Below are 72,089 nucleotides of genomic sequence, written 5' to 3'. Positions count from 1 at the left end.
TTTTTTGATTTGTTATATTCTATTATTCAAATAAACACTAATTTTGATAGTCTTCCTAAAATGCCCCCCCCCCTTTATTTTAAAAATACCCACATCAAATTTTATTAATTATTATAATAAATTTAAAATTTAAACAAAAAAGAAACATTTAAATTTTAAAATTTACTCAATCAGAAATATTAATTAAATTTTATTTAAGAAATTTCCCTAAAATACCCCTACTAAACCAAATGATTTCCAAGTAAGAAAGGTATAAGGAGATTTAGAATTTTTATTATTTATATTTATATTAATAAAAATAAAAATAATATTATTTTTGTGAATAACAATAAAACAAAATCCCGAACCAAACCCATGTGATTATCAAATTCTGATTGACTTGTTAAACCTTAAATATTAAAGTTAAATATTAACTATTAAATATAATCAATTAAATATTAATACCTAAGTAAGTTTGAGCCCCAAATTTTATCAAACCCTAAATATGTTAACAGCAAATATAAATTTAAAAAACTTAACCAATTTTTTCATTTTTTTATTTAAAATTTGTTCTCATCTCGACATTTTTTAATTAATAATTTTTTTTCACCATTTCAAATTATAAACTTTTAGGTAATGAAATTAGTTAGGCTTTATATGTTCAAATACGATACGCGTGAAGCACGACTCCTCAAATTAATAGGATGGTAAATTAAAGTATAATTTCTCAACTACCTAAAAGCCTTTAATAAATGTCACTTGTGGGCCATCAACTCAGCCACAATAGTAGACTGCCTCTTACTTAAAGTATTGCCCACCATGTTGGCACGTTTTTGGTGATACTAGATGATATAGTCGTAATCCTTAAAAAACTTTATTCATCATCACTACCTGATGTTTAGTTCTTTTTATGATAACACATACCTAAGGTGTGTTTTGGTTCATGAACACATTAAGCACCTCACCATAAAAGTAGTTCTTGCATAGGTTCAGAGCATATATTATAGTTGCCACCTCCAAGTCATGTATTGAGTCATTTAACTTATGCTTTTTTAATAGGCACGATCCATATGCATAAAAAAAAATCACCATATGTGTTGCATCAACATGCAATCCAACCCTACCTTTGAAGCATCGGTATAGACGACATACCCTCCAAATCCATTAGGCTTCGCCAGAATAGGTGTTGAGGTTAACCTGCCCTTGAGCTCTTAAAAACTTGCCTCACTCTTGGTGGACCATTCAAACTTGACTCTTTTTTGCATGAGTCTTGTTAGGGGTGTTATTATTTTTGAGAATCCCCCATGAATCTCTAGTAATAGCCTGTTAACCCTAAAACACTTTGTATTCAAACCACGTTAGTCATCTATCTCCAACCTTTCACGACCTTAATCTTAGTTGGATCCATCACAATCCCTTGGGCTGAGATCACATGTCCTAAGAATGCCTCTTGAGATATCCAAACCCATACTTTGAGAACTTGGCACAATTGGTTTTCCTATGGCATCTACAACACTACCCTTAAATGTTCCTTGTGTTCGTTATCGTTCGAGAAAAATATACTAGAATATCATCGATGAAAACGATCACAAACTTATCCAAATAGAATTTAAACACCTTATGTCAATGAATGCAGCTGGTGCATTCTAAGTTTGAATGGCATCATTAGATACTTGAAATGCCCATAGTGTGATCTAAACACGATTTTTGGCACATTGTTGGGCTTAGTCCTTTAGTAATAATATCCAAGCCTTAGGTTAATCTTTTGATAACACCTTGGCTCCTTATAGCTGATCAAATAGCTTCTAAGTGCGTGGGAGTGGGTACTTGTTCTTAATCGTAGCCTTATTCAACTAGCAACAACCAATTCACTTCTGTAGACTCCCATATTTCTCCTTCATGAATAAGACCAGTATGCCCCATGATGAGGTATTGGGTATGATGAACCTTTTGTCTTAACGGCCCGCCTCCCGGAGCCCCCGTGCACAAAGAGGATCCGTGAGAGGGTCATTACTTAAATGATATCGAACAATAACATAAACTAAATTACACACACTACCCTTATTAGAAACTATATCTTTTTACATCATATAACATTGCATAACTATTTTTACATAATCGTTCACAATAGGAGCTCACCTTGGCTTACACAACATACACCTAGCTCAAAAACATAAAAGCGTGCCTCTAACCAATACACGACCCCCAGGATCTAGTCTCGGGAGAGTTCTGCACTTGCTACCATGATAGGACGATCTAGACCCAACCCCGCTGAACATACCTGCAACCTCAAGACTCTCCTATCTAGAATGATGAAAAGCAAACGTGAGTCATGAGACTCAACAAGCTCTAGAAAGAAAGGCCGTAGGTTACAGACAGAACTCTTCCCATAACATCCCATGCAATTCATGTCAATACAACGTCATACCATGCTATGTCCAATACCTGTCTTATCCCTAGATGCATAAACATAGGGTAAAGTCCACATAAACGGTCCTTAGGGCCCACATAAAACACACACTGGCGCCCAAGTCTAACATACAAACCTGTTAGCATTCCAATATAGGCTACGTTATCATTTTCCCTTATATGTCCCTTCCTATCACTCACACCATAATCTATTGCTGTGGGTCTCACTCTAGGGTCTTACTGTTGCCGTGGGTCTCACCCTAGGGTCTTTCTATTGCTGTGGGTCTCACTCCCAAGGTCTTTCTGTGAGCCACTTCCACGGCCTACGTTTCGTGGTGGGCGCCACCCATCACCCATACTCATCACTTATAATCACACATTCTCACCATGCAATGCAACAAATAGGAAATGCAATGGCTTCTACAGCATAAACGTGATGGCAAGACCCCCATAAACCAAGCATCAGGTCATGCTACGTCCACATAGCAATTCACACATGTGATATGCTCTAAATGCACTGGCTCACCTAGAGTACCCAAGTTGGCTCTTAGACCAACTAGGTCATGCCAATGTTCACACATCCCATCATACACAAAGCATGTCCCACCAATGAATGCAACCCAACCTCGTGCAGCACACACATCATGATATGCAAATACTAAGGAAGGAATCTGGTAGTACCAGCTCTTCTGGCCCATCTAGCGCTTATCGCAACAGCCGATAACTAGCGCCCATACATCCAGCCATCAACTACCACGACCCACGATCGACAATCAGTAACTTTGTACCCCATACCCTTAGACACACTTACTGACAACATCAAACTTATACATTTCTGACTTAACATTTCTTAAGCTACTCCCATGACATCTCATGCACTCGTAACATGACCACTAACATACCATTATTGTTCTCATTCCTTCTTATTTACATAAAATCATCTCAACATACTTAATAGACTCTAAACATATTTCCATAATCTAAACCATAACATTTTCTAAAAACCTAGCCCTAACGGGTACGACATCATTCCCAAGGAAATCGGAGCTATATGAAGCTCCATGATGGACGAAATGAACAACACCGAGATATCACTACTTAGCTCATTCCATTAACAATAAACTCATTAATAAAATATAAGTCATAGGGTGGTTGCCACGCCAATTATCATTATTAAAGCGTGGAACCAAGTTACGGTAAGGAAGGGAATAAAATACAAGAAACCACGGAGACTTTCACGAGAATTAAAGAACATGAGGAAAGGGTTAGGAGCTTGCCTTTATTTGGCCGGCTCTTGTATTTCCTGCGCTCCCGATGTGAGGTAAAGTGTTCTATATAAAATAACAAGTTAACAGCTCAAATTAATTAAATTTAACCACATAATCAATATAATTTAGCCGTATGAATTCTATAACTTAAACATATAACATTTATGCTAATTTTACTCACTTACCAGGATATTTTTGGATACCAAATAGCCTCAAAATCCCTTATTTTCTCCCATTTTTTCTTTTCTTCCATTCCTTCACTGCTCGTAACCCCTTTCTTCTCCCTTAATTTTCTTCCTTTTTGGTTCTCTGTTTGGACACCAAAAATTGCCAAATTTGGCTTTTTATATGAGTAGAAATGAAGGCTTGGCAAGCGAGGTGGATGGGCGGCCCACAGCGCCCCACGTGGCGCGCCCAGCAGCGGTTACGCGTCCCCACCGCCCCAGTCAAAACGACGCCGTTTAGGCGCCTAGAGGCTGATTAAAATCAACCAATTTCTTCACGCACGCACGCCTGCTTCCGCACGGAATTGAACTCACACTCATTGCCAACACCCGCGCACATGTGTCTAGCTGGGCTGGTTGCTCCCTCATTATACAAACGCCCCCCATTAATTATAAAGAGACCCCACGATAATTTCCCAAAATTACACCAGCACCCCAGAAACTTCCAAAATTCACATAAACACCCCTACAACTCATTTTTCCCCTATTCCACATACACCTCGAATTTTCATAAATTCATCCAAATCAATTTATTTTAATCTTTTCTTATTTCCATAAATATTCCCAAATAAAATCATTAATTACCTTAATTTCCTATTTCCTCAAAATGACATAAATTATTATTTTTCCTTAAATCTCCAAATACTCAATAATGACTTCGAATACCACAATTAATAATTACTAATTATCTTCAACATTTTCGGGATGTTACATTGTCAGTCAATTCCTGTAATTGACTCTCCAATTCTCCTATTTTTTCTAGTGTTATCTATTATAGCAATATCAATATTGGTTGTGTGTAACATCTTGCATCGAGCGATAAGAAAGACCGGATCAACTTACCCTGATAGATCTACGCGAACTTCCCAGGGGTCACCCATACCATAGCTCAAACTTGCTTAACATAAGAGTTCTTTATCCATATTCATCCCAAAAGGTATCCAGCTGGTATTTTTTCCTTCCTTACTATCCTCGATATATACTAACTTCTTTAGAGTCATTTCTTGGACCTAACCTTAGGCTCTCGGGGTATTACAGTGTGTGCCTAGTGCTAGCTCGATAGAGAATTCGATCTCTCTCTATGGAGGTAATCTTATTTGAAGAACAATTAGTTTAAGGAGGAGGGGCGAGTTAAGCTTACCCTAAAATAAAAGACTTGTTAAAATAAAATCAAATGAAGAAAGCAACACTTAAGATGTATAGTGGTTCAACTCCAACTGACTAGCTACATCCACTACCTTAACTCCTCGTTAAGGATTTTCCAACCATTTATTATTTAGCTTTTACCAATCTTAGCTAGAACATTTTACACAGGCTTTCATAAGTGCAGTTAAAACCTTTACAATGTGTTTTTTATGGCTCAAGCACCTAACCTTTACACCTTAAACAAGCTAGAAGATGATATAGGTGAACACTAGGAGAACCTAATATAGTTTAGCACTCAACTAAGAAAGACTTCTCACAAAGGATTAGAGATTCAAATGATATATCAAATACAAGAGCACTCTCTCTTTCTGATAATAGTGAATAAAAATATGGCTTTGAATGATTCGACTTGAAACTTTTTGTTTAAGATTTTTCAAATTAACATTCTACGAACTCTTTTGCTTTATATAGCTTTCCCTTTTCAATGTTGTTGAGTTGTTGTCCAATGGGTAAAAGTCTAAATTTGTATTTTTGTAACAAACATTCTTTCTTCTTGCAAAAGTAACGGTTAGAATTAAATTCAAATTCAAATCACATACGATTTGCATGAAATAATTATTAAAGTGTATTAAATGAAGTTATGATTGTCTAAAATCTAAAGATTGTGTGCATTTAATGTTGTTTGTAATAGTTATAATTTTGAATTTTAATACATCATAAGTCAAGCAAAAATAGTGTTACTCAAGTGAAACACAAAGTTACTCGTGTAATCTTAAGACTTAGTCAATTAAGCTTAGACGTTACTGGACCGCTAAATAATCTTACTCAATTACGATTATTAGTTGTATTAGTCATTACTCGACTACAAATATTTGTTACTCGACTAAAAAAGTTTATTACTTGATAAAAAGCACATCTTAGTTGATTAACATTTCAACCACTTGTAAATTTGAAATTGTTACTCAATTAACCACTTTTGATACTTAATTAAGGTATAACATTACTTGATTACAAATTTCTCTTAGTAGATTAATAATTAGAGGCAAAATGTTGTCACCAATTCTTACTAAGAAACTAAAAGAAACTTCAAGTACAGAGACTAACACTTTGTCTAATAATTATTACTCAACTACAACATTTAAGTATGAAGTTACTCGATTAAGATTAACTTTTTAATTGACAAAAAATTTAAGCATAGAGACTTGACATTTTGCTCACGAATTATTACTTGATTAAAATATCTAGTTAGTCAACTAAGGTATATGTTGCTCGATTGAAATATTTTTTTTAGTCAATTTAGAATACAAGTACAGAAACTTGTTATTTTGTCCCAAATTTATCACTTAATTAAAAAATATAGTTTTTCAACTAAAATCAATTAGTTGATTAACTCTTTGGTTACTCGATTAAGATTACATCATTACTTATTTGAGTACTAACCAATTAATTAAACTTTGAGGTTTTCTACTCTTATTCTATTAAAAGGATAATTAGTTTAGTACAATACTTGTTACTCAACTAAAATATTTCCTTACTCGATTAGAAGAATATTTCTATATTAAACTCAAATGTTAGTTGATTAATCTTTAAATCCTAACATATATTGCTCGATTACAAATATACAAATATACAATTATTCAAGTAATGTTTGAAAGTTGGTTACAATTGACTTTCCCAGACATATATTGTAACAGCCCGCCTCCTAGAGCCCCCGCTAGCATAGAGGATCCGTGAGAGGGTCATTACTAAAATGATATTGAACAATAACACAACTACACCTCACACACAACTCTTATTAAATCATAATCTATCTCATAATCATCTTTACAAAACCATTCATCACTTAGGCCCACCTGGGCTTACATAACATACGTCAATCTCAAAAACGTAAACATTAACCTTAACAAAGGCACAATGGCACCCAAGACCTAGTCTCGGGAGGACCCTGCACTTGCTATTCTGACTCGACGATCTGGACCCAACTCTACGCGTATACACCTGCGATTTCAGGATACTCTTACCTAGAATGATGTAAAACAAAATGTGAGTCGTGAGACTCAGCAAACTTATGAAAGAAAGGTTGTAAGGTACAGTTAGGACTCTTCTCATTACACCCCATGCAATTCATGCCAATGCAACCACACCATGTCATGATCCATACGTGCCTTACTTCTAAATGCATAACATAAAGTTAACTGCACATAAAGGAACTCGGTGCCCACATAAGCCACACATTGGCACCCAAGTCTCGCATACAAACCTGTTGCAGCCTAACATAGGCTACCATTTCATCATTCACTAGGACCTGTATTTTCCTGACCATGGTCGGCTTTTCCTGACATTCAACGTTTGGCTTTTCTTGATACTCGTTACATGCTTTTCCTGATACCCATCATACCCTCATATGTTCTTCCTGTCATCCATCACATTGTCATATCCTTCCGCGATCTTGGCCTTGGGCCTTCCCCGAGCTAAACTCTAAGTCGAGCCGAAGCTCCCCCGAGTCGGTACTCCCGACACTCGGATTGGCACGGTACTCCTGCCCAAAATAACAGTAACAATAGAACCATGCAATGCAACACATAAGAAATGCAATGGCTTCTGTAGCATAAACGTGATGGCAAGGCCCCCATAAACCAAGCATCAGGCCATACTACACCCACATAAGAATACATACATGCGGTATGCTCTAAATGTATATGCTCACCTAGGGTACCCAAATTGACCCTTAAACCAACCGGGTCATGCAAATGCTCACACATCCCATCACACACAAAGCATGTTTTCCCAAATGAATACAACCTAGCCCCCTGTAGCACACACCTCATGATATGCACAAACCAAGGCGGAAATCTGGCAGTACTAGCTCTTCTGGCATGTCTAGCGCTTATCGTAACAGCCGATGACTAGCGCTCATACATCCAGCCATCAACTGCCAATACCTACGGTCAACATTCAGTGGCTTTGTACCCCATACCCTTAAGACACACATTAAACTTAGTCACTTAAACCCATCATTTCGCACACTTAATCCATGACAACTTAAACACCATTATGAAATTCACGATCTCATCACTTCTCATACATAGGAAACCATCTCAATACACATGTTACCACACACTACACTTCTCCCAGTAAGACTCTTCACATATCTCAATTAAACCGTAGTTCAATCTTCTAAGAACCTAGCCCAACAGGTTCGGCATCATTCCCAAGGGAAGTAGAGCGGTACAAAGCTCTATGATGATCGAAAAGAAAGATACCAAGACATCATTGTTTAGCTGATTCCATTACCAATAAACTCATTAATAAAATAAAAGTCATAAAGTGGTTACTATGCGAATTATTATTGTTTATGCGTAGAACCGAGTCATAGTGAGAGAGGGAATAAAATATCAAAAATAATGAAGACTCTAGCATGAAATAAAGAATATGAGGAGAGGGTTAACAGCTTGCCTGAAATCGATTGATTCTTGTCTCTTTTGTGCTCCCGTTGCAAAGTAAAATATTTCCTAGCAGTTAACACAACCGTGACTTAGATTAATTAATTTTAACCGCATACACCGTAAAATCCAACCGTATAAAATTTATAATTTAAACATATAACGCTTCTACCAATTTTTACTCACGTACCTGATCACTGTCCATGCTAAAGTAATCCCAAAATCCCTTTATTTTTCATATATTTTTCCTTTTCTTTCCTTTTCTTTTCTTCTTTCCTTTTATTTTCTTTTCTTCCTTCTCCCCCGCATGCGCTCCTGTTCATCGTCTTCCTCGCACGCCCCTTACGCGTACTAGCATCGACCACTCCACCTAGCCAGGTCTCCGTCGGGCACCGCCACCTCTGTCGGCCACACTACAACCTCTGACAACCGCTGCTGCTGCCGAACTCCCTGCGTGCAGTGCAACCGTTGCTGCTCCAGCTGAAACCAACACCATCGGCTGGCCAGGGCAGCTTCTGCTGCCGCCTCCAGCAGCTTCCAACCGTCGTCGGTCGTCGCTGATTGCTCGCCTCCGCCACGAGCCTCACTGCCAGCTGCTGCCTCCACCCGCGTCCGCCATGGTCGCTCCAGCTCTCTTCACTGCAACAATCGTGGCCGACGCCGCTGCCTCCCACTGCTCGCGCCTTCGGCGCTGCTCCGGGCCACCGATCAACCCTCAGCCAATCACTCTCTTAATCCCTCCCATTGCTCTCTCAACCCCTCCCTTCTACACTTGCTCTCTCTCTCTCTCTCTCTCTCTCTTCTCTGTTTTAATGTGAAAGAAATGGCCATTGTAGAATACTTGGAGGCCACGCACGCGCATACATACATACATATATATATCAATTAAATTAATTGAATTCAATTTGATTTAACTTATCATTATCATTATTATTATTATTATTATTATTATTATTATTTTATATCTTATTTTTATTAAGATCATTTTTATCTTCCTTAAATTCTCAAATATTTAACATTGATTTCAAATACCACAACTGATTAATTATTATTGTCTCCAAATTTCGGAATGCTACATATATACTCGATTGATAATGAGCTTTACTCTAGTAAAAGGCATGTTAATTAATCGATAAACACTATTACTCGATTAACCACCTAATTTTAGTTAAGAGCATATGTTTTGAACTAAGCATCAAAATCAAGGATTAAGTCTTTTAAAAATCCTCCATGAGCTATTGCACCACTTGCACCTTTTCGAGTTCAAATGCCCCTATTTTTCTCCACTTAAGCATAGGCCAGATACCCATACACTTCTTTTACCATCAATTTGGCCACTTTTAGGATTGAGATCATCTTTCTACTTGAATGCTTTGCCCTCGAAACTTGACCACTGCCCCACTAGGTCCTTTCATGGTCATAATCTTCATTTGGTAATCCATGTTAGCATCATACATGGATAAGAATTTCATCCCTATGATGATGTTGAAGTTGTACATGTTTAACATAATCAAATCCACTTGAAACTTAACTTTACTCACATCAACTTTGTAATTTTTACACGACGTTATAGACTCCATAGTTTTTCCCATCAGGGTTGAGATCAACATCACTTATCCTAAAGTCCAATCTCTACCCCCAAACTCTTAGCCAAAACATGCAATATGAAAGTAGCCAAAACATGCAATATGAAAGAGTGTGTAGATCTCAAATCTATCAATGCATGCATAGAAGTATTCAACACAAAGAGAATACTTGAATGACTGCTTGGTTGGCCTCAAAATCCTCCTTTATCATGTTATAGACTCATCCATATTGAGCCATCTTTTTATCTTTTTTTCTCAGTAGCTTCTTTCTTTTCTTCAAGTAGTTCTTTGAAATAGGTTGATTGCAATTGTAATAGACCACATCCCTTGGTGTGACCAATGCTTTGGTTGTTTTTCCCTTGTTCTTCGAACACTCTCTTAAGATGTTGCCTAGCTCGCCACCGTTATAACAAACAATTTGTATGGGCATTCTTTCCTAAATGCCTCATCTTGTACTTAAGGCACTACTTTCCCTTCTGTATCTTCCCATTGTGGGGTCCCATAGTGGGTTAATCTTTTGCACCTATCCTCTACTCAATTCATCGTTTAGTTTTGCCACCATCCTCATGTCCTCTTTGGTTGTCATTGCTTTAAATACCACGTCAACATATGATTCAATATGAACTAAACTCATTTGTTGCTAGAACTCCACTCTCAATCCTTGAAGGAATTTTCATCCTTTCTTAATATCATCCAATTCATATAATGGCATGTACTTAATTAGCAATAAGGATTCTACCTCATATATGCCACTAGCATTCTTGGTCCATAGCAATGTTCGTAAATAAACTCTCATTCCCTCGCCACCTTCCAACATGTGGGGAAGAATTTCCCATTGGAGAGTCCCTTGAATTGTTCCCATGTCATCTTGAAATTGGTTTTGGCACCTTTCTTGACCTGACCCTTGGGATAGCGTTAGAGTCTGCATAACTAGCTCTGACCTTCCACTATTAGGTTGCCTTATCTTCTAGATATAGGTTGTACATTCGACCTTATCCTCATCTCTTATTCTCTCTAGGATCTTTTTTATCTTGTTTAGCTAGTATTTGCTCACTTTTTAATCATTAGTCTTTCTCTCTTGGAAGATTGGAAGGTTGTGCCTTATGTACCATTCTAATGCATCAACTCGACTTTGTTTAGGTTATTGCTCTTGAACATGTTCGACGATGTTCTCTAAGATTCTCTCGACTAGCTCTATCTGACCTTCCCTTTCATCTGACCTAGCCTTGAGTTTTCTCCCATTGCCACCTCCTTAATTGTGGTAATCGTTTCTTTCATTATCGTTATCTTCTTTTTATAGATCTAATTTTTTATTTTTTGTCAAAACTAAAAAATGCACTATTAGTCACCACCGGCAACAGTGGCCGGTGGTTTCCGGTGATCAGAGGCAACCACTAGACACCCTCATCCCCATTAACCAACATACCCAAAAACCAGCAAGATCCAACGGCCAAATCTCCATAGATCTAAGCTCAAACTTTCGACCAAACCTAATTTTTGGGCAAGCAAGGTGGAGAGAGAGAGAGAGAAATAGAGACAACAGTGGTGGGAGTGACAGCGGTGCAAGTGGTGGGGTGGTTTTCTATGACCGACAGGGTGGGCGCGACCGGGTGGGTGCTAGCGACGTTAGCGGTTGAGACGGCGAGTGACAGCGATGGTGAGTTTTTCTTTCAAGGCTTAGAGCAGCTGGGTGTGGGCGACGTTGGTGCAAGCAACGAAGATGGTGATGTAGATGTGATGACCAAAGCCTTTGGCTGTCAATGGCAACAGCGGTGGCTGGCTTCCTAGAGAATGGAAAGGACGAGGAGATGGTGGAATAGGCTGTGAGTGCACACACACATACACACATAGGGGTTGTCCATTTTTTGTGTTTTGGATTTTTCAACATGTTTTGGCTAAAAACACTCATTTTTTTGTTTTGAGTTTCTTTTATAAATTTTTTTCTTATTTTCAAAAGTATGTTTTTGAAAACAACAAGGTAAACACATTTTCAGTGTTTTAGAAAACTAAAAACTGAAAATGGTTTGAAAACAATAAAGAGAATAGACCCTAATTTTTTTAATATATAATTATAACTAATTTATATCATTTTGTATTTTTCTATATATAATTACATTTTATGATAACTAAACTAACTATTTTGCCCATATCATTTTATATTTTTATTAGCATCTATATGCTAAGAATTTAAAAGATAAGCAATGAGCTCCCTAAAATATTTCAATTTAAAAACACTATGTGAAGAACCATTTTTGTCCTTAATTCAATGACTATTTTATTTACAAAGGTTGGTAGAAGATTTAGTTTTTAGCCAACATAAGTATAATTCTTCTTTTGCAAATAAGTTATTTATAATGACTATAATTTTATTTCTTATTTTTGATATTTTAAAACTAACATATAGAATTTCAATGATTTATTTAAAAATAAAATTAAATTACAACCACTAAGTAACATTCCTTAAAAAGTAAGCATTCATTTAGATAGTTTTTGTTAACTAAGATAATGTCGACGTTGAGAATTGGTCGACCATGATTCGTTTGTCCGTCCTGAATGAATGAACTCAAAAGGGATAGAGAGATTATACTGCAAGGGATTTCCAGTGGTTTGGTAAACGTTCCTATCGCCGGCACCTGCAAGGACTTCAACGATCCAGTAAGTAAAGGAGTAAGTAAAGGCTGTGTATCAGTAGGTTAGCAGGAAAAACATACATTGGCTCTAGAAAGAGCTTACTGATATAGGAGGAGAAGATGTTGTCTCCGTTTGCGTCATGCTTTTGCAGGTGATGGGACTGAATATCGGCGCCAGTGGTTGCACTCCCACCCTGCAATTAAAACACAAAAAAAAACACAATAAAAATTTATATTTTTTCTTTATTTAGGTGAGAGGTTTATACTCGTCAGTGTACGAGTGCAATTGTAGTCCAAATTTAAATTTATATTTTCTAAATGAGTCCATGTCGTCCACTGAGAGATTTATTTATGGCAAAATAAAAAGAATGTCACACACAAGCACACACGCATTTGGACAAATTGGCAAAAAAGTTTTTTATGATTTTTTAAACAAAAAATACTAGGAAATAAATTAAGGCAGTAATTGAAATAAATACTTAAAGTGAGAATATAAAATTGGATAGTACTTGAGTTAAGACAATTTCAGTGCCAACCCGTTGATTCCCAAATTTTAACAGATAAGGTTAGTAACATTAATTTAATTTCAGATATGAGGGTTTGTTATTAAATGCAATTAGAGATGATGATAGTTCTAGTTTAAGCAATCCCCATACATGATATGTGAGATTCTAATTTAAGCAACTACCATAAATCCAATTACAATTAATATACAAGACAACTAAATTAATCATCCGGGTTTGGGTATGATAGCGTTTCCAGTTCTAGTAACTCTCATGCGTGACATGAAAGCTCTAAGTTAGGCTTACGCTCCAATCCAAACCTAGTGATTTCTCAATAATTAAGACACACTCATACTAAAATTTAAATTAATGTTACTCATTTAAAGCGCAGCTTTCTTTGGGAATCATTGGCGTTGGACACTGTTCTTACCTTAACCCAAGATTAGATTTAGCTACTCATTTCCATTTGAAAGTTAATTGACATGAATTTAAACGACGTAATTTAAATAACAGAATTTAAATGACAAGAATTAAAATAGCAGAAACTAACCGGCCATTTAGGCGGTGGATAATTAAAATACAAGAATTAAAATTGCAGAAATTTAAACGCATAAACTAACCGGCCATTTAGGCGGTGAATAATAAAGTAACCATAAATGACATAAGAATTTAAAAGAAGAAAGAAAGAAGTAAGATCACAAAATAAAACAATAGAGAAAGAAGTAAGAACAAAAGCAATTCTCAAAGAGAGAATTATAAGGAAATAACTAAACTTTGATTCAAGAATAATAATCACACTTACAAATGCAATCAAGTGAGCTATTTATAGGCCACAAGATGCAATACAAACCACACAATTTCAATTATTCAACTAGACATAATTATATCTAATGGGCACTCACACACTTAAAGTTAAATGGATTTTAGCTATAATACACACCTAATATTAAATGGATTTTAGCTAAAATACATACCTAATAAAGCACTCATAAAGTTAAATGGATTTTAGCTATAATACACACCTAATAGTTAAATGAATTTTAGCTAAAAAACACACCTAATAAAGCACTCACATTAAAAAATAAAAATAGATTTCTATAAATTGATTTTTGATCTTCAATAGGATTAAAAATAATCCTTGGACTTTCTCCAAATGATATCTTTCATGGGTTGCTCAAGTTGGACCTTAATTCTTCATGGGCTTGATTCTTCATGGACTTTAATTTTTTCATGGGGTTGAATTCTTCATGGATTTTAATTCTTCATGAGCTTAAATTTTTCATGGGCTTGAATTCTTCATGCCTACAAAAAAAATAATTTAATGTTATTAATAAATTATGTATTATATATATGTATTACACATGGCACATATATATATTAGATTATATTATATATATATATATTACATGCAAGCATATAATGATGTATATGTATTATATATAATTTTATATATTATTATTATTATTATTATTATTATTATTATTATTATTTTTAAATTTTACTTTAAAATTTCATTTCATTCATTTTTCAATTTAAACTTGCATATAACCATAAAATATATATTAATATCTAATTTAAACCATTTTTAAGATCAAAAGAAGGGTATAATTATAACAAAATTTTTACAAAATTAACCTCTAATTAGCCAGCGAGGGTCCCCAGGTGGCAGCATGGTGTTGACGGGACCCTCATTAATGTGGATGGAGGCGGGCACGCGGATACCCAGTAGACACTACAATGATATTGTTGTAGGTTAGTATAGGGCCAGGATGGGACTGGCATGGGCTAAGAAATGGACCAAGAGAGAGGGGCCGGATTGGGTCCGGACGGTCCAGCCAGAATGATGCCTAGCCCATGACTATTCTCTGGTCATTCCGCGGTCCTCTTGCATATGAAAGCTGAATGGTCAGTTTGTGAGCTAAATGCATTGTTGGGAGCTCTCTTGGTTCCACGGTTTACGAGTTGAAAACGTCACTTGGAGCTCGCATGATTTTGCGGCCTGAGCTCGGAGTAAGCGACGTGCGACATGGCTCTACCAATCTCAGCCTTGGGCCTATTTGGGCTTCAAGAGATTGGGTTGGCCTGCCGGATCGAGTCCAACCCCCTTCATGCGATCAGAAAATACATATAACAGATATAGACCGAAAAAAGTGGGATATGAAAAGTATTCTAGAAGAAAGTATTTTTCATTGTATTTGTTAAATTTATTTGGCGACCCTTAAAGAAGAAGTCATTGTTGGATCCTTAATCCAACGTTGGGCTTATATGTGAATAATTATGCCTTGCAAGCTGTCAAATAATCTTAAGCCCAATTAAAAGTGATATGTTAAGTTTTGGGCTATTTGGGCTTTAATCTATTTGATAAGGTGTTGGCCTTTAATGTGTAGAGACCTAAAGGAAAATTTATGTTTTCTTGATGGACAGAAATAGAATTATCAATAGGGTAATAGGCAGTTACCTCTACAAATAAAGCGGTTATGGTCCCCAGATCATACGAATCAATTTTTGTTTATGTATCCCATCATTAGAGACAAGTTGCAAAGAGAAACTTAAAGAATTTTCTTAGAAATCGTGTTGATCTGAAAGGCTAACTGCATGACTCTAAAGAATAATCTCTATAGATTCAGGTATGCTTCCACTTATTGTTTTATTTATTCTTGGTGGTTTGACATGAATATTCTTAAGATTTGGGTGATAGTTTTTACAATGGTTTAAAGTCTCTAACAAGTGGTATCAAAGCCATTTTATGTTGAATCATTGAGAATTATATTATTTTTGATCCATGATTTATTTGGATATACCAATTTTTTTTTAATACAAAATTTTATGGATTGAGTAATGGCGCAGGCTTTTGGCTGCGCCGATTAAGAAAAGTTGTGGCCATCTTATTGCGGCATTAAAGGAAAAGCCAAAGTCGTGGCTTTCTGGCCATGGCATGAAGGGAAAGTCGCGACCATCTAACCGCGACATTTAGTTTCCCTAGGGAAGGAAACCCTACGGTTTCCAGACATGAGCCCATGAGGCCCATGAAAGTTTTGGGCTGCAGGCTAAGCCCGCAGTAAATTCACTAATTAATTAATTAATTAAATTCAATAAATTAGTTTAAAATAATTTTTTAATTAGTTTTTTCACTATTTTTCTTTAAAAAATAGTTTTTATTTAAAAAAACTATTTTATGGAAATAAGGGATAGGGCTGATGCGGGATCCGGGACAGGTTGACTCGACCTAATCCAGTCCTAACCCGGTCAACACTCAACCCAATCAATGTTTGACCATTGACTTTGACAAAAAAAAAGGGGGGGGATTATTTTGGACCAATTTTAAATTCAGATATTGGCATGGTTTTATATATAAATTTTGAAATAAATTAACTGAAACAACATGTCACCAAAGTCACCTCTCTTGTGGAAATTAATTTATTTTGAAATATAAACGGTTGTGTGCATGTAACTTGTGTAAATATTTATCAACCCAAAGAAAGGTAAATATTTAACATAATTGCATGTGCACTTGTGGTAATAAATGAGTGATAATTATTTGGTTTTACATGTGACCAATAAATTAGCCCAAACAAAGATTTATTGTTTAATTACTACACCAAGATATCACTTACAAGTTAATATTTTGTCCAAAGATAAAATTATTAATGGAGTGTCCGATATCTTGAGATGGAATTTGCCTTTATTTGAATTTATTTTTGTTTTGAGTCTTATATGAGTTTGTTCTGTTTGTTTGTCGTTCTCTGTTCAGCAATCGCTCCTGCTAATATCACTGCCACCATTAATTCTATTCCTATGTTAAATGGCTCTAACTTCAAGTCATGGCAAGAGAACTCAAGATAGTTCTCGAAGTCATGAATCTTGACCTTGCCATAAGGGTTGATTCTCCCGCACCTCTTACGGATACGAGTACCTCTGATCAAAGGAGGGAGATGGAAAAGTGGGGGAGATCGAATCGCATATGCATGATGATCATGACAAAAACCATTTCGAAAGCATTCAGGGGCACAATATCTAAAAAGATTACTACAGCTAAGGATTTCCTTGCGGACATTGAAAAGAGGTTTGCCAAGAATGAAAAGGTTGAAATTGATACACTCTTGGCAAACCTAATTTCAATGAGGTATAGGGGCAAAGGCAACATAAGGAGGACATCATGGAGATGTCTCATCTTGCTTCTAAGTTCAAAGCACTTAAGTTTGAACTCTCAGAGGAATTGTTGGTACATGATTTCACTTCCAACACAGTTTAACCAGTTTAAGGTAAGCCACAACTATTAGAAATAGACTTGGTCTCTGAATGAGCTTATTTCACACTGTGTTTAGGAAGAGGAAAGACTGAAGCAAGATAAGACAGAGAGTGCTTACCTGGCCTCAACCTCTAAGGACAAAGCAAGGAAAATGAAGAAAGATACGGAAGTTGCAGGTATAGCACCTCATAAGAAATAACAAAAGAAACTAACTGACTTAGTTGGTAAGGGTTGTTTCTTCTGTGGAGTTAAAGAGCATCAGAAGAAGCATTGCATCAATTATCACGCATGGCGTGTTAAAAAATGTATGCTTTTTAATTTGGTTTGTTCTGAGGTTAATTTAATTTTGGTACCTAGACACACGTGTTGGATAGATTCAGGTGCAACAACTCACATCAATGTATCTATGCAAGGTTGACTAAGTTGCTGAAAGATACACTATAAGAGAAACTGTTTTTAGTGACGAAAATTAGCAACGAAAATGGACTTCTTCCGTCACTAATTAGTGACAAGTTAGCAACGAAAATTAGCAACGAAAATGGACTTCTTCCGTCACTAATTAGTGACAAGTTAGCAACGAAAATTCTTTCGCTAAATTTTTTAAATATTTTTTTAATTTAGTGACAGAATTAGTGACTGGAAAGACCCATCGCTAATTTAGTGATGGGAAAAGCCAGTCGCTAAATATTTTTAATATTTTTAAAATTTAGCGACGGATATGCCTATCGCTAAACAATTTTCATAATTTAAAATATAACTTTTAATTTGATTATTTTATTATTCTTTTCATTTAGCAACTGAATTATTCCGTCGCTAAAAGAAAAAAATAATAAAACTTAATTTAAAATTATTTAAAATTAAAATCTTTTAGCGATGGAATAATGACATCACTAAATGAAAATAAAAATAAAACTTAATTTAAAATTATTTAGTGACTGAATAAATCTATTGCTAAATAGGAAAAAAATTAAATTAAAATTAAAATCTTTTAGGGACAGAATTATTCCGTTGCTAAAAGAAAAAAAGTAAAACTTAATTTAAACTAATTTAGCTTCGGAATAAAATTCGTCGCAAATTGAAAAAAAAAATAATCTTTTTTTTAATTCTTTTAGCGACTGAATTTTTCCATTACTAAAATGTGAAGTTCATAAAATATTTAAATTAAATTTAAAATCTCATTTAACAAAGAATTTTTTCATAGTTAAATGTAGAATTTATAAAATTCAAATTAAATTTAAAATTAGTAGCAGAATATTTTATCATTAAGTTGCAAAAATTTTATGTAAGATAAAAATTATAAATTAAAATCAAAATAGCGATGGAATTTTTCGTTGCTAATATAATCATTTATAAAACTTCCCTTTGAATTAACAACAAAATAAAACTAATAAATATTAAAATTAATATCTATTTAAATTAATGACGGAATATTTCGTTTGCATTCGAATACAAGACAAACAAAAAAGTCCATATTTGAATACAAGGAAAAAAAAAACATATTCGAATATAAGACAAATACAAGTAAAACATATTCGGATATAAGATATAAAAAAGAAAACATATCTGGATACAAGACAGAAATATATATTTGCATATTCAGATATCATAGAAGGCACTTGATAATTGTTTATCTGTACAAAAATTATTAGTATAAATAAATTTAGAGTTGGATCGCCCCGGCCCAATCTAGCCCATCTCTTTCCCAGTCCAATCTCAGCCCATCTCTCATGGCCCAATCTCAACCCATCTCTCATGATCCAATCTTGACCCATCTCTCTCTCGACCCAATCCTGCCCCTACGCCAGCTTACTGCAACATCATTGCAACCTCTACTGGATATTTGCGAGTCCACCCCATATCTTATCCTCATTAATGGCGGATCTCATCCATATTAATGAGAGTCCCGTCGATACCATGCTATCACGTGGGAACCCCCACCGGCACCGAATACTCAATCCCATCACCTACAAACGCATGACGCATACATGCAGGAGAACGTCTCCTCCTCTTAAATAAATCAATTTTTTTCAGAGTCAATATATGTTCTGCTCTCTAACCGATACACTACCATTTTCTTTACTCTTTCACTCACTTAAACATTGGAGTACTTGCAAGTGTCAGTTGCCCCCCGGACCAACCTATCATCGAAACCCACTCCCTGCCGTTGCGATCTTGTCTCCAACCGCTCCCTTTGCTCAAAAAGGAACAAGAGTTACTTACAAAATTTGTTAGATTTTGAAGATATTTTCTATCAAATATTTATAATTATTTACTTACAAAATAATTTTTCTAACATATAAATCGTGAATCATTTTTTTTTTTTTATACTTTAACATTAAGATGGAGTGCAAAAATATTATTTATATATATATATATTGTTTATTTAGTATTTTTGATATATTATTTTTTTGTTTAGTATAATATTTAAAGATTATTTATATATCAATTAATTTTTCTATTTGAATAAGATCTCAATCCTAGCGATGGTTTGATTAAATATCTTATAACTAGAATCCCTCTTTTTTCGATCTAGTTCTTCCACCACTGCCGCCGCAAACCCCATTTAGATTCAAATATATTACACTTTTTAGTTATTAGGAGAATTCAAATATTTTTTTCGGATTCAGGGAACAACTCTCAAAGATCTTATTTCTTTTTGGAAGATATATACAAGAACGAAAAAATCAATCTATTGATATTGAAAAAGTTAAAGGAGTCTTCAAATGGAATTTAAGTATATTACACTTTTTAGTTATTAGGAGAATTCAAGTACTTTTTTTCGGATTCAGGGAACAATTCTCAAAGATCTTATTTCTTTTTACAAGATATATACAAGAGCGAAACAATCAATCTATTGATATTGGAAAAGTTAAAGGAGTCTTCAAATGGAATTCATAGGTATAGAAAGAAGCGCTATGAAATAGAAATTTTTTCTTTAGAACACATTTCGATTGTTAATGCGATATATAAAGATCGCTACTATAAAAAGTGTTGCACCGTTGATTGTGAAATATTGATTGCATGTTGAATCCTATGAATTGCATGAAAGTATGATACTCCAAATTTGGGGTTTTATTTATTATTTATTTATATTATTTTATATTTATTATTGAGTCTAATATATTATTTTTTTTGTATATATTATTTATATTTTATAAATTTCTTAAAAATATTTAGAATTTTTTTAAAAAAAATTAAAATAAATAAGGGAAGGTTCGGGGGAAATTGGGGAGGTGGGTTAGCGATGGGCAAATGCTCATCGCTAAATAGCAACGGGCACATGCTTGTCCCTAAGAACCTTTAGCGACAGGCATTTGCTAGATGTCCATCGCTAAAATCATTATTGGGTTGGGTGATTTAGCACCTCATCCCAAGGGGGTTAGCGACGGGTAAACGCCCATTGCTAAGCCCAGCCCAGCCTCTCTCGCCTTCTGGACCCTCCCCCTTTACACGCGTCAAACCCCCATTTTTTCCCCTTTCTTACTCGGCCCCCCTTCCTCCTTTACACACAGCAAACCTCCCTTTTTGCCCTCTCTTGAACATCCCCCCAGCCCCCCTCCCCCCACCCCCTCTCACTGTCTTTCATCTCTTTCCCCTCCCTTTTCTATTTCCCATGTCTTCCCTCTCGTCCCTTTTGTACTCTTTGTCACACTCACACTTCAAATTTTGTCTTCTTTTTTGTTGTTTGTAGAGCTTTTATTTATAAGATACGAATATCAACAAAACTGTGAAGGTAATTTTTTATTTTTTTGTGTATTATATTTTTAATTCTTTTGTCTAATTTTTATGTTGTTGTAAGGTCTTCATTTTGAAGATACAAACATCACAAAACTGTTAAGGTATTTTTTATTTTTTTGTGTATTATATTTTTAATTTCTTAACATTTTAACTTTTAAATACATCTATGAATATTTTTTAGATGAAAAATATCCATATTAGTAATAGATTGTTTTGTTTTAAGTGATATGTTAAATAAATAAAATAGTCACAGTATATCATTTTTAACTGTTAATTTATAATAATTAGTTATTACTTGATTAATATATTTGTTTGTTACTTTGTATTGATTAACTATTAATTTTAATATCTCTATTATTTATATTTATTTCATGTGTATTATTATTTATTTTACATTTATAAAAAATATTGTGTATATTTTGTATTTTAATATCTCTGTTGTATATTCTGTATATATTATTGTTTATTGTGTATTGTATATTGATGATTTAAACAAAAAAATCATTAGAAAATGTAAAATATTAATTATATATAAAAAAATAAAATAAATATACAATTTGATTTTTGTAGTTATTTATTAAATATATTATAATAATTTTAAATAAAAACTTAGTATTTTAATTAGATCTCATTTGTATTTTAAAATTAGAAGTATAAATATAATGTTATAAATATTGTTGGTGAGTTTGTTATTTATTAAATATAAGTTTTAAAATTCTATACAAAGATTATGTTATAAATTTCAATAAAATATTTTATTTATTTGAGAAATAAATTTAAAAAGTATGTATGTTTGAAAGTGCAATAAAAAATAATATTTATAAACTTCAATAGTTAAAAAATAAATTAAAAATTATTTTCCTTATGACGATTTGAAAATTAAATAGATTTAACTAAATTATAAATTATTTGACTTTTGTAATTATTTATAGATAAATTACAATTTTTAATGTTATTTTAAAATAAGAAGTACAAATATAATGTTATAAATATTGTTGGTGACTTAGTTATTTACTAAATACAAGTTTTAAAATTAGACATACAAATATAATGTTATAAATTTTAATAAAAAATATTTATTTGAAAAAAAAATTTAAAAGTATGTATTTCTGAAAGTGCAATAAAAAATAATATTTATCTGGTTGGATGGTTAAAAAATAATATTTTTCAAATAATTCTTAAAATAGATGTCAAGTCATTAATCTCCCGAACCAAACAAGGGTAAGGGTAGTAGGGGTAGAGGTAGACATCAATCCTATAGGGATACACATTTTTCAGATCCCAGTAGTGTTGGTTCACTGTCTTCTCCTTCTGTCTCCACACATGTTGTCATTTTTATTCTTTTATATCCTCAGTCATCTTACCCACATACTTTCGTTCTCATGATTCAATTCCAACAGCCTCTTGGTGTGATGTCATATCCTATACGTTATACTATAGTCCTACCCACATCCCACCCCACCCGAGATTGTACCACAATTTGTCCCCTCTCCCAGCTTGACTTTTCTTCCCCAATGAGGTTCCTACCCATACTCATTTATACCGACACTCCATGCGTATCCTCCGTCCTCTTCTCTTGTGCAGAATGTTGAGCTGATTCCATCTGAGCCAGTTGATACCGACCGAGTTGATCACTGAGTAAAGTTATCCTGCAATTAGAACTGTGATCAATGAGTATCTTATATATTATTTTTAATTGATTATTTACAATTATTATACACAGAAATGCATGTTTTTACTTGATAAATATTGGTTTTATAGTTTGTTCCTTGAGGTTAGTCCACCAAGTGTACAATCAAAGATTTGGAAGAGACGGTACACTAAAGCTTAGCTTCATTGGGATGACGTGCCAGAAATAACATGTCGCATGTGGTTAAAAGAATTTAGTGTTAGTATAATTGTAATTCTTAATTATAAAAAGTTTCAATTTAGTGGCAACTCGAGGAGAGTGATCGTATATGGATCACTTGGAATATGTCTGTTGGGAGAAGTTTCAGAAATAATTTGAACAAAATTAAAGTAGGTGCAGATAAGGGTGAATGGATGGATTTGATCGTGCAACGGACATTACGCTCAAAGTGGGATAAAGACAAGTACAAGAAATAAGTAAAACAAAACAAAATGAATCGCGCCTCTGAGACTGGTGGGTTAATCCATACAAGCGGATCCATTCCTTCCACCGAGAGCCGAAGAAGGATGGTAATTAGTTTTTCTACTTAAATGTAAATTTTATAAACTTATATAGTGGTTTATATTTTATTTTATTTGTTTTATATATTTGTCATGCGAGCAAAAGAATTAAACTGTGAGCCCAATGAATTTGAGGTTTTCAAGAGAACCCACACTCAGAAGGGTGATCAAGGACAAGAAATGTGGTTGATAATAGATCAAAGAGCGTTGTGGTAATTGTATTTATTTACATCATTACAATTTAATGATTTTTTTTTATTAATTAACAATGTCATTGTTTTAATTTATATAAGACGCATTCGAGAGATTAAGTGTAGAGGCATCCTCAGTATCAGCCGATGGTAGCAAATCATCCTCTCCACCTACTATAATACCCCATGTTCGTATGAGGTTGCTACGTAATTTCGATAAGTTTAGAATACTGAAAAATTGGTTTGATAGTAGTTATAAGTACCGAATCGGCTGCAGGGAATGCCTTGGGGTGAAATTGTTTAAGGAAAATGATACGGTCTCGATGAGTTTTCTGAGATAAGATTTATGGTATCGAAAGAAATTGAATCGGGAACGGTTTTCGGTATAGCTAAAATACAACTGCCATTTAGGTTGCAAAACCGAATCGTCATAGAGGACTCCTGAAAAATCAATGGAACCCTAGGGGGCCTCTAATTTTGCGTAATGAGCAACCCTTCAATGGTTTCGGGATGAAACGATAGCCCGATAAGGACACTGGGGTAAAATTGGCATTATCGAGTAATTTTAAAGTTATTAATTTTGCGTTTTCGGTATTGTAATGCAAATTAATTTGAGGTTTAAGGGCATAGTTGCAATAAACGAATTTCTCAAGTGATATTATGATAAAATTGGGGATTAATGTGATATATAGTGTATATATATATAAATATGGGCGTGCGTGAGGCCATTCATTGGCCATGCCCTGCAACTTTCACCCATGTGCTGCAAATTCGAAGCCACGCCTCTGCAATCTCCATGCTCTATAAACGTGATGGATGAAAATTGCGTGAGTTATACGCTAAGAGGGATGGGGCAAGAGAGGTGAAAATTGCCTATAAATAGATGAGAGATTGAGAGATTTGAGCAAAGGAAAAAGAGCAACAAAGAGTTGCAGAGAAGGAGAGAGAGCAACCGCGAGCTCAACGGCTGGTCAGCAAGCATGGAGCAGCTCCCACGGCCGTTCTGAGGCAGCACGGGCAAGGTCAGTGGAGGCGTGAAAGGCTTCCGGTGTGGGCGGAAGCAACCATGGCAACCGCGGAGCCGCCATTGCAGCAGCTTGGCAAGGTGGCAGCAGCGCGCAGGAGCCACGGGCAGTGAGCATAGGCAGCCAGAAGCGAGGAGAAGTGACTGGCAGAGGCGGTGGCAGCGACCGGCGTAGGCAGAAGCAGTTGGCGAAGGCGGGCTATGCACGTGGCCATGGCTGTCCGTGCGCTGGAATAGAAGCAAATGAGAGGAAGAAGAAGAGGAGAATGAGGAAGAAGAAAAAGAAGAAAGAAATAAAGAAAAGAAATGAAGAAGAGAAAGGAAGCTAGGCAGGTGGTGTGCGCGTAGGAGCCAGAGAAGGGAGATGATGAATAGTAGAAATAGAAAAAAAGAAAAAATAGAGAAAATCTCTGGAAAAATTCCAAAAAATAGGAAATGAATATTTATTAATATTCCAGATATTTTGAGCTAGAAAATGGTTTGGGTACGCATTTCGAGAATATGACATGCATATCGAGGAAGCCGGAGAGACTAAGTCAAGGTAAGTAAAATTTCTTAGAAAATTCTATAAATTCAGGAATATTATTTTATGAATTTTCGTAGTAAAATATTTGAGAAAATATTTTAGAAATATTTAGTTTGGATTTATTGAGGAAAAATAGGAAAAAATTAGAGAAAAAAATAAAGATAATGCAAGAAATTATGGAAAATAGGTTTTGATACTTATTTAAATAATTATGGTGATTATGATACTTTGAGGCTTAAGTTGAAGTGACTTGTGCGAAATTTTGAGGTTAGCACTCAAATCGAGGCGATGCACGAATTTCAAGGCAATACATGAATATCGAGGTAAGTGGTACTCCCAAACTGAAATTTAGTTTTATGAAAAATGCTTGATTTGTAAGTGATTTATGTTTAAAAACGTGATCATCAGAAATGTTTTTATCATATTAACATGACATGATATGTATCCATCACGTAAACTGCATACATGACATAACTATGAAATGCATATGTACACGTTAATATCATTGATCATGCGCATTGTGACCATAAGGAATACGAACTGGCACCGCTGCTTTACCAAGGGTGCACCCATACACCCCGGGTTCGAAAGAGGTGGCCGCAAAAATGGTGAGTAGCATGAAGGGTGCAATTGACTTTTATGATGAGTAAGATATTGCATTCATACGCGAAATATATTTTCTGTATCCTTACTTAGATTATTCATCATCTAATTTAGGGTTTTGCGCCTAGAATATTCAAACGTTTCAAATGGAGATTGTAGCATATATGAGGATAAATGAGGCATGAAATGGCACTTAGCATAGTGCATGAGGAATGAAATGCATGTTATGTAGCCCGTGTATTTAAGTTCTGTTACTTTGAATTCTGAACGTTTTAAGGAATGATGATGTATAATCTTATTTAAGGTTAATGTTAGTTAAGAACTTAAGCTATGCATTAAGTTATGTCGAGGAAAGATGATCTGAATTTTGATTAATGTTAAGGTATCAGGTTCGATCCTTGCTTCCGCATTTGATGTGTATAATGATTCTCTTTCGAGAAAAATAAATAGAAATTCTAGGACGAATTCAAGAAATGATGTGGTTTAGAATTAGTTTGAAAGAAAAAAATGTATTATCCCAAAATTATCCCAAGTTATAACGCGCCCGGGAAAACGAGGCGTTACACCTACAATTAATGAGCGTCACATCTTTTATCAGGCTGTCTTTGGTAGGAACAAAAAGGGTTGTGTCTATGGTTTCGGCTCTCAAGCTAAGTAGTCCTATCCGGTTGGATTCAATAACAACTCTAGTGGTTCATATGGGTTGTCATCGGAATTAGAACAAATAAGACTAAGGGTCACTCAGATGAGCGAAAAGCTGCATTCCGCTCAGACCCAGATGACCGAGGTGCAAAATGAGAATGTGCAATTACGTCAGTGGAAGCAACAGATGATGACATAGTAAGAGCAGATGAATAGACAGATAATGGTGTTACAACAATCTCGAGTGTAAACTCACCCTTATCAGCAAGCTGGACCGTCGACTCAACCTGGACCGAGAGACCAATTTTGTGATAATAAGGACCAAAATGATGATTTCAATTATGATAATTGTAACTGAATATTTATAATTATATTTTTTTAATTAAATTAATCGGTTTGAATTTCATATTCATTTATGAATTTTAACCTTTTTATGTTTAAATTAATGATTATATAAATAAAATTTTAATTTCTATTCAATTAATTAAAATAAATTATTAATTATCATAAATTTTATTTATATATATATAAATTTATTTTTAAATAAATATAAAATATAAACAAATTTTTTAATATTAATTATATATAAATTTTTTTATATAATTTATATTTTAAATATATATATTTTGTATTTAAATTTAAATTTTTTTTAAATTATTTATTTAATTATTAAAAATTATTTATTTATATATAATCAATAATATATTTATTTTATTTATTAATATATTTATTTTATATATTTTAAATTTATTTATTTAAAAAAATATTTTTTTATTTTTTTTTAATTTAGCGATGAGCAAGACTCGTCACTGATTCAGTGACGGGTAAATGCCTGTCGCTGATTTTGTCTCTAAAATTTTCTATCACTAAATTTTAGCGACGTTATTTTTAGCAACAGAAGGGTACCTATTATTAAATTTGTTGCTAAAAAATTTATTAACGGATTTTGATATTTTAGCAACATAATTTTTCGTCGCTAAAACCTTTATTTTTTGTAGTGATACATCTATGTGGGTGATGGCAAGACGGTTCAAGTTGAGGCAATAGGAAAATTTAGATTATTGTTAAAAACTGGATTTTATTTAGATCTTGATGAAACATTTATTGTATTGTCCTTTAAACGGAATTTGATTTCTATTTCTGCTTTGGACAAATCTGGTTATTTTTGTTCATTTGGAAATGAAAATTTTAGTTTGTTTTATGATTCAAAATTGGTTGGTTCCGGTTCTTTATCAGGCTATGATAATCTTTATTTAATTGTTGCAATTACTTCATATAACGAATCCCTGTAATTAAATACATGAGGTGTAAAGAGAAAATTAACCACTGAGAATTTAGTTTCGTTATAGCATAAGAGATTAGGTCATATCTCCAGATGGAGAATAGAGAGACTCGGGTCAAACAAAATTTTAGATCTCTTAGATTTCACAAATTTTGATGTTTGTGTTAACTGTATAAAGGAAAAACAAACTAACAAAATGAGATTTGAAACCAACAAGACTACGAACATCTTAGAACTTATACATATGGACATTTGTGGATTATTACCTATGGTTGCTTGGAATGGTCAACAATAATTTATAACGTTCATAGACGATTTTTCTAGATATGGATACATATATCTCATTCATGAAAAGTCACAATCACTGGACATGTTTAAAAATTATAAAGCTGAAGTTGAGAGCGAACTCAACAAAAGGATTAAAAGTGTCAGATTTGATCGTGGTGGTGAGTACTATGGCAGATATAACGATTCAGGTGAATAGCGTCCAGGGCTGTTTGCTATGTTTTTTGAGGAATGTGGTATCGTCCCACAGTACACCATGCCAGGTTCGCCCATTATGAATGGTGTTGTTGAAAGACGAAACAGGACACTTAAGGACATGGTGAACAGTATGATTAGTTATTCTACCTTACCAGAATCACTATGGGGAGAAGCACTTAAAATTGTAGCATATATCCTTAACAGAGTTCCAACTAAAGCAACTGCCAAAATCCCTTATGAACTTTGGACGGGCATGAAGCCTAGTCTAAAGCACTTGCACATTTGGGGATGTCCAGCTGAGACTAGGCCTTATAGGTCGAATGAAAAAAAACTAGACTCAAGGATGGTGAGTTGTTATTTTATTGGATACTCTAAAAGATCCAGGGGTATAAGTTTTATGATCCCACTACTAAGTCAATTTTTGAGTCAAGAAATACCCGGTTCTTTGAGGATGCCGAGTTTGCCAGGGGAGATACAGGTAGGGACATTGTTTTTTAAGAGGAATATGTTGATATTCCCACATGTGTTATTGGTATTGATCAAGATTTCATTCCTAACCTTATTCAAGACATAATAGATCAAGATAATGTCGGAAAACCTCTAATTCAATAAATTATTCCAGAAGAACAAACTCCAACACCTCAAGAACCTATGCCATTAAGAAGATCCGCTAGAAAGAGGAGAAGTGCAGTGCCAGATGATTACATTGTATTTCTTCAAGAACATAAGGTAGACATTGAAGTGATGGAAGATGATCCGGTCAACTTTCATCAAGCCATGGAAAGTTTTAACTCTCAAAAATGGATTGATCCCATGAATGAGGAAATTAAGTCCATGAAAGACAATGACGTGTGGGCTCTTGTCCCATTGCCAGAAGGTGCGAAACCCATTGGTTGCAAATGTATATTTAAGACCAAAAAGGATTCAAAAGGCAATGTAGAAAGATATAAGGCCCGTCTTGTTGCAAAGAGCTTTACACAGAAAGAAGGCATTGACTATAAAGAGACTTTCTCTCTAGTATCTTCAAAAAACTCTTTCAGGATTATAATGGCATTGGTGGTGCATTTCAATCTTGAGTCACACTAGATGGATGTGAAGACAACGTTTCTCAATGGTAACATTAATGAAATGATCTATATGGTGCAGCCAGAAAACTTTATGTTGGGAGACCCAAAGAATATGGTTTAAAAACTTGACAAATCCATCTATGAACTCAAACAATCATCTCAACAATGGTATTTCAAGTTTCATCAAGTGATCATCTCATTTGGTTTTGAGATGAATTTGGTCGATGATTGTATATACCATAAGTTTTGTGGGAGCAAACATATTTTTCTGGTTTTATATGTCAATGATATTTTGCTTGCCAACAACGATATAGGCTTATTGCACGAAACCAAGAGATTTCTATCTAAGAATTTTGAGATGAAAGATCTTGGTGACGCCTCTTTTGTATTGGGCATTCAAATACACCTAGATCGCTCTCGGGGTATTCTTGGATTATCACAAAAGGTTCTCAAAAGGTATGGCAAGTAGAATTGCAAACTAGGTGATACCTACGTGGCTAAGGGAGACAAATTTAGTCTCAATAAGTGCCCTAAGAATGATTTTGAGGAAAATGAAATGTAGAAGATGGCCTACGGCTCAACTATAAGGAGTCAAATATATGCTCAAGTTTGTACGCGTCCAGATACTGCCTATGTCACTGGGATGTTGGGCAGATATTTAAGTAATCTAGGAGTAGACCATTAGAAAGTAGCTAGACGACTTTTGCGGTACTTATAGAGAACAAAAGACTACATGCTCACGTATCGAAAGTTGGATTAACTTGAGATTGTTAGGTATACTGACTCCGATTTTGCTAGATGCCAAGATAGTATGAAATCTATATCAGGTTATGTCTACTTGCTTGTTGGATGTGCTATCTCTTGGAAGAGTGCTAAACAGTTAATTATAACCTTTTTTACCATGGCAATAAAATTTATATCATATTATGAGGCGTCCAATCACGGAATATGTGTAATACTCGGGAATGATTTGAGGTTATAAATAATATTTAATGAAGGGAATAAATGGAATTTTTGGAAAAATGAGACTATAAGGTACACTATCATAGCTTTGGACGACCGAATTAGTCGGAAGGAGTACCCCGGACCTTAGATAGCCAAGGAAAATGGTGTAGCATCGACGAGTAATATGAGTTAAGATTTTTAGTGGTGAAATAAATTAGATCGGGAACAATTTTTGGTACAGCTATTGACCGGGCTGAGAAAACTAAATCGACGTAGGAGATGTCCAGAAGGTCAACGGAGTGCATCAAGGACTAGTATTTAATGTGTAGAACAACCCTTAAGCGATTTCGGGTTAAATCAAATGGATTTAAGGTCAATTTGACCAACCGGGCCTAAGTGTAATTTTCTAAATTTGCCCGAGGGAGGTCAAAATAGTAATTTTTTAGGAATTTCAAGGGTCAAGTGGGATGTACTAAACTTGTGGGTCTTAGTGGTATAGTTGAATTTATCAGAGGTATCATGAAAAGGGTGGAAATGTCATTAGAAGAAAACAGGGGGTCAAAGTGCAATAAAACAAAAATCTGGTGGTGTGAACACAGCAAGCCAAAAAATGGCCGCCGCCTTCCACCGCAAGTGGAGCTATCGCCGGCGATGGGATGGCCACGGTAGGGCTTGGGGGAGGTGCTGTACGGCGAGGGGTTTCGTAAGGGCCAAGGTCTGGCCGGTGATTGGCTAGGAAGTGGCCGGATTTTGCTATAAAAGAGGGTGAGGGTTAGCCAAAATTTAGCAAGAAATTTGGCTGCGTTTTGGTACGATTTTGGGAGCTTTGATAGAGGGCTTTTGGTCGAGAAGGATCAAAGATCATTTTGGGTTCATTTTAAGGCAGTTTGGTGTTTGAGGGCTGTTTGAGCTTGGCCGAGGGTTAAAGGCGGTCCGCCATCGCTGGACCTGCAACTCGCCTTTCAAGGCACTTTCTGGTGGCCTTTTGGCCTAAAATCAGTACCACTCGGATCGACATTAAGAGGGCTTCGAGAGGGTATGCTTAGATCTGGGATCGGAGCAGTCGCCGGCATCTGAAATTTGGGGAAGATGATCGGCGTGTGGCTGCACGTGCCATCCTTCACTCGCAGCCACGCGCTAGGCGCGTGACAAAGGGCAATTCAATAATTTCAATTCCAGTATTTTCTTTAATTATTTTAGGAATTATGGTGTTGAAATATTTTGGAAAATGTTTGAGGAAATAATTATTTTGGAATTATTAAGATGGAAATTGGGAGAAAAATATAGGAAATTATGAAAAATTAAGGAAAACGGATTTTAATGCTTCCTTAATTAAATATGATGTTTAGGAAGTATCGTGGCTCGGGGTTGAGTACAAGTTCAAAGGTTTGTGATTTGGCACGCAAATCGAGGTAATGCACGAGGATCGAGGTGATTCGAATACGTTCGAGGTGAGTGGTTTGACTCTAGTTTTACCTTTGTTTTGGATATGTCTTGGTGTGAGTGTAATGAGTTCAGGTGAACGAGTGACACGGTGGGGCACTCGAAACCAGAACTCGGGATGCTATGCTTATGCGTTTTATTCATGTATATATGGCATCATGGCATCATTTGCATATTGATCGTGTGGTATATTGCATCAACTGTTTTTACTTGCAAAAGAGTCGGTGCATGGCGTGTGATTTTCATATCATCGGGGTATTGATTTTCGTGTCGTTATTGGGTCCGTATGGGATGGGATGGGGTTTTCTTGAGAATGGGACAAGGTTAATCCTGGTGAACGAGTGACACGGTAGGGCACTTGAGAGATTAAATATGTCGCGGCAAGGTCAACCCCAACGGTGTGTGGAAGGTGTTTTCCACGAGAGGTTGAGTATGTCAGGGAGATTTCTCAAGATAGACGTGTTTGCATGTGTCATTTTGTCTGTAAATGCCATGCTTATATGTCTTTTATGCATTTGTAAATTGTTTCATGCCGTCACTTAGATGTTTTGTCATCTAACTTGGGTTATGCCCCTGGAACGTTCAATGTTCCAGTCAGGGACTGCTGCGAGGACAAGGACATGGTTGGTTAAAGGTCAACGGTGCTTAGATTGATAGTCGTTGTAAACTTTGGGGTTTTAGTATGTATTTCAGCTTGTGTATGAACAGTTGTACGATAACGATGTTATCATTTGGTCATTTGTATTACATATTTTGTTATGGAAATACTATGTAAGAACCTCAGTGTTTGATGTTAATGTATCCGCTGCGTTATGATATGTCTCGTTTAGTTGTTAAGATTATTGATCTTGTTAAATTAAACGGGCAAGACTGGGGCTTTCGGGATCTTGTGTGAGCATGTGAAGGTTGTTCATAAAGCACCGCGCGTAATAATGTTAATAAAAAAAAAAGGATTTTCCGAAATACCCTTATAGTGACACGCCCGGCGAGGCGGGGTGTTACAATATGGCTTTAGAATTTTGTCGCGAAACTGTACATAGTGGATGGTATTGAAAGACTACTCAAATTATTTTGTGACAATAAGTCAGCAGTTTTGTATTCCAACAACAGGAGCTCGACAAAGTCAAAGCATAAGGACATCAAGTTCCTAGTTGTTAAAGAAAGAGTTCAGAATGGACAGTTGTCTACGGAGCACATCGGAACAAACTCCATGGTTGTGGATTCGCTTACTAAGGGATTGCCACCCAAAGTGTTTCATGAGCACACTACTCATATGGGTGTCATGTTAATTGAGGATATTTAGGTTTAGTGGGAGTTTGTAATTTTAGATGCTTTTATGATATAGACACATTTTCAGTTATTTCAATTTATGGATATGTTAAGGTTATTTTCTACATAAATAAAATTTCAATTTATTTACACTCTGACTTTGGTATGGTTTGATCTCACTAAGGTTTAAGGGTGGACCAGTTGGAAATAGGCATGTTAAGATCACATTACTTAAGATTTCCATACTACACATCCACATCATGATCCATGTCATTCAATTATATCGACATACATGACCATTGATGGATTGAGTTATGACAGCTGTAACAAAGGCCGCTTTAATCCTATGTTGGCATGATTGATGGACGATATTGGTTATAGATACATTTCAGTAATGACAGTAAAGTTGAGCTCATTCGGTTATTTTTGCAAAGCATAATTATGAGGTTACACATATAGCCCAAGTGGGAGATTGTTGGATCCTTAATCCAATGTTGGGCTTATATGTGAATAATTATGCATTGGGGGTAGTCAAATAATCTTAAGCCCAATTAAAAGTGACATGTTAATGCATCTAATAGGGTGTGGGCCTTTAATGTGTAGAGACCTAAAGGATAATTTTTGTTTTCTTGATAGATTAAAACAGAATTATCAATAGGGTATAACAGGCAATTACTTTTATAAATACAACGGTTATGGTCCCTAGATCATACGAATTAGTTTTTTGTTTCTATATCCCATCATCAAAGACAAGTTGTAAAAAGAAACTTAAAGGATTCTCTCAGAAATCGTGTTGATCTAAAAGGTTAATTGCACGACTCTAGAGAACAATCTCTATGGATTCAGGTACGCTTTCGCTTATTGTTTTATTTATTCTTTGTGATTTGACATGAATATTCTTAGGATTTGGGTGATAGTTTTCACAAAGATTTAAAGTCTTTAACAGTCGCGTAACTTTTTATATAAGATTTTTCAAATAAATTTATCTCTCTCCTTCAGAAAAATTTATTTTGAACCTTATAGATAAAAAAAAAAAAAAATGACGCATATGTCCTCCAATACATTTCAAAAATTTTAATAAACAATTTGATAAAAATCTTGAAATACTTTCTACTTTTATCTTGACTATTTCATATTTTGGTCCCAAAAACATTATAATCTTATTTTGATACAATCATATCTTACTTATCTTAACAAAATCTATCTTAAACTTTCTTATTTCTTTCTGTTTGAACGTGCACAGTACAAACCAATCCTATAGTATAATACAAGCAAATTAGAATTTTAAAATATGTAATTATAGAAACAAAGATATATTATTAAATTAAATAGATATCTCGGTGTGATGTTTAGAATTGTGAAGGGTTTGAGAGGTTAAGAGTCAAAAACAGATAAAAAAACAAGATTTTTTTTTAAATATTAGTAAAATTTTGATATAGTTGTGAATTTTTTTTATTTTTTTTTATCAAATTTACTTTAGTACAATACATATTATTCAGTATCCATCAATACAAAGGGGGATTTGTAGCCTGACATATTAGTCTTGGAGATAATTAAAAAGTAAAATGTTTACTATACTCTATGTTGCACGGAAACGGAAACGGGAAACGTTTTCGATAGGAAATGAAAACGTGGAAATGAATATTCTTCTAAAAAAATAGGCATAAATAAGGTTCGAAACGGGAATATAAAACGTTTCCGAAACGGGAAAACGACTCCTATAAGGTGTTTAGTGTTTCCGTGCAACATAGACTATACTCACTAATAATCGAGAAAAGAACAATGATTTTTTGTCTTCTTTGCCTTCACATCATTGAATATTACAACTTTTAAGTACTATAATAATGTTGTTAAAATTTTATACTTTAATAATGTTAATTTAGTCGATAAATCAAACAAATTATAGGACTTCCAATTCAATCAATAGATCAATTAGGTTATAACTAAGTTTTGGTTACACATATAACAATATGTGAAAGAGAAAGGGAGAAATTATTATAAATTTGTCACTTGTACAAGAATTATTTATGACAATTTTCACGGATATGGTGCAATGGTAAAATATTTAAAATTTTATATAGAGTATCAGAATTCGAATTAGTGTGGTGACTTAAAAGACATAATTATTATTGAAAAATAGTATTTAGTTGGAAAATAATAGTAAGATTAGAAGACAAGTGTTGCATGGATTGCACTGAATGTCTAACTCTAAGTGTATATAAACTGTATTTGTATTTTAATTTATTCGGAGAATGCATCAAGAGAGAAGGTCATTAACTCCTAAGGACATGGCCGACTTAAAGCATAGGCTAGTAAGACCTATGCTTAAAGCCTTCTAAAAAGGGGCCAATAAATTTTTGTTTTTGTCAAGTTTAATGGTCAAAATATTTAAATATTTTAACATTAAAAATATTCTTTACTCAAAAAGGTCCCAATAAATTTTTAATGATAAATATTTTAGTATTAAAAAGGGGTCTTAAGAAAATTTTTATATTTTTTTATTATTTTTTTAAAAAAATTTAAATTTTAAATGGTTTGAGACCCAAACTCCCATGGCCGACTTACCTAGAGATTAACTTGAATAGTCTGGGTGAATAAAAAAAATTGTTTATAGCAATTAAATTAAATTATATTATAACTTAAAAAAGGAGAGAAAGTTGAAAAGTGGCGGGGCGGGATTGGGTAGTTTGAGTCAGCTGGGACCCATCATGAGAACAAGAAGTCATCAGAAGTGGGCCATCACTGATCAGCCATCAGCGGGGGCAGCAAACGCCAACGCTTCCCGACTTGATAGCTGCGTCGTTGTCATTCCACTCCTCATTGATCCCTGACCCTGCCAGCTGCCCCCCCACTGCACGTGATCCTCACATGCCTACCGGCATCGCACCTGGATCGATCAGATCGCAACACGTGGCACAAATCTCACTTTCTGACATTTTTAGTTCCCAAGCCCAATGCCTATCCTTCGTTCGCAGGAAACGGGTTGGTCGGGTCACGAGCCTTTGACGGGCCGGTAATTTGACAACCAACGACTCTTCATCTTTCTCTCTACCTAATTATGTTGTTTAAAAAAATTATTTTAAAATAAAGAACACAAAATTGATTTTTTATAAATAAAAAAGGTACAAAATTGGCTAAAAAATTGCATTGTTATCAATTTTGTGGGTCAATTCGTACAAATTTAATAGTTATGTACTTTTAAATGAGTCAACTTATATTCAAATTTTTATAGAATCGAAATTGATTCGCGATTCAATATTGTAAATTCGATAAATTTGATCTGTAAATTCGTAAACTCAATCTCTAAACTCGCATATTTTTGTTAGATATTTAACGATGTATTTTGTTTTTATCTATACTAGTTCATTCCCCGTGCGATGCATGAAATGTATTGAATTTATTTAAAAAATTTTATTTTTTTTTTTATTTTTTTATAATTTATTTTAATTAAAATTTTATGTTAATATTTAAAAATTAATAATATGGATTAAATCTTGTCTCTTCATATACCTACATGCTTACACATTCTCCAAACACTATTCAATTATAAAAAAAATCATCTATAGGTTCCAATAATTACATGTTTTCCACAAACTTAGACTTAATTAATGACTTATAAAAATTTCATTTCTGATAAGTAAAAAAATAAACAAAATATAATAAAATATCGAAATAGAAAGCGAAAATAGGCAGGAAAAAAATTTGACGACTATTTTGATATAATATATATATAGATATAGATTAGGTTATGACTGACTTATGAGAATTTACATTATATATAAATTAATATTTAAAATTTTAATTATGGATAAATAATGATAAAATATGGACTCAATATTTAAAAATTTTATATTAGTTTGTATTTTTAAAATTAATAGATAAATTTTTTTGAATAGGTTTATTTATAAGGAATACAATTTTAAATTATAATAATTATGTTATTAGCAATATTATTATTTTTATATAAAATTATATCATTCTAAACATATATTTACATATATTAAAGAGTATTTTGAATTGTTTCTAACATCTTACGATTTTACAATTCAAGTTTACGATTTGATTTTATGAACTCTCTTTCAATCTCACTTAAAATTTCGATTTTAAAAATCTTGAATATTGTATTGATGCATTTAAATATATCTCACATTTTAGTTAATTTTAGTAACATTGTATTTGATTTAAATACTATTAAGTAACCACTTATCTTAGAATTGCACATAAGATGTAGATAGAGCCGGTCCATGGAGTTGGGGGCTCTAGGCTATTTAAAATTTAGAATCTCTTTAAAAAATAATAAAGAAATATAAAAATTTTATTGAAACCCTTTTTAATACTAAAATATTTATCATTAAAAATTTATTAGGGTCCTTTTGGATAAAAATTATTTTTAATGTTAAAATATTTAAAATTTTTATTGTTAAACTTGGCATGGGCTTTAATAGTTAAATATTTTTAATTACTTTTTTAGGGTTCTAGGCATAGGTCTCACTGACCTATGGCTTAAGCCGGCCCTAGATATAAAGAATGAAACAATGAAACTTCACAAATTACACATTTATGGTACGGATATATGTAATGTACTACAAAAGTGGACCCACGCAATATAACACTTGAAGAGAATGAGAATTTTAAGATTATTTATTTATTGTATTAGATTTCTTATTTCCTGAAATATTTCAAGGGAAAAATATAAAATTAATTCATAATATAAAATTTAAAATTAAAAATTAAATAATATTTTATTTTTAATTAAAATTTTAAAAACATCTTTTACGAATGAATTTTTCCCTTAGCTTTTGTTTGATTCTAGTTGAATAAATTTTGCGGGAATATTCTTAAAAATTCGGAAATTAATTATTAAATAAATATTAATTACAAAACAGATGCGGGCCCCACAGGTCGAGTCAGAGGAAGTTTCCTTCGAAACACGACAAAACCCAAACCACCTGCGACAAGTAAAACGGGCGGGGCAAACCTGTAATTTTCACCCAAACCGGGGGCAAAAGCTACGGTCTTGTTCTGTATTTGGTTACGGACACGGCGTGTACCATTCCCACAGAAACAAAACGCCGGAGAAAGTTGCGGAAACCAAAAGACGGCGGAGAGAGATCCGGCGGCTACGACGGCAACGCGGATTTATTTCCCCGGTAAGCGAAAACCCTACCAATCTCTTCCTCATGCCGCAATGTTCGTTTTTACTCGGTGATTCGATCATTGATGTTTCCAGTTCGGAGAAGCGTGTTTTTTCCCCCTAACGGAGCTGAGGTTTTAATGCGTTCGCGCTGTTTCTAGATCCTGCTGTCGTTCTTAATGCTTTTTCCATACAAGCATTGCTTGTCTTCTGGTGCATTCTGATTGTTGATTTCCTTTTCGATAATTAAGCCCTCTTCAGTGTCGGTTTAATTCGAAATTGAAAATTTGGAGAATCTTCCTCTTTCCTGCTCCCCTTCATTTATTATTATTTTTATTATTAATTTCTAGTTTTTACTCGTTAGGACTAGATTAGTTGTTTACTTATTGGTTCTGTTTCGGGGTGACTTTTGCAGAGCAGAAGATTGTTCTCACAACCAATCAAGAAGAAAATTAAAGGCAGCGTGTTACTTGATAGGTAGATTTTGGGTGAATTTTAGTTTCTGGGGATTTTCTTGGACTGAAATTCTGTTCAGTTCGTTGGGTGTCATAAGGCTGCTCCGGGAACTCATATAAGATTCTTTTGTTTGTTAGGTTTTAAGCTGCATATGTGCTCGGGCTCGATTTCAGAGCTGTGTTTCCTCAATCTTGGAAGGAAATCTAGCCTGGGAGGAGGAGATAAACAAATTTCTTCAGTCTGGAACAGTGATTTTTGATGCCTGCAGAATTTCACCTGCTTTGAAGTCTGGAAGTTCACAATGGGAAAAGTGGAAAGGATCCTCTACACTGTTTTAATGGAAACTCAGCAACAAGGAGAGTCTCTTGTTGGGACTATAAGGATTGCAGTTTTACCCATAGCAAAGGTTTTTACTGTTTGTTTCTTGGGATTTCTTCTGGCGCATTTTAAGATCTTACCTGCTAATGGGAGGAAGCTTTTAAATGGGGTAAGAAAAGCTATTTCTATCTTCCTTTTTTTTTTTTTCCTTTTTTATGTACTTCTCCTTCGTTTTTCAGCACTAGGAACTAGGGAAAGAGAAGCAATGAACCTCCCCTCCAAAAAAATAAAGTAAAAAACTTAAGGTTTAGTTATTAGATTGATCCACGAATCCTGGATTGTGATTTGTGTTCATTGAGGTGATCTTTCTTTATCTGTTGGTAGAAATTGAGGGAACATACTTAGAGATGAACATTCTGGTGATACTTTGCCAGCCTTTTGTAGTTACATGTAAGTTACAATATTGGCTTTAAAAAAAATTGGTTATCGGAAAAAGATAAGCCTTGCTGTTTGGGTGTAAGAAAACAACTAAAATCAAGTGCCCTAACTTTTAGAACTTTGAAATAAGAGTTTGTGAATTTCTATCTACCAATGTGGTTTTGCTTTTGCTGAAGATGATGTAATCAAGCAATAATGAGATTTTGACTTAGTGTTATCCTCTTTCCAACTAAAAATATCTTCTCTCTGTCTCTTTATTTAATGATATTTATTGTTTCTAAATTTTGAGAACTAATATATTGCCCATCTATATGGTGCAGTTGGTTTTCTCACTTTTGCTTCCGTGCTTGATATTCTCACAACTTGGACAAGCAATCAATTTAGAGAAAATGACTGAATGGTAAGAATCATACAGTCTTGTCTTGTATATTTAGTGTATCAATAGTCAACAAATTTGGTGCCTAAGTAGTTTTTTTCCCCTTTTCCTTTTTCTTGACAGGTGGTTCATTCCTTTTAATGTTGTTCTGGCTACCATATCAGGCTCCCTCATAGGCCTACTTGTTGCATCCATTGTTCATCCACCATACCCATTCTTCAAGTTCACAATCATACATATAGGAATTGGTAAGCTGCTTCATTCTGGGAACAGATGTTATGTTTGTATTTCCTAGAATTTTATTGATGGTACATAACATGTAGCCCCTCTCCAAAATATGTTTTGGTTTGTCCAGATTTATTTTCTTTGTGGGATTCCTGTTGTCCACTTTTACCATCATCTTTTTTTTTTCCTACCGTCCACTTTTACCATCACAATGGCTAAGTTTCCTGAAATGATAAAACATTCCTGTTTATTTCTGTTAATGTGCATGCACTTACTGCTCCTACAATGAGGTTATTGTTCATTTAGTTGACCTTGACCGTTCATATATTTCTGTCACACCTAAGTAGCATGGGGACTTCTAAAAAGACCACTAAGTCAACGTTGAGCACATACTAATCATTGACTCCTTAGTAGTCCCTGGAAGGTACTTGATATGTACCCGAACGTGGACAAAGTCTTATTATGTTACTATTTTCTCAATAATTGTGTGCGGTTTGATGCTCAGTTGGCACCTATGTTACTTTGAATGTGTTGTTCTGGTAAATGGAACAGGAACAGAAAATGTATGCTGCATGTTCTACAATACGGTATGATAGGAGTAAATTTATAGATATTATAATTAAGAGTACTTTAAAAACTTTAAATTCATTTTTACAATTAAATATCCAATGATAACACCAACTAGTCTAATTTTTCTTCTAACTAATCATATAATTATATATGTCTCAGAACCTAAATGGCCTCTATCTATTTATATATTTTTTTTCATTTTTTTTTGTCAAGACACAACTTGAATATCCATATATATTTATTTATTATTTATGTATCTTCCCTCCAAAGAAAACATTGAAGAATATAGGAAAAAGAAAAATTACTAGATATTGCTAGGATTGCTAAATTCAATGCGTCGAAATAAAAAATTGACCCTATTTCAAAACATGCATATTGATTCCTTGCAGTGGCATTTTCTATCAAGATGGGTTGACACATCTATTTTGGGGAAACCATGTGTGAAACACATTGCAAGTTAAATAGGCTAAAATGTGAGAATGATACTACTTTAAAATATTGTCGTCGTCATCATCATCATGCACTCTAATCTTATTACGTGACAATTACATGGATTCTAGCTCTCCAATCATCCTTATCCATGGCCATATTTTCTATACAACCATTATATTGTCATCTTATGTCTAAGGGTTTTTCATCAAGTTTTATTTGGTTTTTCTCTACTTCTCTTGGTACAAACCTTTTTAGTTGCGTCCTATCTCCTAGTAGGTGCATCTGTTGGCTTCTACTCACATGTCCAAACCATTTTAATTGTGTTCCACACCTTATCTTTATGAAGCACCATTCTAACCTCCTTGTGGATAATCTCATTTTTTTTTTCTTGTATGGATGCACATCTAGTAGAACGTCTTCATTTTAGTTGTACTCATATTTTGCATTTGTTGGTACTTTATTGCCCAATATTTCATGCCATGCAACAAAAATGGTCTTTTAGACATCTGATAGAACTTTTCTTTGAACTTTAAATGGATTTTATGATTGCATAAAATATTGGGCACAAGTCTTCACTTTAACCATTTTACAACAATTCTGTGACCAATATATAATAATTTGTTGTGTTATTGATGCAGTAGTTTGTCCTGATCTTGTCCTCAAGACTTGCCATGTTAGCATGTCTGTACAGTGTGGTGTCCATCTCTATGTGATGTTGTCATGGATCCCGTATTAGATAACAAAGAAAATTTCTTAGGTTATATGGAAAAGATAGAATCACTTAATAGCTTAAAATTTTGGGCTGATTAGCAAGCGCCCTATCCATGACAAAGTAGTATAGACAAATGTCATTATTAACCATTTTTCTCTTAAAGAATTGCATTTGAACTAATTGAAAATGAAATAAGCTGAATTCTTGAAAGCTTACTTAAGAATTTATTGAATTTGATGGGAGATATTTATACAAGGAAAAATATCCACTCTTATCTCCTAGAAAATAGGATCAAATTCAAATTTAGATAACAATAACTAATATTCAAAACATGCTGGGCTTTATCTTTTGGTTTCAAGCTTGAATCTTTCCCTCGAATCTTGGAGTTGTATCCTGTTTTACAGGCTTCCTTGTTGTCATGATCCCGAGGATCCCCAAGGATAGAGTAGGAAATATAATAGTATTTAGCTTACATGCATTACTATACTTTATAATTTCCTTTATTCTTTCTGTTATAGCTAATTGTTTTGGCTATAGGCAGTTGTAGGCATTGTTGTAACTGCACATGGGTGCATGTGCAATGCTGTGAGGCTATATAAGCCACAGCTAGAGAGGATGGAAGGCATGCTTGATTTGAATGAATTCTTAATTCTCATTTCTCTCTAAGACTCTCTCCAATCTCTCTCAAGTTCTCCCCCTTTTCTCTCAATACCTCTCCCTCTTTCTACTGATTTCTCCCTTCCTACAATTCTGATTTCTTCCCCCAATTCCTATCACAACCTTAACTAACTCTAGGGTTGTGACGAATGGTATCAGAGCATCATTCCTCGGCGGTTTTTCTTGTTGATTAATTTTCGATGGGAATTGACGATTGTTGTCCAATGCAAGGATTGGTTATCGGACTTTGAAGACGACCACGAAAATCAGAAGCAGTGGTAGTTTTGATCGAACAATTGAGTCGATCAATGACAGTAGGTGTGAACGTTAGGTAGAGCGAATTGAATTCAGTGAATTCGATTCCAGTTAGTTTAACAGAGGAGTGGCTCTCAACTTGAAAAAATTCGGAAGGTTGTTCGATCGTGGAAGGTGACCTTGGTTGTGGAAGAAAAGCGGAAGGTTCGACTATTGAATTTCGGAGCAGCAGGTTGATTCGCTGCTATTTTTTCGAGTCGTTGCAGTCGCGATTTCGAATGTGAGGCAGATCAAAGTGATGCAGCATCAGCGGATTTGGAAGCCAAGTTGTAAGTTACTGCAACCATCGAATTCTCAATTCTGCAGAATTTCGTTGGTTGCATCATAGTCACTCAAGGAAGGCGAGCAACCAGACGATTCCAGTGGAGAAACTTCGGCGATCTGGAAGAATTTCATCGATCTGGAAGGTTGTTCAATTCTTGGAGCAGTGATTTCCAGCGAAAGGAGGTGAGGCAATAATCAGAGTGCGTAGACGAGAAGACGAGGCAGGGACGACTCTTGGAGCAGAACCTTAGCCTTCGATTTCTTCTTTTGGTGCAATTATGGTTATTCCGGTGAATTGAGCGTTTAAGACAAAGAAGCAACCAGGAGATCCCCAGTTGAATCTCAGAATTAACTTCGACGCACAAGGAGAAATGAGTCCGACACACAAAGAGGTGAGGTTAGTTGATGTTTGAGGCTTGGAATTGGAAGATGGCTTGGCCAATTGATTCCGATGCATGGATCTTCACTGTCGGAAAATGAAGGAGATTACAGAAAACTGGGAGCAGCAAGAGATCGAGATCAATTCTTCGACTACAACGATATCGGTTGTGAAGGTGACCACGGTAGCGATCAATCTTCACTTTTGATGGCGATCTAAAGGACTCTAGAAGGCTGATCAAGTCGCTGTAATTGTGTGACTTCTTCCGCTGCTACAATAGACTTGATCTTGAAGCAGAACAGTGGTTTCTATTCGCCACTTGTTGGATCAATTTTAGAGGTGACTGGGTGAGGCAGTTACAGGATGGAAGTGTGGGGATTTAGGATGGACAACACTCCGAGTTCTTGGCCTATGGCTTGTCCGACTTGTAAGATTTTTGCCATGACGGGCAAAGCATGCATGAGACCATGGGAGCCTAACTTGTAGCAGAAGGATGCTGCAATTTCAGTTGGAGGTAGATATCAAGGGGAGTTTGGCCAGAAGCCTTATGCATGGGAAAAGAAGTTGGAGAAGGAGTCTAGTCGAGTTGACAAGGGAACAAGAAGTGTGGTACATGAATCAAGCAAGGAATTTGGCCGGGTGCTACACGAACAATTGCAAGAGTTTGTAATGATACTAACTAAGAAGTATCATTACAGTTTTCTGTTGAATTCTTCAAAAATTATTGTGAGAGTTTTAACAAAGAGGAAGTCCCAAAAATGGAGTAGCTGGAGGAGAAGTGCAACATCAGAAATGATATTAAAGGTGAATGGCATTATCCAAAGGGAATTTGTAATGAACAGATTGATAGGGCAACAAAGGCAAAAGGAGAATTAAAGAAACACACCGATTCCTTTGGAAAAGAAGTTCTCGATGATGATGTTTTTGGGATTCTGCAACAAGATCAGTCCAACTTTAAGGAAGAAGGAGAAGAGGAAGAAGAGAGTGAGGAAAAGGAATTGGAGGATGACACTCAATCAATTGACAGCCTCTCAAGCACTTTTTCTAGTCCTGAGACACTTGGCTTGGTGTCAATCATTGAGAAATCGTTGGCTGGAATTGAAGTTGCAGCAGCTCCTAATGCTAATGTTCACAAACAGCCTTGGTATGAGTATCCAATGCAAGTCTACAATCCTCCATTGCTGCGTTTTGAGGATGCTGTTGATATTTTTGCAACGAAGCATGGCTGTGGGTTGAAAGGGAAGACAATAACTACAACTAGGGATGTAGATCTGCCACCCTTACTTGTATTGGAGAATAATAAACTACTAATGGAGGTTACAGACACGGATACGGATAGTCTTTATGTTGGACTTCAAGTTTCAGCTACTAAGTATGTTTGTCCGGAAATTGTTGATTATGTCCATAGATGAGAGATCAAGCTTGATTGGATAACTATTATCGGGAGTGGTTGTTTTGGGCTTGAATGCGATGAAGTTTTTCCTATGGAAGTTCTGGGTCAACTTAGGCCTAGAATTGATCTTGGAAACCTAAGAATGAAGATGAAGAGGCCTAGAAGGAGAAAGAAGGAAAGAGGAATGAAACAGATTGAGAGAGCTGGTATTGGGTAAAGGCAGTGACCAATTGCTGAAGTTCTTGGGGACAAGAACTTTCTCAAGGAGGGGGGAATTGTCATGATCTCGAGGATCCCCAAGGATAGAGTAGGAAATATAATAGTATTTAGCTTACATGCATTACTATACTTTGTAATTTCCTTTCTTCTTTTTGTTATAGCTAATTTTTTTGGCTATAGGCAGTTATAGTCATTGTTGTAACTGCACATGAGTGCATGTGCAATGCCGTGAGGCTATATAAGCCACAGCTAGAGAGGATGGAAGGCATGCTTGATTTGAATGAATTTTTAATTCTCATTTCTCTCTAAGACTCTCTCCAATCTCCCTCAAGTTCTCCCCCTTTCTCTCAACATCTCTCCTCTTTCTACTGATTTTCCCATTCATACAATTCGGATTTCTTCCCCCAATTCCTATCACAACCCTAACTAACCCTAGGGTTGTGACACTTGTCTTTTAAATCTTTATCTTATCCAACCACCTTATCTTTCCTTTTTAAACTTGAATATCCAATCTCGTCCAACACTTCCCCTCAAGCTGGAGAATAGATACTAGTCATTCCTAGCTTGCCAATTAGCAATTTGAAACCTGGTCTTGCCATGGCTTTTGTAAACACATCAGCCACTTGACTTGTTGTAGGAATATAGGATAGATTAATTCCTCCTTCCTCAATTTCCCTCTTTATAAAGTTTCGGTCTATTCTCAAATGGTTCATGCGATCATGCTGAACTGGATTTTTAACAATACTAATTGCTGATTTACTATCATTGTACACCTTTATTTGCTATGACAAAGGAATATGTAAGTCTTCCATTAGCCTTTCTAACCAAATCACTTCCCAAATTCCTTGAGCTATAACTTGGAATTCTGCCTCAACACTGTTGTGGGCAACAATCGACCGCTTCTTATTTCTCCATGTAACCATATTTTCCCATACTTTGGTATAATAACCTGAAGTTAACTGGCCATCTTCAATAGACCTTGTCCAATCTGTATCAACAAAGCCCTTAATACCCTTCTCCTCTATTTTCTGAAATAGTAATCCTTTTCTAGGTGTCCCTTTTAAATACCTTTGGACATGAAAAACTGCATTCATATGTCTGAGTTGGAGAATGCATACATTTGTTGGGATCTTACGGGAACGTAGGGGCAAATTTGTATTTTACTTACTATGATTGTAGCAGTAGGTGGTTAAGATGGTTGAAGGGTGTAACAATAGATGGTTTAGGCTGTTGGTTGGCGGTTAGATGGTTAAAGGGAGATGTTAGTACTATTAGAAGGTATAACAACTAGGCTATTAAGATTGTAACTACTGGAGATTGGCGGGAAAAGGGGTCATATAAGGGTTTCCCTATTCAATAGATGCATCAACGAATTTCATAACAACATCATACACTCCTTCTCTTCCTTTCAATTTCTCTCCCAAAATTCCTTTTTTTCATCCCTCCCTCATTCTCTTTTATCTCTCTCTTTTTCTCTCTCTAACCCTAATTCCTCTCATTTGAGGAGAATTCCATTGTCAAGACACGAGATCCTTGCAAATTGGTATCAGAGCCAAGTTATTCGGGATTGGACGGGGTGTAATTCCAACCTTGAAGCGATTGGAAACCAACCAAATTTTGCCGACTCAAGTTGGAATTGTGACGGCTCGTACCGAAACGTGAAGGTGAGGCAAACCCAACAATTCCACTGATCCAAGAATTGGACGATCTTAATCGGGCTTGGCACTATGAGGCGAGAAAGACCCGACGTGAAGGCAAGGCAGACCTAGAAATTATGACGGCTGAATTCCACTGATCCAAGAATTTGACGATCTTAATGGGGTTCGGCACTATGAGGCGAGCGAGACTAGCAATGATCTTGGAGTCGAACGAGGAATGCAAAGTTGATTCAGTTGGTGTTCTAGATGTTATCCTAGGACCATGTGGAATGACCCTTAGATGATATATGCCTCTCTCAACACTCTCAAATCCACCCAGCGATAATAGAAATTGAAACAGAAAATATAAGCAATCAAAAACAGAATGAAAATAAGAACAAGAAACAATCAAACCACAAGCAATAGGCGCGGATTTATCTTGGTTCGGAATGCCTTTGGCAATCCTACATCCAGCCTTCAAACACCCCTTCAAGCAGTCTTTATTTCCAGACAGAAGATCAGTACACATCACAACCCTCAAAGCCCACAAACCTTGAGTACAACACCACATTGTTTCCCCCCAAAAAAACCCAAGACATGCAGACAGTCTTCCTTTCTTGAACAATGCCTTGCACTCATAATACAAAGGACTAGAGCACTCACAGAATGATGCTTTCTCAGCAGGCGCCTTGCCCTTTTATTTATAGAGGAGGTGGACACACTTAGGCAATTAACTAACTTAGGGAAATTACATATTAACCCCAACAAAATGTACTAATTACACTTAACCCCTAGCTGCCTAATTTCTTCGGCCGAGACTACTCCTTCATGCTCCTTCTGGTTCTGTTATCTTCTAGGACAAAACTCGAGGCAAACTTCAACACTAGAAAATTGAATTGGTAATAGTAGGTGCAGGTTGTTTGAATTGCGGAAGGGTTGCCCAGAAGTTCGAGTCTTGGCTGACAACAACTTAATCCAAACAGAAATGATGGCGGATGGAACGTGAATGAAGCAAATGGAGGCGCAACTTCAACAAGTTAATGTAGCAGTGTCAGATATGCAAGGAAAGATCGGAGCTATCGACAAATCAATTAACCAAAAGCTGTATCAGGCACTCTCGCATATGCGAGAGGACGTGACAAGCTAAGTTCGAGAGCAAATACAAAGCTTCATGCTCATGTTTGCATGACAAAATCTTGTACGATTGTCCCCTGATTTTCCCCTAAAGGAACAATTGGAACCGATGCTGTTCAGAAGAGGACTAGGCCCAAGGGTGGTAGAAACAGTGGAGTTAGAAGCAGAAATAGTAGCGATGGAAGAAGTATTAGAGGAACAGACAACAAATAAGAGACCTGGAACGCAGACTGCACCGTTCCATCCTCAATTTCCCATGCCGAAATTGGATTTGCCTATATTCGAACGACAAAATCCACGTTGGTGGATCCGACGGTGTGAAAAGCTGTTTGTTCTTTATCAAACTCCGGAGCACCTGAAGATCACATCGGCGGCAACTTACTTGAACGACGTGGCTGATTCTTGGTTTCAGGATTGGTATGAGTCACAGGAAGGCAGCAATGGTTAGATTTCGTTGAGGAATTATGTACCAGGTTTGGGGATTAGAATTTGACAGATGTTGTAGAAGAGTTTAACAAGTGGGGATGGTTCAGCAACACTAAGAGAATTTCAAAGAAATTAAATCCATTGTGCGTACAATGAATCCAGGGTCAAGTGAGGCTATTTTATTTCAAGTTTTATTAGCGGCCTAAGTGATGAACTCAAGCTGACGGTCAAGATGCAACAACCAAAATTGGTTAAGGAGGCGGTTAAAGGTGCTAGGCTACAGTAGATGCTGGTGGAAGCTTTGATGAAGAAACAACAACTTTCTTTTCGCAGCAATCAAATGGCCTTCACTCGTGAGGGTAAGGAGCTAAAGGAAGCAGGGAAATTTGGCCAAAACATGAAAGGCAATGTTGTTTTGCTTGTGACAGTGGGAAATTCGTCGTTTGAAGGCCAATCCGAGATTTTTGAGCAGTGGAGATAGGCTGGCAAAGAAAAGCTCACGTCTGATGACGTTCCACATGAGGAAGAGGTGGTGGCAAAAGAAGTGAAGGATGGAGCGATCTCTTTACATGCATTAAGGGGATTGGTGGACAATAGGACTATCAAGATGGAAGGGATGGTGAGAAATCAGAAATTGATGGTTCTAATCGATAGTGGAAGTACGCACAGCTTTATAGGAGAAGAAACAATAAAGAAGTTGGGGTGTATGACCACGAGGGTGCAGCCATTGACGGTAATAGTTGCAAATGGGGAAAAAGTGGTAAGTAGTATGGCTTGTATGAATTTTCATTGGGAAATGCAAGGAGAAATGTTCTTGACAGATTTACGACTATTGAAGCTCGAAGGTTATGATGTCGTGTTGGGGGTTGATTGGATGCAAACCATTAGTCCCATTAGCTTTGATTTCAACAAGCTAGAAGTAATAATCATGAAAGATAGAAGGCTAGTAACTTTGATGGGGAGTGTGGACAGTGGGATGTGCAAGATAACAATCGTAAGGCGTGCAGTTGCTAGTAATGGTCAGCAGGCCGGGTTAATCAACATGGCAAATTCCCTAGTTCTTTGATCTCAAACTCCTCAGCCAAACATCTACCCAAGTTCTATCTCTCATTTTCATCATTTCCTGTCACTATAATCTCATCAACATAAACAATAAGAGCTATGACAAAATCTGAACCTGAGTGTTTTATGAATAGAATGTGGTCCCCTTGGCTCGGTTTGTAACCCATGGTTTGCATTACTTTGGAAAATCTCCTGAACCAAGCTCTAGGTGACTGTTTTAGGCTATATAGTGTCTTCTTGAGTCTACAAACCTTAGTCCCAGGTCTGTTTTTGTTGAATCCTGGGGGTATGTCCATATATATTTCCTCCTCAAGGTCTCCGTGCAAGAAAGCATTCTTCACATCAAACTGTAACAAAGGCTAATCAAAGTTAACTGCTAGGGATAAGAGAACTCTCCCCTGATCATACTCAACATTTAGGCCTGCAAGAAAATCATAGGTGTGATCTTTGTCTATAAAAGCTTTCAAGGTGGCTACATCATCATTGTTTTTCATCTCAATTACCATCTAGTGATCCATTTCTTGCCATAGTCCCTTTAGGAAATTGGCATACTCAATAATAGTTCTGTTATCTTGCTTTGCTGCAACTATTTTGGTCTTCAACTCGTAGATCTAGGCTGCATCCTTCACCTTTGAGTAGGTTTGTTGGATAGACTCCCAAATCTCCTTTGTTGTTGACAAAAACATGTAGGTATCACTGATTTCGAGAGCCATGGAACTCCACAGCCATGCAATGATTATGGAATCTTCTTCATCCCATGCTCCATAGGTTGGATCTTCTTTCTTTGGTTCGATTCCTATAATATGGTTAATCTTCCCTTTTCCTTTCAAAATGGTTTGAATCAATTGGGACCATTTAAGATAATTCCTTCCATCCAACTGATAGACAGCATTGATTGGCTGCAGTTCTCCCGATGGCTGAAGCATCGTGGGTGTCAGTGTTTCCCTTGTATCGTGGGAACTAGCTTTATCAGTGGTGGTTGGCATCTCTAGTTAATGGGAAGGGCTAAGGGAAGAAGGGGAAATAATGTACTATTACAACAATGAAGGCTGCTTGTGATGGTTGTTAGTAGCAACAAAAGAGCAGGCAATGAAGGCTTAGAAAAAAGAGTTCTAGGGTTTCTTAGGCTCTGATACCATGTGGAAAAGAGACTAAAACAATGTTGAACAAGATAGAAAAGAGAGAATCCTTTTTAGCAGTAGAACTCTATATTAGGTCTAGCATTCTTTCATTGAAATTTATAGTAAGCTGTACATTAATTAAAACTACAATTAGGCCTAAATAATAGTTAATTACATCTAATCACATGCTAATTGACAAATCTTCTTTCCTTGATTTATGGCAAAGATACTTTCCTTGATTTATCACAAATCTTCTTTCCTTGATTTATGGCAAAGATACTTTCCTTGATTTATGGTCTTGATTCATGACAATCTTATAGATCAATTGAAAGGGTTTAGATGGTTTATAGGGTTGTATAGAATAATGAGAACAAGGTTGTTTTGCAAGAGTACACTGCTCACTGCTCACATTTAAAAGATTGTTCTTTATTAATGAAAATGTGAGGATACGAGGATTTTAGATATGAGAAACTAGGGTGTCTTAGGCGCTTATGCCACAACAGAACATTGGCATTAACTGTTACAGTAAAGACAACTTTATTGGTTTAAGAACTAGGAACATCTTCTGTCATATAGTAAAGGCCATATCTAGCCTTACCACTGCCAATCATCATCCTTGAAGCCTGGTCCTGAAATAATTTACACTACAATTCATATCTCTTGTAAGTTTACTAACTGATAGTAAATTGCACTGCAATCCCAGTATGTTTGGAACAAATTTCAACTTTAGTTTTGATAAACACATTGTTCCAAACCCCAAGGTAGGAGAGGTTGTGTTATTAGCCATAGAAATATCAATAGTTGTGTTACAAGGTGTATAATCCATCATAGAGTTAGCCAAACTTGACATATGATCTGATTCACTAGTATCCACTATCCAAACATATTTAGGGGGCTTTCGTGAGACTAGTGAGTAATGAGGAATACCTTGTAGGGCTATTGAAACTATTGGCTTAGGAGTAGAAAGACTTGAGGGGTTTATACCTTGATTTAGTAGCCTGTACAAGGTTTGAACCTGCTCTGCTAATAGTTTTAGATTCGAGTTGTTCCTAGATTCAATAGAGACTTTGGCAGCATAGGCTGATCTGGTTGTTTCCCTCTTGTTTCGTGGCTTCCAATTTGCTAGTTTGTCATGAATCTTCTAGCATTTTTCTCGTGTATGGTAGGGTTTGTTACAGTGGTCACACCACTGCTTGTCCTCGTTCCCCTGATTTCTTGACAAAGTATCCACCTATTTGACCGTAACTAGAGTAGAGTTTTGATGACTTAAAATGAAGTTTGTCTGTTGGGTAAGCATCACCTTACGCCTGCTTTCCTCTCTCCTTACCTCAACAAACACTTATCTAAGTGTAGGTAAGGGTTTAGTATCCAATAATCTTCCATGAACTTCATCCAAATCAGAGTTGAGACCATGGAAAAAATAAAAAACACGATCTTTTTCTAACATTTTATTGTATTTTGTTCTATTAGTTGAACACTTCCAATTAACAGTGTAGAATAAATCCATCTCATGCCATAACTCAACCAAAACGTTACAGTATTCTATAAACATTCAGATTATCTTGTTTGGTTGTACAGATGGCTGACCCGATCTCAAAACATTAAAAGGTATTCTCCAAATCTGAGTACATTTCTTAGACTACATCCCAAATCTCTTTTGTCGTCTTGTAGAAGAGATAGGTTCTGCTGATCTTGGGCTCCATTGAGTTGATAAGCCATGCCATAATAGTTGAGTTTTCTGCTTCCGTGATGCCATAATTGGCTGCTATGGTTGGTGGAGTAGGAATTGCTCGTGTCTAGTATCTAGCTTTTTCTTTCTCTTTGATTATAAGCAATACCGATTGAAACCATTCTTTGAAATTACTCCTATTTAACTTATGTTCAGTAATCTGTAGAGGATGGTTATCAATAGAATTTGTAGAAAAATTTGGCAGAGAATGAGGATTAGGAGAACTCATGGTTGAGGCTTTGGTTATGGTTGGGTTTGGTAGAGTTTTGGCCATGATTTTGTAAACAACCTAGACTTCAAGATCTAGGTGACCAGGATTTGGCTCTGATACCATGAAATAAACTGAATTCTTGAAAGCTTATGTAAGAATTTATTGATTCCGAAGGGAGAAAATAGAAGGCAAAATATCTACTCTATCACCTAGAAAATAGGAGCAAATTCAAATTTAGGTAATGATAACTAATATTCAAAATATGTTGGCCTTTATCTTCTGGTTTTGAGCTTGAATCTCTCCCTTGAATCTTGGAGCTTTATCCTATCTTCCAAGCTTCCTTATTTTTCAAAACTTTGTCTTATCCAACCACCTTATCTTTCTTTTTTAAACTTGAACACCCAATCTCGTCCAACAGAAAACAATATAAACAAATTGCAAAACAGATGTAGACAGATTACAAATATATATTCAAATATTAAACAAAACAGATACTTAGATAAAGAAAAATAAAAAAAGAATAAATGCTATGCAAAACACAAACTTAGATATTAAGTAGAACAATTACTCACATACATAAAAGCATAAAGCAACCCAAGCAATTGAAGAAAAAACAAATACAAAAAAAAAAAAAAAAAAAAGAAGATAAAAAAGCAATTGAGCAAAAAAATATAAAAAAATTCCTAACAAATTATGTTTATACCCATAAATTACACAAAATGCATATACTGAGGCCAAAAAAATATTACATAGAGAAGCTGACAGCCTGACACTGAAGGATGGAAAAAAAATAATCTCTAAGAGGTTGCTAAACAGAATTGTGATATGAGATTTGGGCATTTGAAATTAGATTTGAGGGTTTAAGACTTTGAGTTGTAAAGCCATGAGATGTTGAAAGCCAAAAATAAATAAAAAGGGGAAAGTTTTAAGATATTAGCGAAATTTGGTACTGGTCAATACCATGCAGTACCTTAGCTGAAGAGATTTTTTATTTTTTAGTATCAGAATATTTTACTGGTACAACTTGTACCGGCTAGTATGGAACGAAATTCATAACCCTTAGTACAACAATATTTCTATGTACTCCCAATTTGGGCACGATCTAGCAAATAATTGAGTCCCTGTTTGGGATTGATGTGAGGTGAGGTGAGTTTGATTATATAAAATTGTTTGGTAAATTGGTTAGGTTGAGTTGATTTTCAAATTATAATTGTTTGCTAAAACACTTTAACTCACCTAATGCACCAAAATACTAAAGTTGAGTTTGAGTCCTAATGTGAATTGAAGTTTGCCAAACACCTTATTTATTGCATTGGGCCATGAACTTAACTCAATGCAGCTCCAAACTCAAAGCCAAATAGGGTCTGAGAAAATGTTTTGGAAAACAAAACTCTTTTGTATGAATCCCCCCTTGAATTATATATATATATATATATATATCATTGATGGAGGAAGAATCTATAGAACTTTGTATGTGACATACTTCTTTCAAGGTAAACCAAATTGCAAGGAAATAAAGAAATTTATGCTGATACCAATGGATATGTTGATATTAGTATAGAAATAGCAACAATATATGTTGGTACTCTTAAGTAGGGGAAGAGAAGATATCTTCAACAAAAGAGGAAGAGAAGACGAAGGAAAACTGAAATAGGAAATCCTTAAGTGGGCTATGGGTTATAAGGGTTTTATAGAAGATGTGACTACAGATATAAATGGTTAGCAAGCGAATAGGTTGTTATTATAATAAAATGTCAAAATTAAAGATACTAACCATTACTTGTGTCTTATATCAGATAATCATCAGTTTATTCTTTTTTTAGTTTGAGATTATTTTGTTTTCTTTCACCAATAAACTAAACTCTATGACTACAATGCAGTGTGCATAAGTTGCTGAACCTTTAATCAACCCATGCTCCTGCCCCTCTTTTATTGGTGGCCTTGTAATGTTGATTGTTCGAATTTTGTACTGAAATTTTAATCTCTAGTGATATTGTCTCTGTGTTACCATGTACTGGCATTTAACAGGAAATATTGGGAATGTGCCGCTAGTCCTGATTGCGGCTTTATGTCGAGATAAGGCAAATCCTTTTGGAGACTCTGACAAATGTGCCCAAGATGGGAATGCATATATCTCATTTGGTCAATGGGTAAGTTATACAATTTTCTTCTCTTCAACCTAGCTCATTCAAAACTGTTTTGAAATTGCACACTCCTTCATTTAATGGAATTTGCATAGTTATCTATCTTTTTGTTATTCAATTATTTGAGCTACTTCTCTTATATAGTCCTGATTATCTTATTATTCTTCCTTGAGTGCTAGGGCCTTCTCTATAAAATTTCAGCAGTTGAGATTAGCTCCTCAGAAGATTATGTCCTATGACTAGAGGTCTGACCTGGTTTTACTAGAAAGACAGAAGGCTAAAAAATAAAGGGGGGGAGAAAGTGTCATAAGATGATCCTTTTGTTATTTGCATTTAGCACTTTAGGATTTTACCTATAACAGATTGTGAATGAGATACCTCAATTGCATTTTTCTGTTAGAACCCCAATTTAAAATGGAAAGCTAAAATGTTAGATCAACAATGTAATCCATGCAAAGCTATAAAATTATTAACAATTTGTATTTATGCATTCCAAATCTTCCATCCAATCTGCACAAGGGATATGCATAATGTCGTACTACACATTCCAAATTGCTACATTCAATCTGTATAACCCCCCTCTCATGCGTTTAGGTTGGTGCAATTATACTATATACCTACGTTTTCAATATGCTCGCACCTCCTCCTGAAGGCACCTTTGATGTTGAGGACAGGAATCTTCCTATCAAGAACATTTCCAAGGATGACAATCCAGAGCAAGTCCACCTTCTCCAGCAGGAATCTGTACCTATTAGTTCAGATGTGCACAGGAAAGAAAAGGTGAGACCCAACTAGATTAGCATCCTATATGTAATTGAACCATATATTCTATTCAGCTCGTCCAAGATCATGATAGCTGATCAACACAGAAATCAGAAAATTCTTTATGCTTAATGTGAACACAGATGAATTAGCTTGGGTTCCATTAAAATTGCTTTTCTTGTATTTTTGAATGACAAAATAAGAAAAGCAAAGCAGAACATTGACCATTTAACTGTGGTTGTAGATATTTGTGAACTTATTTAGCATGCAAGAAGTTTTAAATGGTTGAGAATGGGTGAGTTTTTCCACTTCAATGTTGCTATCTGCATATAGGAGATTCCAATCAACTGTAGGTTGCCACAACACTGTACAGTTACTTTGAGCTTATTTATGGCATGGGAACCCAAATTTAACCATCCATGGTCTCCTGTTTAAAAATATTTTGTACACCTATGCAGGTTTGATTTGCTTTATATCTGGATAGGTGGCTGTTCTTCCAGCTTTCTTGAAACCTTATGTTAAAATAGTTATGGCTTCTCTCAAAAACAAAAGCAAAATCTTTGACTTAACTAGGATTTAAGTGAGGGATTGCACTGAATTAGCATGCAACTTTGAGAACCCAAACCTTGTTTATTGACAATCCAATTTGCATGATTGCTATTCTGGATTCAGAAATCATTCTGCTTCATTGCTGCTTGCTCATTTTACAGGGTACTACAGCCTGTGGTTTTCTGACTTTTCATGCTTTCCATGCAGATCAAAGATTTCTTCAAGTTTCTGTATGAGAAATTTAAGGTCAAGCAGATCCTTCAACCCCCCATCATTGCTTCTGTAAGTTCAATTCTTTGATACCTGATTAATTGATTTTTTTCGTAAAGGCTAGGGTCCAGATCCCAATCTTTTGTGCTTGGAACCTCCTAGTTGTTTTTATAGTTTGGATTATTGGTACTGACATAACCTATTTAGTAATGTTGTTTTTTTGGGCCTTTATTATGTGCACCAATAGAATTGGAAATTGCTATTATCGGACAATTTTAAGCTTATGAAAATACTCCACTAATGTATGGGAGCATATAATACCATGGTCCATGGAGATGGATTTCAAGGGGCAAAGACCAAAACTGACCTACACAAAAGCCAAGTCTCAGAAGGAGACCCACTTGTGTAAATCAATCTAGTTGACCATCTTGATTAATAGGTTTTGAAAAGAATTGAATCCATCTTAAACTTGAGTTGTTTATAACAATTTGTACCATTAAGTATACTTTCAACAAACACTTGGTGCTTTTGCATTTTTTTATTTCTATATGCTGCAACTTTTATCGTGATTTTCTGGATCTCTAATTTGTCCACTAGCTTGACCATTTCTATTGAAATGTCATTGAGGAAAATTTTCCCAATCTCCTCCTTCCCCACTTAATGGCACTAATTTGGTATGCATATCGGTGCAGATTCTAGCAATGGTTATTGGATGTGTACCATTTTTGAAGCGATTAATTTTTACCACTGATGCTCCCCTATATTTCTTCACTGACAGCTGCACAATTCTAGGGTATGCTCAGTCCCTCCTCTCCTTGCATTTTCTGGTGTTACATTTTAGTTGGAATTTCTTGGCTTTATGTGAGCAATCACTTGCACATGCAAACATCTTGATGTATATTTCTGTAGCTGTGCTATTGCATAAAGCAAGATAGTTGGAATCAGTAGGTTGCCTAATAAGTCTTTAGAAAGAATAAACAACATATCAAGCCCTTATCGCACTATGTGGCTAGCTATGTGAATTTTAGCTCGCTAGTTATTCATGTGGCCGACTCCACATAGTGGGATAAAGGCTGGATATGTTGTTGTTAGTTATTTCTACTTGTGGCCTTATCTTCTGTAAGGCTTATGACTCATCATATCTAAGTGTCTCCCACAAAGTTTTTTCTTGGTATTTCTTCCTCTACCTCTTTTGCTAGATAAGTCTTAGTGTTTAGGAAGAATAGTGAACAAAAGCCAGGACACTGGATTCTCTTTCTATAGGTGCTGACTATACAAATATAGAAGAAAGAAATAAGATTTTGTGGGATGTTCAATGATGAACATCTTTGTCTAAGAGTTAAGGTGCTTATGTGAATAAAAATAGAAAGGGTCCTGTAATTTTTTCAACAAATGACAATAAATGTCAAAGGGGGTCATACTTAACCCCAAATCAGAAACATAGAAGCAATTTTTTGGACTGCAAAATTTCGGATAAGTATGCAATCAGGATTATGTCTAAAGCTGTTGGCAAGAATGAGTTGGCCCTTCAGTACAGTGACCTAGAAAGCAGTTGCTTAGGGGGCAGACAGGTAGAAATGCATCCCCTGTTGCATATTTGGGGATGATTCTTGGCACATGGAATACAATGAATGATCTAATTTTTCTGTCTTAAAAACATTTGTTCTCAATGTTTCAATAAATATTTAGTATACGTTTCTACTACATGTGGTTTTAGGGTCCGGTCACATGATTGAATTTTGTTTAAATGGCCTATTTCTGGGTCAAGATTTTGTTCAATGAATGCAGTCTGGGGGTGGCATGTGGTTTCAGCGTCTGCTAGCAAGAAAGGTACTATGTTGGGATAGTTGTCCTGAATGTGTAGTTATTGCCGGTGAATGAATAGGGTAGTATTTTCTAAAGATTTGTTTCCCTTCAGATCAAGAATGATCTAGCTGAATCAAGACCAACTTAAAATGTCAAAAGAATTTGTCAATCACATTACTAATGCTGCAATAATTTGCTCCATGAGGTGCTATTTTTGGATCTCTTGTGCCTTGTAAGAACAGAGAGCTTCCAAGATTGTTACATTTTCTGCTTCACACTTTATAGCTTAGACCCATTTACCAATATTCAGACAAGGGAAGAATATTAATGACTCAGCATCCTGATCTGCAACATTATGCTTTGACTTTCCAGGGGTGCAATGATCCCGTGCATTTTGTTGGCATTGGGTGGGAACCTTACAGATGGTATGTTGATTTTCTAATTGCTCCTCTCAGAATCTCCTTCCATAAAAGCATCCCACTCCCTTAAACTGGTATTGAGGCCTTTGGCACAACGTAAGATGACCGCTAGTTAATACTTGCAGGCCCAGGGAGTTCAAAGCTTGGTCTGAGGACAACTGCTGCTATTATTTTCGGGCGGTTGGTTTTAGTTCCTCCTGCTGGACTTGGCATAGTCACTTTGGCTGACAAGCTTGGCCTCCTTCCCCCCGATGACAAGATGTTCAGATTTGTCCTCCTCCTCCAGTATACCATGCCGACATCTGTGCTTTCTGGTAACATCAAAATCTCAGTGTTCCCACACAATTATTGTGTGACCAAATAGCATCTGCATGAGCACAAGAACTTATTTTCCTGACTACTCAAATTTTGGCATGCCATCGTTAGACACCATGGTTTTCATGGCTTGTTCCTTTTTTTCTGCAGGTGCCGTCGCCAATTTGAGAGGGTGCGGGAGAGAAGCAGCAGCCGTGTTGTTTTGGGTTCACATCTTCGCGATTATTTCCATGGCCGGATGGATCGTCCTCTACCTCCACATACTTTTCTAAACAAATGCTTGGAAGTGGGTGGTGTGTAATTACTTCCATCTTTGCAAGGAGCTCTCTTGGCTCATCCTCCAGGTATATGTGTATGTATATATATATATATGGAGAGAGAGAAGAGAGAGTTGCTAATATGTGGGGGGTGTGGCGGTGGTGGGGCCTCCAGTTTTGCTAGGTGATTCCATCCATGTGTTAATAGCCAAACCGGAAACCGTGAAACCATGTATAGCAAACAAACTGTCAAAAGGATTCTGATCTCATCTTTTTGTTTTAACTAACCTTCCATTATTTCTCATTGAAATTTCAGTTACTGCTGCTGCTGCTGCTATATCATATCATATGCATCTTTGCCGGTTTGTGTTGCCCTGACGCCGAGAAATGTTTGCTAAATTTTTTGGTCACCGGCCATTGTGCCCCATATATCGCATTGACGTGCAAAACGAATTGTAGATTTATACTACGTGATTCCGCCCCTCGATGCTAAAATGTGGGGAGGTCTCCAAGTTCTGGTCTGACTAGTAGAATTATATCCTTTGGCTGTTTTGAGCCCTAAATTTAAATAAATAAATATATATTTTTTTCACCCTCGGTCAAATTTCTCATCAAGGACTCTCTTTGGTAGCAGCGTAGCCTAATCAATTCCCCCACTGAAAGCCCTACTTATAGCTTGAGGTTATATTTGAAAAGAGATTTTAGTAACTGAAATGGAATGGGCATAAAAATGAGTGAAATGAAAAATCTTTCTCCTTACTGGGAGGGTTTTAAGTACTATCTGCTTGTTTGAAAGAGAAATATGGTAAGTGATAAGACTAGTTTTATCCGTATATAAGATTAACAAAAAAAAAAAAAAAAAAAACTGAGAACTTTTAAAGAAAATCAGATAAAAACCCTCACCCTCACCGTCCAGATTCAATTCCATTTTTCATTGGGATTTATATTAATATTGTTATCAAAACAACACTGGAATCGTGGTTTTATCTAATAATTCCATTCTACAGCCCCTTCTCTTATCTGCTTGCAACCAACGCTTACGCAGAAAAGACTTCGTTCAACCAAGAAGGCTGTACACGCTTAATGGCAGAAACATTTTTTTGGGGGATATGATTAAAGACGCTAAGCTAAAGCCAAGACTACTACACCCCTAATAAAAGTTCATCAAAATAAATGGTTTCTTTAGAAAGGGCACCACCACCTCCTGCTCCTGTTCTCCCTTTGGTTGAGTGGCCGGCCGCCAGAACTGGGATCCGGTAGCCGGAACCTATGGCAGCCACTGTTGCCTAACCACAACATCAGAGCAATACCGAAGAGGCCGACGATAGGAGCAGCTGCAAGAAACAACCATCTACCTCTCCCACTCCCACTTCCACTCTCCCTACTGGAGCTCCATGTGGCATGGTGCTCTTCAGTTGCAAGTTCTGCCGCCGCCTCCTCTCTTGCGAAAAGATAAAACTCTCGGTCGCCTATATCATCATCATCCTCCTCTTCCTCTTCCTCAGAGGAACTATAGTCGCTCATCTCCTGCTGCTGGATCTCATGCTCCAAACGTCTGCTGCTAGTGTTACGCCTCCGTTCCTCGACATCTTGGTTGTCAGTTGGAAGCTCGTACCGACACAGGGGGCATGTGTTCCGAGCTTGCAGCCATGGCAATATACAGGCAGGGTGGTACAGGTGAAGACAAGGAAGCTGATTTGCAACAGTCCCAACCGAGAGAGAATCTTTGCAGATTACACAGACCAAACAATCGGTGTTCTCATGGTCCTCTTTGATGACCACACGAGGTAAATCATTCAGAAAGGATACTGAAGCAGGAGGTGCTCCTCTTCTTGCGTTGTCATGCTCAGCAAGACTGTCAAGCAGCGATTGAAAATGTCTTGCACGATCATTCTCAGGACTCCTATAAACTTGGAGTTGGAGCATCTCAGGTTCAGCAAAAATGTTATGGATATTTGTTTCCCTCCTTTCCCCGGCTCTAAGACTAATGGCTCCCGGGGATTCAGGAGAACGAAGCTGCCCTAGCCATATAATAGGGGAATTGCTTTCACTTGGACCTAAAGAAGTTTGAAACTGGACCCCCACTGAAGATTCAGCAGCATTTTCCTCAGTATCAGCTTCTTCCCAGTCATTATCTTCTTCATCTTCATCATAGTCGTCTTCTTGATCATCTGAGTTCCATTGGTCGAGACCTGCATGCATGGGGTCAATATCAGTATCACCACCAAGATCACTTCCTGCATCTGGATGCACAAACATATCAGTCTCCAATATGCTACGCCCATCTACTGAACCCTCAGAGTCCCCTCCATAAGCACTAAATGAGATCCCGTCACTCTCTCTGAAGTATCTGTACCCATTAAAACCAAAGCTAATATTCGACTCACTATCCCCATAAACAGAATCAAACCCATCACTTTCAGTATCAGACAGTATGCTCCATCTTCTAGAGCCAGTTGGAGTAGTTCGGGAATGTGCATGCTGCTGGAACCTCACAGCTGCATCACCATCTGCAGCTTGACTCTCACGACCAAGTGCAGTTGGCTGGCCTTGCATTGCCAGACTAGCTATATGTGAAAAATGTTGTGAGAAAAGATTCTCGATTGACTCCGAACTGCTGTATCTTGTTCTTGTTCTAGTTCTCCTTTGATGGGTGTCATTCATGGGGGTCCCAGATTCTTCTAGAAACAAAAATTTACAATCTCCACACAAGCTGATTCCTTCAAGATCCCCAGCCTCATTATCAGGTGAAATGACTCTTTGGCACGATGTGCATGTCACTGGCAGACCAGAGTGGTTAGTAGCGAATTGATGCAACTCCACTAAACATCTTTCCCAATCCTCATCCATCTGTTTGCGCTGAAAAGGAGCAGAACATGAACTTCATGGTAGATAGACAAAGCATAACAGAAACAATAGCATGAAATCATCAAAGAACCACAAAGATGAAACTTCAAAACAAATCCTGTGGAAGAACACAACCGAGTTCAAGAAACATGGAATTTGGTTTGAGGGACACTAAAAGAGAACTGTATATCATACAAAGAAAACCTATTTTATTTCCTTTTCAGGGTTAATGCTGCTTGAGCAAATGCAAGTAAAATTAAGAAAAGACTCGTTACAAAATAAATAACATTAAGAATAGGGGTTGCAAAGAATGTGACAAAAAAATTGACTCAATCAACAAGATTTGTTGTCCAAGGGCATATTACCTAGAAAATTAACAACAATAATAAAATACAAGCCTTAATCTCACAAGATTAAGCTGACTACATGATTCTAGCTCTCCAGCCATCTCTACCCACAGTCATGTTCTCTGTAAAGCCATCACATTCCAAGTCATGTCTAAGATTACTGTTATGGCAGTTTCGTTTTCAGTTTTTTATGGCATTTTCCTTTTTAGTTTCAGTTTTTTATGACAGTTTCACTTTCTTATGAAATCTCCATGTCCAACTACAAACATGGAGGTAGTTTTAGATAGTTGGTTATTTAGTTTTAGTTTTTTTATTTTTATTATTCACTTGTATCTAAATAGGAGGCGAAGTTCTTGAAAGTGTTAAGCAGAAATTCCTTCAAGGTTGAATCCCTTGAACTCAAAGATCGAAGAGTTCTCTCCATTGAGCTCTTGGTTGTAGTTATCCATAAATGGAAAAAGTAGGCCACAAGGATAGGAAAACATGTAAATACAATCTTTCAATTAATCCTTACCTTGAAGTTCAAGTGCATTGCCTGTAACTCAATCACAGACTCAGGGCTGTAACAATTGGAATCAGAGCAGGAAGTTATGGGTGACTTTCATACCTTTCAGCAGCAGTTTGAGGCTTTTTGATGATGTACAGGAGAATCGAACAAGAGAGAGTAGGGAACAAGAACAAGATTGTGCAGCAAATGCACTGACGTAGTTGTGCACTAAGGTGCAAAGGTGCCTGGAGCCTGAGACACAAAGTGCAAGGTGAGGTGCGGGATTTTTTTATGTGAGACGCAATTTGTTCAAAATTTGCTTCATGCATCATTCTTTCCAATATATACCAATAAAGAGGTAAATGCCAATCTTAAAAAATAAATAAATAATTAGAAGAAAGAAAAACATAAAATTGTTTTACTGTTATATAAAAACAAAATAGAAAATTCATTGAAATTCAATAAAATAAAAATTTCAGTGGAAAAAAAAAAGGAAACAAGTGAAGTGTGAAGAGTGGAATCCAAAAATAAAAAAAAAATAAAAAATGAAAAAAATTGTGTAAATACTTATATTGATTGAACTTGCACAAAGAATATAATCATAAGGGATCCAAAATTTTGTATAAAAATACTGATATTGACAGAACTTGCTAAAACATGAAAGGTGGCTCTTCTGGTCTTGTAGTTTGGAGTGTGCACTGAAATTAGATAAATGAAACACAAACTTGATGTCAAAGAAAAAGAAAGACAAATTTGAGGAAGTTCCATCAATATACCAGGCAGAACAGAAGTAAAAAATCAGAAATAAAGGGAAAAAAATGCGTGTAAACAGTGAAGAAATCCTAAAAAAAATCAATAAAACACAAAAAATAGAAAAATGAAAGAATATCAGAGGTAGTCTGCCTGCCTCCGGCAACAGTGCCAGTGAAAAGCAGGTCGCTGGAAGTACTCCCATGCCCTGGCACATGCAGGAAACTTGACGGCACATGAGCTTACTCTCTGGTAAGACTGCCAATGTGTGCTGGAGCGTGATCCATTCCACGAACCTCTGGCTACCATCTTCTAGTTCATCTCTCACTGATCTATGGGACTATGTTTTCATATTGACCAAACAACAGATTCTTCTGTAACAAATCAGGCTAAAACCTCTCAAAAATAATAGAAACACAAAATATGACCCAAGAGGAGAACGAGCAGAGATTCCTTCAAGGTTGAGTTCCTTGAACTCAGATTGAAGAGGTCCCTCCAACAAGCTCTTGTTTGCAGTGATCTATAAATAGAAAAAATATGTTGCAAGGGTAGGAAAACACAATCACATTCTTTCAATTAATCCCTTCCTTGAAGTTCAAGTACATCACCCTGTAACTAGATCACAGACTTGGGACCATAGCAATTACCTAAAAAAGTATAATAATAAATAAACAGATACATAACAGCCAATAATCCAAATCAGGCCTACAATAAGTGGGTATTGGACTAAAACATCAATAATCAGCCAAAAAATTGACCTTCATATACTTCTGAAGGGATTCCCAGGGGTAAAATGGCCATAGACAAAAAATTATCAAATACCAACCCTAAAGTACTGAGCTATCAAAATAATTAAAGCTATGAATTCCAAACATATGAATTTAGCATAGAAACCTCCTGCCATTTCATTTTATTTGACAGCCATATCCCTCATAAAATGTGATAGCCAAGCATTTCAAAAATTTTCTTTAGGGCCTTTTTCTGGTACTTAATAGCAATTTTCACTAAGAAATTTAGCCTCACCCACATGAAGCATCTGTTAGTGACGAAAAGGACATACTGAGAAAAGAGAAGCTAGAACAATCAAAGAAAAGGCAAAGGAGAACCAATACACAGAGAAAGAAAGAGAGAGTTGATATCTGATTATTCAGAAATACAAATGAAAAACTCTAAAATAAAATTTATATTTGCGAGATGCTCATGTATCTTCATGATCCTATCAAACTAGGTACCAAAGCTAAGTGTGGATTTAGTTCACAGGGTGGAATACGATGGCATACAATCTCCTAGAGATGATATATTCAGTCCATGTATATCATGTTCACATTTTCTTAAAGGCCAAATGCATATTTTTGCACATAAACTTTTACATTTTTTTTTTGTGGAACCCTAAACTCTTCAAGGTTCCAAATGTGCCCCTGAACTTGAAAAATCATTACATTTAAACACCTTTTAAGCATCTGCAACACACACGCCTTCTTTGAGCGCTTGGGAGGTAAAAATCAGCCGACAGAAAATGTAGATGAAACAAAAACCCAAAAGGCAGACAAAACACTTCGAGACCGAGAATCAGCGAAGGAAAAGCAGCCAGTGATGGGCTTCAAAGACTGAGAACCGATGATGACTTCAGAGAACTGGCAATGGACTTCCAAGAAACAAAGGAAGTTGGCAGCTTCAACACCGGCACAGGCACCAGCGTCGCCGTCAACCTCCTCTCTAAGCTCAACCTCAACAGCTTCTCCTCCGTCGTCCCATGGGTGTCATGAAGAGACCCCTACCGTCCTCTTCCTCTCCCTTGCAACCCAAGTCCAAGAAAATCAGTCTCCATCCTTTCTTTGGCCACCGCCTCTGTGGCTTCACCAAGATTCCTCCTCCCCCTGATTCTCCGATGGTCTGGGACTCCACCCCGTCGCCATCGACTCAACAACGCTCTGCCTCCAACCCCATCAACTCCCCCAGTTTTGGATGAAACCCACTCCATTTTTTCCCCTTTTTTCTTTTGGGTTTCTATTTCATCTATGTTTTTAGTCAGCCAGTTTTTGCCTCCCAAGCGCTCAAAGAAGGCACGTGTGTTGCGGATGCTTAAAAGGTGTTTAAATGTAGTGATTTTGCAAGTTCACGGGCACATATGGAACCTCGAAGAGTTTAGGGTTCCACAAGAAAAAAATGTAAAAGTTTAGGTGCAAAAATATGCATTTGTCCTTTTCTTACATGTTTAGTGTGGAAAAAGTTGAGATACATGTAAAACACTTTTATTTACATGCTTTCAAGATAAGAATAAACTTGATAAATATAAATTTTCCCAAGACATCATTATATATGCTTTTTTTGCAATAGTCCACATGTATATGCCACCATAATTATGCATAATTACTTTATATGTAATCATATTATCGTTAAGGAATAGCATAACAATTATTTTTAGTTCTATTTTCATATAATTATTATATGATTTATATTAATTACATATAAGCTAATATGGTGATTTTTAAAACTAGCACTATTTATAAAATATAATAAACTATTACCCAAACCAAATTATTTAACAAAATACTGCAAGTAACAACTCTGCTGGTTGAACCAGTGCTTGTTTAACAAAAGAACATCTGGTTCAACCAATGATTCTTTACTATTCTTTAAAGAGCCACTAGTTGAACTAATGGTTCTTTCAAAGAAATGTTGGTTCAACTAGCACTTTTAGCTGATGTGGAAGTAGTAGTATTTTGTTAAATACTAGCCTCATGGCCACATCACCACCCTAACTGGGTAGGGTAGTGACATGGAGAGAGAGAGAGAGAGAGCCACCCAATGAATGAAACTAATCTACACTAGGAATGTCACACCCTTTTCAATTTCAGTGGGAGGAAAAACTTTAGAAAATGTGCTGCCGCCACTATACAACATAGACAACCATTTAGAGAGTAGCTATAATTTCCTCCCTATTTTGGTCACTTTTAATTCTCTAGTTGGGGTTAAGGCACCAGCATTTGGATAGAATGACGACTAGAAAAATTTTATGAGTACCTTTTTACAATAGAGAGAATTGGAAAAAAATTACAACTCAAAACTCCCATAAGTACTTTCCCAAAATGTCACAAGATGCTCGATTCATCAATTTAATAAATCCAAACAAAAAAGCACAAGAGGAAGAGAGAGAAAGAAGGAGTTCAATGGTACTACTCTTCCCACATCACTCCAGTAGCATCCATATTCCTTACATCGACTCAGAAGGTGACGTGTTGTCACGACCTGCTAGTTAATTAGGGGCAGTTGTAGTATTTTTATTCAATTGCAGTATTTCTCTAGTTATGTTCTAGGAGTAATTGAGTATTATTTACAGTTAATTTACATTTATGAAAGTGGGGAGGTAGTGGAGTGATTAAGGAGCAGTTATTAATAGTGGAGGAGTGGTAACCGCCACAAATAATTGTTGATTAGCTGTCCATACAAACTTATAACTCCATAGTACACATAATGTATGAATTATGAAGAATTTATTGAAGTCTCTCATTTCCTCCTATCGTTCTCTCTGATTACCCCCTCAATTCTATCAGATTTCTCCCTATTTTCCCCCTACTTTCTGTCAATCTCCCTCACTTCATTTTGTTCCCCCTCAATTTTTGCTATTTCTCCCTTAATTTCCAGTTCTATTTCCAAAGAAAACATCAATTGACTAGGATCCTGACATTTGGTATCAAAGCAGTGATTTCTTAGCTGTGATTTAGGGTTCCTGCCAGTTGATTTTCAATCAGAACAAGGTGGTTATTGCAGTAGTGATATGCAGTAGATTTTGAAGAATTTGGACTATGCAGATGACTGAAGGAATTCTTGAGATAATTCAGTCGCTGGAGAAAGTATTCAAGGAAGAGTTAAATAAAAAGCTGGACAACTTAATGATTATAATTTCAAAGAGGTTTCAAGTTAGTCTATCAATAGAATTTCTTTCAAGTTCTACTGTAGAATCGATTCAAGCAAGCACTAGGGTCCTTCCTCGGATTTTTGACTTACAAGAAGGTGAGGAACATCCTGAATTGGATGCCAAGAAAGGAATAACAATTTCGAGAAAAATCAGTGCAACACCTTTGGAAGAGATATCGGTTGAAGATGGACCCGTGGGGTACACCAACAAGCAGGCAGCAAAAGAGGTTGTGCCATTGGAGAAGGTTACGATTACATCAACTCTGAATCTTGACTATTTCAAGCTTGCTATTCTTGACAGAATGGGTACCCATCCATTATCCGAGGTCAATGCAATGATAGTAATGGAGGATTTACTGGATAGAGCCAACGAGGTGGAGGAAAAAGAAGTTAACATTCGTCCTTGACTGGTAACATACTTGGTTGATCGTTTAGGCACCTTCAAGGATCCTACACCCTACAGTCTTAAGAAGGATGAATCAGATAGTAAAAACAGGGATTGGACGAAAAAGTGAGGCCAGAAGCTAATATTTCTTGGGGATAAGAAACCTTTTAAGGAGGAGGGAATGTCATGACCTACTAATTAATTAGGGGCAATTGTAGTATTTTTATTCAGTTGCAGTATTTTTACAGTTATGTTCTAGGAGTAATTGGGTATTATTTACAATTAATTTACAGTTATGGAAAGTGGGGAGGTAGTGGAATGATTTATGAGCAGTTATTAGTAGTGGAGTAGTAACCACCACAAATAAATGTTGGTTAGATTTCTATATAAATCTATAGCCCCACGGTGTAGATAATGTATGAATTATGAAGAATTTATTAAAGTCTCTCATTTCCCCCTTTGTTCTCTCTGATTTTCCCCTCAATTCTGTCACATTTCTCCTAGTTTTCCCCCTACTTTCTATCAATCTCCCTCACTTCAATCTATTCTCCCTGATATTCTGTTTGTTCTCCCTCAATTCTTGCTATTTCTCCCTCAATTTCCAGTTCTATCTCCAAAGAAAACATCAATTAGGACTAGGGTCCTGACACATGTATCTGCCAAACACTAAAATGCCTTTGCAACTCCAATTGCACTGCATGCCATTGCATATGTTACCAAAGGGGATCACTATCAGAAAACCATCGGTTTGCACATGTTTTATCAATTTTATTGGGAATGAAATGCATGAATAGGGATAAACATTTTGGATTTAGTCAGTATGTCGTTGGGTAATTTTTTTCCCTTGGCTGTGGCACGGGTTTGGTTGGCTTTGCTAAATTTATTTGGTTAAAATTGAATCAGGTTTCATCTACCACAATATGAGCATTACTTTCATATATATGGTTAACTTGTTGATGTGAAAAACCTATAATGCATGTTTTCCTTCCCTCATCTACTACTAATTCAATGAAATGCTCATTGGAAAAGCCTTTTGTCTATTGTGTGTTTGTTTTGATATCTACAATTTTTACTACTTTGATCAAGTACACTGAGGACTATCACAATAACACTACTAAGTACTATCAATTGCATAAAATCAGTATCCAGTTCAAGTTAACCTTCATCATAGCTTTCAGATAATGTGTCAAAGGGTGTTGGCTTCAAATGCTTTTTGGGAAGAAAATTTTGGGCACATCAAACAAAGCCTGGAAATTTTCAGGAAAAGGATATTTTCCAATGTACAACATTTCTTTCCCATCTACCATTCTTCTATCCAAACTAAGAACCGGAGAATGCATGAAAATTTATTCTGACTAATTTCAGTGAACTTGCTCAATTTCAAATAAACAATAAAATTAAGCCCGCGGAAAATAAAAAGCAGAAAACATCCCACAATCGACCACCTCAAGGACCATGAAAATGGGAAATCGAATCTCATGCGAACTGAAAGTATCACAAACAAAAGCAAATGCTATATATATTTAGGGGTTACCAAAACTTTACCAGGGCTCAGTTCGCCGCCAATTGTAAAAACATCCAATTCGGGGGAAGGAGTGACAATGTTGTCCGCAACTTCCAGAATTGGACTCTCAGATTCCGGCCAGAAACCCTTCAAAAGTCGAAGAAGACTTCAAACATTGGTCTCGAGAAAATTATTCACACGCAGAACGAGAACGAAAAGACGAAGAAAGGATCTACGGTTTGCAGAAGAAAGAGAGCAAATCAAGAATTTAGGGCTGAAGAAGAAACCCTCCTGAGCAGTAGATTAGGGGATATCGCATCAACAGACCAACAAGAAGCCTCATTTCTTCTTCTCCATCCTCCTCGTGATATCACAGTTGAATTCGCCCTGCTCCAAAGAGAGTAGAATTGACCGAAGGCTGAAGATGAAGAATTTCTCTCTTCACGTTCAGCCCCTTTTGCTTTTGCTTTCACTTTCCCCTTTCAAGCGGTTGGTTTTCATCCATTGCTCGTTTTGTCCTCATCGATCGGTGGTTGCGCCTTGAGACTTTGCAGGCCTTCCGACTAAGGCTCTGTTTGGAAAAATTGAAAATGTAAAAACAACAAATATTTCTAGTAAAATGTATTCACATTTTAGTTATGTACACTAAAATCTCTTAAAGGTTGAAATTATCACTAAAAGTCGTTGTGCCTATGGTTTACTTTTTAAACCACACTAAATCTCTATGCAATATAAGTAAATCACAATGATCTTTAGAGATATTTTTAAATTATGATGGATATATCCATGTGCAAATGACTACGGTCACATTGAGTTCAGTATTTTTTAATTTATTTTTGTTATTTTTGAAGGGAATACAAATTATGTAATAGATTAGTTGTTTATTTTGATCGGCCAAAATTGAAGACTTTGTTGTTTGACTTAGGAATTGAGCCTTTCTCATGTAGGCGACATGTGGAGGTGATGAAGAGTTTTATTGATGATTTAAATAATTGGGACATGACACGGTCATGATGAGGACATGTTGGGAGTGTGGTCAGACATGATATGAGGATGTAGATATTTGGTTGGTCACGCGGAAGTGATTGGGTGAATTGCGTGGCACAACATATATAAGAAGACCTTTCTAAATATCCCTTACATAGGGTAACGTGATACAATGTGTTAACATAAGTGTTGTGTGGAGGATTGTGACACAAGTTTTGGAAGGTTTTAAAGCCATCCAAATGATAGAGATTGGGCTAGATAGGTTTGAATTTGTAATTGTAACCTTGTATACAAAGATAGACATAGGTATCTCTATACTTTACACGTCAGCTTGAGGGTTATAAATTGAGGGTCTCCCTTCAATTATATTCATTCCATTCTCAATTCTCAATAGAATTTTTTTATAGTTTTTCTCTATACACTATAAAAAAAATTGATATTTTGCGACGATTTTTTTGCTATGATTTTAAAAATCGTCGTAAAACATGGTATTTGCAGTGGTTTATAAACCGCCGCAAAATACGTTTTTTGCGACAGCATTAAATTTAAAAAATAATTTAATAATTAAAAAATTAAATTAACATTTGTGACAATTTTTCAAAAATTGCCACTAAATTTAGAAAATAATTTAATAATGAAAATTAAATTAACATTTGTGACGATTTTTGAAAAATTGTCGCAAAATTTATAAAATAATTTAATAACTAAAAAGTTAAATTAAATTAACATTTGCAACAATTTTAAAGAATCGACGCAAAATTTTAGAAAATAATCTAATATTCATATTAAAAATATATAAAATTTTGATAATTTTTAAAAAAAATTGAAAAAATATATTAACTCTTCTTTTTACTTTTTAATCAATTAATTTATTTAATTTAATTTAATTAATTTATTTTGAAATTATTCTATTATTCTTTTAAAAAATATATTTTTAATTTAATCAATTAATTAATTTTTTTAATTTATATTAAAAAATATAAAATGTAATTTTAGAAAATAGTGGTTGGATTAGTATATAATTAATATGTGTGGGTATATAACAAGGGGGCTCTACAGATCTGTTGGCTTTGCTCGAGTGCTCGTACGGGAGGTCTTGGGATCAAAACTGGGGAAAGGTAGCAGTTAGAATAAAATTTCATCATTGCCACATGGTGCGGGGGCGGCAAGGCGAGCAGTGGCGTGTGCACATGCGACTAGGCGAGTGCATGGCTCGTGTGTGGTAGGGCGCAATCGAAAACCATGCGTGCACTAGAAACAATGATAGTTTTAGAATCGTGGCTAAAGTTCAATAATTTAAAGGAATTTAGCAACGATTTTGAAACCGCTGCAAAATCTACTATTTGAAAACAGTTTTAAATCGTCGCAAAAATAGAACTTTGTGACTGTTACTTTAACAGTTGCTGAAAATTGTCGCTAAATGCTTCGCGACAGCTATATCTGCGACAGTTTTGAAAATTGTCGCAAATTGATAAAAAAAATCGTTGCTAAATTTCAATTTTTTTGTAGTGATAAGCTCTTTTTTTCTCTTTTTTGCTTTCTTTAGTTCTCATGTGATGGTAGTTCTTGAGGCATGAAAATCCAAAGGAGTAAGTGTTTCCAAAGAAAGGTTGATTTAGCCATCAAGAAAAAGGTGATTGTGAGCTAAGTGCCGACATAAGTTGTTTTAATGGTTCTGAGGCTATGAAAATTTGGTATTAAAGTAGGTGTCGTGTTGAACATCATAGAAGGTAATGTTAGCAAAGAGAACTTGAGGGGATGGGACCTAGTTCCATCCTAAGGGAGAAGAAATACCTGTGCTTCAAGCAAGTCCTAAAAGGAGGATGTTAGCTCAACAGATGTCAGACTCATCGTTGCAGAGACCATGTTGGAGAGCCTAGTCTAGAGGATGGAAAGAGTGAAACCTGATTTGGGCACACTTGAGGATTATTTCATGGCCGAGTTCAAGCAAATGAAGGAAGATATTGAGTCTCTCCAAAAGGCAAATGGGCAAATCACTAGCCAAATTACCCTAATGGAAACCAAGTTGATGGAGGCTATCACCATGCTAGAGACTTGGATTGAAAGTCTCGAGACTGCTCCAAGTGGAGGTGTTGGTTTAAGCTCAAGTGAGACTTGAAAAAGTTTGTGGATTAACTTACCAAAGCCCAAAACATTCAAAGGTGTCAAGAATGCTAGTGAACTAAAGAACTTCCTATAGTAGATGAAATGTTACTTCAAGGGGATTGACATCCAAGATGGGTCGATTAAGATTGACACTACTACCTATTTTCTCTTTGGTATAAGTACTGTATGGTGGTAATGGAAACATGCTAACATAGAGAGGAAGAAAGTGTCAAATCAACACCTAAGAG

The 72,089-nt window shown here is 35.8% G+C and overlaps 2 protein-coding genes across 4 annotated transcripts; one reads left to right on the top strand and one right to left on the bottom strand.

The window, feature by feature from the left end:
* Positions 1-37,842: 37,842 nt before the first annotated feature.
* On the top strand, positions 37,843-59,102 carry LOC127788359 (protein PIN-LIKES 6). 2 transcript variants are annotated; one of them, XM_052316530.1, is made up of 13 exons: positions 37,843-37,990; positions 38,390-38,451; positions 38,568-38,917; positions 39,507-39,586; positions 39,686-39,810; positions 54,077-54,198; positions 54,787-54,972; positions 55,711-55,785; positions 56,406-56,506; positions 57,892-57,944; positions 58,064-58,252; positions 58,404-58,597; positions 58,827-59,102. In XM_052316530.1, the coding sequence occupies exons 3-12, from the start codon at positions 38,732-38,734 to the stop codon at positions 58,523-58,525; spliced, it is 1,239 nt and encodes a 412-aa protein (XP_052172490.1). In that variant the 5' UTR covers positions 37,843-37,990; positions 38,390-38,451; positions 38,568-38,731; the 3' UTR covers positions 58,526-58,597; positions 58,827-59,102. The 2 variants fall into 2 exon arrangements, with proteins under 2 accessions (XP_052172490.1, XP_052172491.1); XM_052316531.1 differs by having other exon boundaries at positions 37,900-37,990; positions 38,395-38,451.
* Positions 59,103-59,425: 323 nt separating this feature from the next.
* LOC127788358 (uncharacterized) lies at positions 59,426-69,303 on the bottom strand. Of its 2 annotated transcripts, XM_052316529.1 has the most exons (3): positions 68,790-69,303; positions 62,312-62,443; positions 59,426-61,369 (listed from the first exon to the last, which is right to left on the bottom strand). In XM_052316529.1, the coding sequence occupies exon 3, from the start codon at positions 61,358-61,360 to the stop codon at positions 59,693-59,695; it is 1,668 nt and encodes a 555-aa protein (XP_052172489.1). In that variant the 5' UTR covers positions 61,361-61,369; positions 62,312-62,443; positions 68,790-69,303; the 3' UTR covers positions 59,426-59,692. The 2 variants fall into 2 exon arrangements, with proteins under 2 accessions (XP_052172489.1, XP_052172488.1); XM_052316528.1 differs by lacking the exon at positions 62,312-62,443 and having other exon boundaries at positions 68,790-69,302.
* Positions 69,304-72,089: the final 2,786 nt, after the last annotated feature.

This window comes from Diospyros lotus, chromosome 13, assembly GCF_014633365.1.
Source record: "Diospyros lotus cultivar Yz01 chromosome 13, ASM1463336v1, whole genome shotgun sequence".
Classification (NCBI taxonomy): Eukaryota; Viridiplantae; Streptophyta; class Magnoliopsida; order Ericales; family Ebenaceae; genus Diospyros; species Diospyros lotus.
The sequence above is the reverse complement of the archived record's forward strand: the minus strand, read 5'-3'. Positions and strand labels throughout refer to the sequence as shown.

Coding starts and splice junctions, on each gene's coding strand:
- LOC127788359 (XM_052316530.1), top strand. CDS start 38,732: ATGGGAAAAGTGGAAAGGATCCTCTACACTGTTTTAATGGAAACTCAG. Junction 57,945..58,063: donor GGGTGGGAACCTTACAGATG/GTATGTTGATTT, acceptor TAATACTTGCAG/GCCCAGGGAGTTCAAAGCTT. Junction 58,253..58,403: donor GCCGACATCTGTGCTTTCTG/GTAACATCAAAA, acceptor TTTTTTCTGCAG/GTGCCGTCGCCAATTTGAGA.
- LOC127788358 (XM_052316529.1), bottom strand. CDS start 61,360: ATGGATGAGGATTGGGAAAGATGTTTAGTGGAGTTGCATCAATTCGCT.